The sequence below is a fragment of the Malania oleifera genome, chromosome 7 (assembly GCF_029873635.1).
Source record: "Malania oleifera isolate guangnan ecotype guangnan chromosome 7, ASM2987363v1, whole genome shotgun sequence".
NCBI classification, from domain to species: domain Eukaryota; kingdom Viridiplantae; phylum Streptophyta; class Magnoliopsida; order Santalales; family Ximeniaceae; genus Malania; species Malania oleifera.
This window is the reverse complement of record NC_080423.1, coordinates 39955649-40020110: the sequence shown is the minus strand read 5'-3', so window position 1 is coordinate 40020110 and position 64462 is coordinate 39955649. Positions and strand designations below refer to the sequence as shown.

General features: G+C 35.2%; 1 protein-coding gene across 2 annotated transcripts; it reads right to left on the bottom strand.

Annotated features, from left to right (window-relative positions):
* Positions 1–5692: 5692 nt before the first annotated feature.
* Positions 5693–52594, bottom strand: LOC131159704 (UDP-N-acetylglucosamine diphosphorylase 1). 2 transcript variants are annotated; one of them, XM_058114818.1, is made up of 15 exons: positions 52284–52594; positions 51842–51896; positions 51575–51726; positions 48612–48651; positions 47769–47861; positions 47581–47693; positions 47416–47490; positions 38053–38092; positions 37878–37960; positions 37698–37775; positions 31481–31624; positions 9434–9501; positions 7393–7507; positions 6923–7079; positions 5693–5931 (listed from the first exon to the last, which is right to left on the bottom strand). In XM_058114818.1, the coding sequence occupies exons 1-15, from the start codon at positions 52434–52436 to the stop codon at positions 5834–5836; spliced, it is 1464 nt and encodes a 487-aa protein (XP_057970801.1). In that variant the 5' UTR covers positions 52437–52594; the 3' UTR covers positions 5693–5833. The 2 variants fall into 2 exon arrangements, with proteins under 2 accessions (XP_057970801.1, XP_057970802.1); XM_058114819.1 differs by lacking the exon at positions 52284–52594 and having other exon boundaries at positions 48612–48674; positions 51842–51902.
* Positions 52595–64462: the final 11868 nt, after the last annotated feature.

Here is a 64462-nt window from a genome sequence, read left to right as displayed (position 1 = left end):
GTTTGGTTTAGGATAAAAAGATTGAAGTTGAACTAGTTGTGGCCTGGAGGAGTTGCAGGCACGTAAGAGAGAAACGATGAGAGCTGTCATCATGCCCTGCCTTTACCCCATATTAACTCACTACTTGGGTAGTTTCCTATTCTTTCCTAGAATACTTAGAGCAAAGATGGAATCATGGTTACAAGAGGACTCGCCTACTGTCACTGGATGCAGTAGCCATCTTAGACTACCAGAATTGTCATTTTAAAAAGCTGCCTCAGGTTTTATCTTATTCCATTCCACCCTAAATATAGTATTAGGGCTTTAGAGGGTGAAAGAGAATTAGTAAGGTATATGGGTGGATTAGGCCTTGCAAATGTTAGGATCTAGGAATGATTATTTTTAAAATCTTACTGTGATGAGTTCATTCATATCGTATTTCATCTTGAGCAACTTTTGTATATTTCTGTACCATAAATTATAGTGATTTATTTTTAAAGATTTTTACCTAGTTTTATTCCACCAACCAAAATAACATCAGAAATTTAAAGGGTGAAAGAGAAATGGCGTGTAAACTATAAGTAATATGATCTGAAAATTCGAATGGCAGCTGCTGTTGCTAATTTAAAAGGCCAAACTGGCTCCCAAGGAGTAAGGACTGGCCCATGCTTGACTGTTCCTCTGCTTATGATGCTAACTTGCTTGCATATGCACTAAAGTTGAGTGATCCCCAAGTCAGCATTTCTCTCTCTCTCTCTCTCTCTCTCTCTCTCTTATATATATATATATATGTGGGAAAGGTAAGTTGTAGGTGAAAAAATTTCTTAAAATTGATTAAGAGAAAGTGCTATTATGTACTCTAGTGCACCCTTTGTCCCGTCCATGCGCGGGCACAAGCACTTTGCATGATGCAAACGTGCATCATTGCGAGATCGTAACCGTTGATCATATGATCGGATGGTTAAAATTTAATCTTATATTTTTTAAGATTAAGTGGTGCGACCTGGTCGATGATACCATTGACTGAACATGAAATCCCGGGAGTCTCGACCAAGTCGAATCTACTTCGCTATATGAACATATGCAACCGTTTGGAAGACATAATTTTGTCTATATAAAGACAGAGTTAACTTCACGAACTATACAGAAAATTCATCATTCTCTTCTTATCTTTCTTCTACAAAGCTTCCACATTCAAATTTGGATTCTATTTTTGGCAGAGATAGAATTTCAAAAAATTTATTCAGATTACTCTAAAGGTGTTTGTGATTAATTTTCATTTGTGTATAACGCAAACTAATATCGGATCATATTCTGGGTTTTATTGAATCCTGGAAACGTATTTACTAATCCAATACACACTAATCCGGTGGGGGCAAATAACATTTTAAGGAAAACAATATTGTAACGTGCCAGCATTTCCTCATCTTATTCTTACATATGGCGTGCTTACTCTCAATCCAATTTCTAAACCCGAATTTATTAGAGTTCACAGCAGTGGGAACATTTGCTTTTATTGGATTTTTATTAAAAAATAATAATAGGATTTTATCATATACTATACATTTTTTTTTCTAGTTAAAATTTAATTATATTCCCACACTAATACTTGGGCTGAATTTGACCTTTCTTTTTTCTATTGATTTTTTCTTTTTGAAAGTAAAAAAGATGGGTCTTAGTATACTTGGTAAGCTTTGAAAAAATTAATTTTCAATTTTTTTTTTTTAAACTCTAAAAAGTCATGAATTTAAAACTTTTAAAAGTTAAAAGGAAATTATTTTCTTTTATTATTGTCTTTAGTTTTTCTAAATTTTAAAAAAGCATTAAACACATTTCTTAAAAATACATACTTATCGTAATCATTTTAAATACTTTTGGGTAGCTTATAATTTTTTCAATCAACACTCAAAGAAAATTATTGTTCTTCATGTTTTTTCCCCTTCACATGTGTATATATTTTGACTTCCACCAAGAAATATACTTGGTGTGCCATTAATTGTACAAGCCTAACTCCTTAACGAATGCTTAGATGTGATTCATGAAATTAAATAGTTTTAACATTAAAAATGAGGTCCATCTTAAGGAACCTATCTACTATTTAGCTCATAGAATCAAATGGATGATTTGAATCGAAATTCTAAACATGTAATTTGCATAAATGATGTTTGAATAATAATAAATGATAAATGATATTTTTATTTGAAATTTTTTTTTATCTTTAAGTAATAATAATAATAATAATAATAATTGTAATTATTATTGTGATTTGCAATGAGGGGAGAGGCTTCTCCCCAACGCCCTTGTTTTGGTTCAAGAACTGGAATTCAAATAGAAAAATAATATTTATATATTTAATAATAATAATTAATCATTAATGATATTTTTGTTTGGAATTTTTTTCATTATATTTTGTAGCACTCCTAGTGCAAATAGTAATAATAATAAAATAATTGTAATTATTATTTTTATTGTTGTTACTACTGTTTATTATTATTGTTATTAGTTATATTGTTCTATAGCAGTAATAATAAAGACAAAATCCAACAACACTTTTGAATTGTAATTTTATTGACATTGTTAAAATTGGGAAGTATTAAGGAGAGAAAGCTAATAGGAACTACTCACAGAGACGATGTGGGACTGGACGGACATTAATACTCTCCCTCGAGTCCATGGGGGAAATGAGGCGACGAAAGCCCATAGGGGGAAATGAGGAGAGGAGAAGTTCAGCCCACGAAGGAGCTAAGCAGCAAGGAGAAGTCCAACTCAGGGAGGAGTCAAACAGTCCAAGGCCCAGCTCTGATACCATGTTAAAATTGGGAGAAAAATTAATTTTTCTTTATTGATTCACACAAATTACAAGGATTACAAGGGTATATATATACATGAAATATAATTGAAAAAATGAAAAGTTTATATTTGTTTAAGATGGAAAGTATATTTCTCGAATAGACATAGTAAACCTTTTGTTAGTCATCAGTTAGTTTATGTAACAAAAATAAATTTATCCTTAATAAAATGATATCTTATTTTTCTTCACCCTTTTCCATTCAATTGTAATAGGAAAATGACATCAAATTAATAAATTAAGTTGAGAAGAATTTTCAATTAAGTATAATATCATGAACTTAGTAAGTGAATTGAGACTTCATTCTCAAATTGATAGGTCTAATCGGTCCAGTTGGTTTGACTCAATATTCATATGACAATATAATTTTATTATTATTTCAAAATATTTTAAATATGTGAAAAAATTAAGAATTACTTATAAACAATAAAAAATACCTATAATTGTAAAACCAACAACAAAATATTGTTGATCAGATTGGAAACTGACCTACTTTTCGAGACGTGGTGAATGCTATATTTCATAAGATAACAGCACCAATAAAATTGAGAAAAACTAGCAAAACAAACTATCTCAAACTGTAAGTTCAATCAACTAATAATTATATTTTTGACATAGGACTAACATTCAATTTTATAATTTTATTTATGAAGTATGAATTCTTAACTTTTACTTTATGATTTGTTTATGACACTATGATTCGATAAATTGCAACAATTTAAAAATACTAAACTATATTTTATTTGATTTTTTTTTAGATGTGTTTTTTCATTTAATTTGCATAAAAATTGTGCATAACACACATTCTCAAATGTTATAAGTATTCAAGTTCGTTTTTTATGATTTATTACTCTTATTTATTTATTTTAAATATATTTTTAATTTTTTTAAAAAAAGTAGTAATATAATTTACAGTGTTATATTTATGTCAATTGATTGATTTGTGAACCAAACGGACTACTTGGACCAGTTAACCCGAAAATTAGTTAGTTATATAATTCACTTATTAGTTCAATTTTCAAAATATTGTAATCAACTAATCAATTTTTTAAACATAGTTTATCAATTGATTATTTTTATAATTTATCTTATTATAATAGAAGGAAAAGGTAAAAATATCATTTTTCTAGGATAAAAATTCATTTTTTCACCTGAATTATTCTTAATGATTACCATTTGTTGTTATTGTTATGCTGTTGTTAATAGATTATAATAACTTATACTACTATTGACATTGTTATTATTATTGTTGTTTTATTAAATTGAACTATATAATTACATACATATTTAAATTTGAGCTAATTATGCACTTTTGTATATACATACATGTTACATGCATATAACCAAACAAATTGTGTACATCTCTAGTTGCATAAATTTACAAATATATTCATTCTGAAATGTTCATAATTGAAAATTATGTACATAAAATTTTCTAATAACAATATTAATTACGTAATTATGTAGTTTAATTTCAAATGATAGGTTGGGTCAACAATTAATATAGTTACATACCTACAAAATTTAGAACATATATAAATTGAACCAAGAAAACCAAAGTAGAACAAATTATTTACATATACATAATCACGTAATTACCTATATATTATAATCGAATTGTCCATAATTATAAAATTATGAATGTAGATTTTCAATATATGATATTAACTACATAATTAAATAATTTAATTACAAATAATAAGCATACAAAAAATACTACAATCACATGCCAATATAATTACAATATATTTAAATTGAACAAACTATGCAGATTAAATGAGTCGAATATGGTTTAAACTTTTTTTATCCGCCTCTAAATGAGTTTGACGGATTTAGAACCAATAAATATCCACTGATGTTTAAATCCATTGACAATTCCATTTGCTTAACCTTATTAGACATCAATTTAAATACCATAAACTCTATTAGCCAATGCCTAGTCCCTCCCTTCCAACTCTTGTATTACTTGTATGCACCTCGGCTTGCCCCATACCCACATTCAAACTCAAACTCAAATACTCAATTTTCTTGTAATCAAAACAAAAGCCTTTAAATTCATGATCTAAAAAATAAAAAAGTTATAATTTTGTTATTGACTTATTAAATGTAACAATTATCACATTATAATTTTAAAAGTAACTTCAATTATTATCTTACAAAAAAAAAAAATTGTTCATCCAATGGTACAAAAAATTCAAAAAATTTAAACCATGCAAATTTCATTAATCCCAAAGATTAAACAAAGAATGCAACCCCAATTATAATCGCAAACATCAAACAAAAAATTCAACAAATTTGCAAGTTATTTTTTTCAGTCATCCACAGTAAAATTCTCGGTATCCAATTTCAGTAAAATTGTAAAAGAGAAATAGCTCAAAAAAATATAAAATCAAATGAAAGTTACAATAATCATATGGCGTCAGTGGGCTCTTCCACAAACTACCTTGAAATTCCCCTGAATTTCCGGCAAATATCACTTGAAAAATCATAAAATACAAACCCAAAATAGCACATTGAATTGATTAGAGAGTAAAAATGGAAGATGTCAAACTTAAGAGTTGGCCAAAAGTACCTCAAATCATTGAGAGATTTCAAGGAAGATATTGTTCCTAAACTCAAAATGAATGCCATTCCTACAAATATATCTAGTCAATGGTAGAGCTAATTCCTCGAGACAAATGCTAGTTCATATTAATATGCGTGAATTTCTTCCTCAAAAGTGGCAGCCCATAGCCCCATCGCTACAAATGCCAATATGGGCCATGTCACTAAAATGAAAGTAAAAATAAATCAATAATTAATTAATTAATTAAAAAAATTTAAAAATAAAAATAAAATTGGGGCATCACAACTCAACTACAAAGGTTATGGCACATCTGCTTGTAAATGTTTAATAGTCCAAATATTGAATCCCACACATGAACACCATGATACAAATGTTATCTCATTTTCCCAAACTCATAACTAAAATACAGCCGCACAAAGTGAGGAAAAAAAAAATATCCACTAAAATGTGATCTCACATGGAGCATGAAATGTTCGCCCGCGGCAAATAGCTTCTAGGTTCTCTCCAGAGTAAGAGCAGAGAGGTGATATTTCCACACCTGGGAGCTCAACACCATCAAAGAGAAGTTAAGAACAAGGAATGGCCTAAAGTAAAGACAGCAAGATTGAATTTATCAATGTTTTTTGTGCAAGGTAAGATAATCATTCTATGACCTAGAGAAGCCCATTATTGGATGGAACAGTGCATAGAACTGGTTCCATGTGCAGCCTCTAGGTTAAAATGAGAGAAACTCACACGGGAAGAGAGCACCACATAAGTTTTAGCATTTTTCAGCACGCATGAAATCCATTTGCATGAGAATTTGGGTCCATTTACACAATGTGAGTACATGCCTCACTTGTATTAAAATCTCTATGTTCTATTCCCATTGCATGCAAGTCTTTCTAAAGTAATTGGAAACTCAGATGAGACGGGGTGAACCAGGCAACCTAATAATATCAACTAGAGGATCTGGGGGCAGTGTGCAACTAGAGTTTACCATTTTTTTCATGTCATTATTTTCCCCCTCCCATTATCAACATCAAATTAAACTACCAAGTCATCTGTCCAGATCTCCAGCCTCTCAATGTTTAAAGCATTGTTTTTTGGGCAAAAGTCCATATTACATCCTCAAGTTTTGAAGGCGGTGACATTTCAGCCACCCCTGTTATAAATTTTTTAAAATTGATACCTGACATTCTGACTTGCGGTGATTTTAGTCTTTCATATTCTAGTTTAGCAATTTGCACCCTAACATGCACCCCCCCACCATTCACAACTACAATAATAATAAATACAATTTTAGAAAAAAATTATTTCTTGTTTAGAATTTTGTATTATATAAAATTAGAAGCAAAGTAAACCCAATTAAAAAAACTCAGAACATCAGGGACCAAAATCGTAGCACCCTCAAACATTGAGGGTATAATGTGTGCTTTTGCCTATTTTTCTTATTGCTTTCTTTGTCTCCTGCTACTATATGCAATCTACTTTATGTTCTTCACCAAAAGTAGCCATCAAAATACATCAGAAATCAGGCATGAAATTACCAGTTGCATATAAAGGCACTGAATGCGTTAAGAAGCCACCTGCAGCAACCACCCAACGACTGTGGAGTCGAAGAACAAGCAGCCGTGCACTGTCTGGAGTGTCAAAATTTGACCCATTGGCATTTTTCACTGGAGCAAATTCTTCTTCTCTCAATACCTGAATATTGGGACAATAATATTCAGTACAAAATAAAAATAAAAATATAAACACCCAATATCAACAGTAATCTTCTCAAGCAGCCCTGCAGAATAAAGAAAAGAGAGGTATGTTTGGTGCACAGTTCAAAACGAGTAGCTTTTTGAATTTTTCAACACTGGCATCCGCTAATTACTTAAAAAACCCACAAAATGATAGTATTTACATATTTCTGTTTCTCTTTTTCATTCTAAAAATGAAAAGAATTTTGAACCAAGAGGGGCCTGAAATTTGCAGATAGAACTTTGGAAGTGAGAGAAGAGGAAAAATCAACCTCAAAAAGTGCAGTTGAAGGAGAATAAGAAAATGCATCAAATATGAACTGCTCCAGTTTTAATCCCATTGTATATCCATGGATTGAAGGGATTTTCTTCTCAGCAAGATGGTAACTGCAGTTAAATCACATAGTGCATATTAATATTCAAAATATATTTATTTACTTGAAGTTGTGATAAACTAAAGGAAGAAGAATAATACACATTGAATTGCATAACAAGGGGCAGATTTAAGAACTGGCATTTTTCTGTGAAATATTTTGATATATGATACACATGAATCATCTTTACTTCTTTCAAGATGTCATGGCCTTTGGAGGGAATTTCTAATATTTTATTGCAATGGGTTGGACTTCCTCAGGATCCTAGGGACAAGTCCTTGCTATGAGAGAGAAAGAGAAAAGAGAGTAAAATTTCATTATTATCATTTCGCAAACATGGCTGCTGCCCACTTGCTTGGGAGGAGTGCATTCATGAGAATACTTCTATTTTTGCCCTTCAGGCTCCTGAACTTGTAAAGGTCTTTCTTTATGGTGCCAAGAAAGACTTGAGGGAATTCATTGTGGAACATATTGTCCATTTTCTATTTTTAATTTTTCCAAAAAATTATAAAAAATTTAGCTTATAATTTAATTATTTAAGATTTGCATTAGAAAGATAGAAGAGTTTGTTTAAATATGGAAAATATTTTTTCATTCTTTATTTTTAGATTTTAAAATAATTATAAAAAAGACAACTGGTTTTTCAATTTTCCAAAAACTATATAAGGTAATATTTGAGATCATGAATTTAGGGTTTGATTTGAGTTTGTGTGAATTTAGAAGGAACTCTATATATAATCTCCAGAAAGTAAAATCCAAGATCTGAATTCATGCTCCCATACACAAACTACGAGTTAGAAATCTAGAAAATAGTAAAAAAGATGCTTTCCGACTTTTCTATACAAATTTGGGAAATTGAAAAACAAGGTGGCATTTTTTTAATTTGAAAAATTCGAAATGAAAAATAAAACTATTTCCATAAGCAAATAGTGCCAAAACTGTTTAAATTGTTCTTTTATTTCATACAAATACTGTAAAAAATGAAAAATTAGCTAACTTTTTTGTAATATTTAGACAACTAAAGTGGGAAATGAGAACTGTTTTCCACAACTAAACAGCTAAAGTCCTGCAATCTGACAGATACCAGACCTAGAGCAAGTGGAATGGTAAAAACAGATAGCTGACTTAAAATCATTGGGACAAAAGTTAGCCAATAGAGCAGAAATGGAAGTTGTATAAAAGTATAAAGGCAATGCCTTCAAAAGGACAACCAACCCCCAACACAAACTTGTACAAACAAGCAAGAAAAAAGGAGAGAGAATAAATACTACAAAAATATGTACAGGACAAAGAAAGTCACAAATTCCAAACTTTCTGGAGTTTCAGTTTTCAAGTTAGAAGTCTCCATATCATTTCCTTGTCAACTATGCATGTATATAACTTGTCTTATTACGAATTTATAAAACAGATTAAAACTGAAAGGAATATACTTCTTTAAATTTATATGTCACTGTTGCTAGCTGATAACTGCTAGAATTTAAGACTAGATAACAAAAGCTTGAGTTTTTTATTGCCCAATAAACTCTATCTTAAATAGCATGATAGATACATTATCTCCTGATAATTGTCACAAGAAAATCAGGAGGTCATGGATAAAACCAAAAACAAAAAACCCACTGCCAAAGCTCAGAAAAGGACTCAATTTTTCAACATCAAGGAAACAATAACAAAAGGACTCATTAATTAGACAAGATTCTTCCATTATAGTCCAACAAATTAAACAATAAGTCGGCAGCAATTTTAATAATATCACATTTGATCAAATCAGCAAATTGGAGTACCTGATAATTAAGTTTGGCAAAGTGTAATTTCAGATCAACTAACATGTTTTCCATGAAAAATATTTGATCTAGTGTGTGATAAGATTCAAAAAATTAATCACATTAAATCCAAAGCAGAAAATCAAAAACACATGAAATAGAAAGATAACATCACTGACATGCTGTCTTTCTCAAGGCCATTTGCTACTTGGTTCAAAAAATCCAAAGTAAACATATGCAAGCAGACCTGAAAAGCATGCAGAAAAAAGCATTCAGAACAACACACTAAATAGAAGAAGGGATTAGAAATATAACCCAATAAAAAAAACACAGCATGCAGATAACTGATACAGAGAATGTCTCAATTTTTTATTTCAACTAAAATTTCGAGGCTTCGAAGTACAGAAGTTTTCAATGGACATTTTGATGTTGGTGTCAATGTCCATCTCCAAAATGATAGAAATTGGGAGCAAAGCATGAATTTTTTAGTGAAACATCAGAAACATTTATATAGACATAACAATGCAAGATCCAGAACTCAGGGAACACTGTTTTAAGGAAGAGACGGGGGAAATTTGGTTTTTCCTCTTGGCAGAATAGCAGGATTGAGAATGGATGTGCCAAACAGAATTTTCTCTGCTTGATCACCAAATTTTTGTTGGATTTCACTTTTCTGGTTCAAATCCGTAGCTTGGATCCAAGAAATCTCTTCAGTTTCAATGGAGATGAATCTTGAAGCCTCTTCGAGGGAGATAAAGCAAGATACAGATATTGACCTTAATGTCAGTACCTAACAATGATCAATCCTGTAAGGCAAAGGTATGAATTGTGAAGAGTTGAATGTTCAGATTTCAGAATTGAAGTCCACAAATGAATAGAAGATATCTATTCAAGTCACAAAATCAGGCACAACTCTGAGTTGGAATACCTCAAACCTTTAAGTCAGGAAAAAGTCTTTAAGCTAGGATCTAATAAATGGTGCAATGCTTTAATTGGAAAATTTCTAGGCAAACCACCACCCCATTCATATAGTTCAAATGCAATAGAGAAGATTTTCAGGAAAATTGGGGGATTTGGAAATATATCTTCTAGATTTTATACCTTCAAGTTCGTGAACAAAGAGGATAAACACTGGATTTTGGACAATAGCCCCCCCGGTTCATCAGAAACAAGCTTCTCTTTCTCTCTCAATGGGATACTTTGGCAGAACTGAGTAATATACAACTAGAAAGGCTGAATAATCTAACAAAAATAAAGTCTGAATTCTTTGCTAAGGCGACAAATAATATTCAGAACGGGACCTTTGCATAACTATGGCTGTGACGGATCAGTTGATAGAATTTGGCTGGAACTAAATTCCAATATCTTCAACACTATAGGAGCAATCAAAACCTCTCAAGCTACATCTCTCCTCACACACAAAGTAAAAGCAGGTTTTCTTTCCTATGTGCATCAAATAATATTCAAGAAAGGGGTTATGGAATGAGTTGTTAGCTCTCTCAGGAGCAGCTAAAGACATCCCATGGTTCACATGGGAGGTTTTAACACAGTAAGGAATAGAACAGAAAGCAGCAACTTGATTTCTGCTGGCAGGTGTTAAAGACTTCAGAACCTTCTTATATACAGCAGGGCTTTCTTTTTGCAGGTGTTCTCTATACATGAACTAACAAAAAAGATGAAGGATTCAGCACAATGGCAGAATCTTGGAAGACAATTGTAAATGGTATTTCAATGTATATATTATATGCCCAAAACTTAAGTTTTCTGAAAGAAAAGTCTCAGGACCTTCCACCAAAACATTTTTCAAATATTAATGGCAGGGTATCTGATGCTAGAGAAGCTCTATCACAAGCACAGCTGGATCTACACTCACATAGCTTGGGTATTGCTACTGTAAACTCAAAGATGGAAAACCCAATGAGGTTGCTGAGAGCAAAAGAGGAGATATTAAAGCAGAAAGAAAGAGTAAATTGGCTGCAGTTGGGTGACCAGAATAATATATATTTTTTTCTATGGTAGTAAATTGTAAATGAATAAAATAACTCCCAGATTCGGTCATTGAGTAACTCCAAAGGAAAGTGCTAGACACTCATGAGGGGGCATCTCTAAAGAACTTTCTGAGTACTACAAAAATTTGAGTCATAAAAATGAGGAAATCATATCCTGCAGTCCTGGTCTTCCAAACAAGGTTCTCAATTTTACCAGGAGCGATGAGGATAAATCTCTGCTAAGCAAGCCTGTTGACAAAAATGAAATTAGAGCTCTCTGATGATAAAGCCCCTGGTTAGATGGCTCTAATGCCAAGTTCTTCAAATGTGTTGGCATTTTGATGGTCAAGATGTCAGGGATGCTATTGTCCTTCTTCAAGGACTCAAAACTACTGAAGCAAATGAACGCCACGTTGGTGCCAAAACTGAAAAAACCCAAAGTCTGATGAGTACAAACCTCCAACATGTATCTATCTCATATACAAGTGCATTAAAGAAATAACTGCAAACAGGCGGCAAAATTGTCTTGGCTCTTTCATGAATCATGAGTCCAAACCAAACTGCTTTCATAGAATGTAGGAGCATCCATGACAATATACTAATGGTATAGGAATTGCTTCATAACTAACATTAGAATTCCAAACCTTCAAACTTTGCACTAGAAGCAGATTTGAAAAAAGCATTCAATTCAGCTCACAAGGATTTTATTATACAGTTGCTGGAAAGTATAGGCATTCGAAAGAATTTTGTTGGGTGAATAAAAGCATACATCACAACTCCTTGTTTCTCCATTGTTAGTACAGGTTCAAATGAAGGCTATTTCAAAAGGGGAAGGGAATTAGGGTGACCTTCTGAGGTCTTAAATTTCAATTTCAATTAAAATTCCGAGGCTTCAAAAGTACGGAAATTTCTATGGAAATTTTGATGTCTATGTCAATTTCAATTTTAAAAACAATGGAAATTAGTAGTAAGCATGAAACTCTTTTACAAAACTTTAGACACATAAATAATGCATAATTTGGAACTAAAATATTATAAACAAAACACACGAAGGACAGCTGGTGCATAAGGTGCAATAAGTGTAATATAATAATCATAGTAAGCATATCCAATTAATATAGATAAAACTCATAAATTAGTTAAATATTATTTAGCATATAAATAAACATAATTTAGATATAAATGGTCAAATAAATGTCGCAGGTTGTAGCAAATATCTAAGTTTAGTTTTCATATAATTTCAAAAGCCTGTACGCTCATTCATGTCGTTCTTGTAATAATCTCTAATTTCACTATAAAATGAAGATAAACTACGAGAAATTTCAATTCAAATTTTGAATCTTAAAATTTTAATTTCAAGGAAATTACATATGTAGATAAAATTTCAACAAATTTCACTGAAATTTCGAGATCTCGATATAAATTTTTGATGACTTGAGGAGATTTCAACAGAAATTAACTGCAATTTTGATTTTGAAGGTAGTGGAAAGCATAAATTTCGACAATACTCCAAAAAGTTAAGACCATGTAACCACCTATCACCTTATTCATTTGTTATGATGATGGAAGTACTTCTCAGGTTATTGCAACGTGCTGCAGGACATGGCCAACTTTCCTACAATCCAAAAGGTAAATATCTGCCTTTCTGATGATGAGTTGATCCTAGCTTGTGGGGATGCAAATTCTGCTCAGTTATATAGGCAGCAGGCTAAAGTGTCCGCAAAGTCAGAGATCTTCCGTTCTGGTATCCCAGATTCTGCTAAGCAGGACATACTCAAATTCTAGGGGTTTCTGTGGGGCAGCTACTAGTTAAAATACATGGGATTGCTTCTGGTCACAGAGAATACTAGTAAAAAAGATCGTGATCTCCTAACTAAAAAAAATATAGCTAGAATTTACACCAGGACTATTAAATTAATACCTATCCTATGTTATGAGGTCACAATTATTGGTCTACAGCATTGTTTCTTCCTCAATCTGTTTTAAAGGAACTTGAAAGGAGATTCAAAGCATTTTCAAATGGAGGTGACTGGAACACAGACAGCTGTTAAGTGAAATGGAAGGATCCATGAAAGCCCTATGATGAAGGTGGTTTAAGGCCTATCAGAGTGGAGTGATACTGCTGCCATAAAGCTTCCCTAGCATTTAAGCAAATCTAAAGCTTTTCTATGGGTTATTTGGATGCACATCTAAGCTAAAAGGCTGTAGCATTTGGGATGTTAAAACTTCTTCTGAGTACATGGACATAGAAAAAGATAATAAAAGTTACACCTTATGCCTATCCAGACAGTACACAACAAGATTGGAAAGAGGGGATCCTCTTTTATGCTCTTTGGTAATTGGCACCACACAGCCCTCTAATAGAGCATTATGGAACCCATCTACCTATCGAATATGGATTTCCTTTGAATGCCAATTTGGCTAACATGTGATATGAAAATGGTTGGATTTGGCCAAGAAGACAATCAGCCAATTTTTTTACAGATAGAGGACACATTAAATTGCGTACTTGATGTTGCAAATGGAAAAGCTATAAATTGGGATCTAACTACTTCAGGAATTTTCTCTTTTTGTTCAGCCTGTCACTCTAAGAGAGAGAGAGAGAGAGAGAGAGAGAGAACTCGCTTTTTATTGGGCAAGTACCATTTGGTTTTAAGCGCTGCATACCTAACCAACCTTTCATTGTTTGGCAGGCAATTCAAGATAGATTAACCATACTAGAAAATCTAGTATCTTGGGGAAAAACTATTGTTATTTCTTGCAAGTTTGATGGGTTAAATCCTGAAGTACAAAGTCATCTCTTCTTCAGCTGTTCAACTACCAAACAGGTAGATAAAGGTGTCACTGCTGGCCTGAAAGTTTATAGATCAATTACAAACTTGGAGAAATGTAATATGGCTTGTTGCTCTGGGAAACTTTCCAGCTGACAAAATTTGCAAGTTGGCTTGGATCTCTGTTGTTTGTCATCCCTGGAAGGCCAGGAATTACATGCTTTATGAAAAAGCTGAAGTTGACATAGAAACAACTGTGCAAAGTGCTGTCTTAGATGTAAGGAGTAGATGTGATTAGGAGATCTGATATGTTGCATTGATTGATTGTAAAATCTTTGATAGCTTTGTACTGTGTCCTTTCAGTGCTACTATAGGATTCTTTGTGCCAAAAAAATGCAAGACTTAAAATTGAAATATTAGAAATAAAATATATTAATGATAACTATATGGTGTATACACCACAATAATCTATAATAAAATAATCATATTAAACATAATCAATTAATAAAAATGAAATTTATAAATCAGGTAAACATATGTTATAATGCAAATATAGATATTTTTAATATGAGAGGTTAAATAAACTGTTGTAACTAATATTCAAGTTCAATTTTGCATAAAAGTTCAAAGTCTAAAGCTTATCAATCATATCCTTCTTTTGATAATCTCTACTTTCACTAAAACAGAAGGTTCATTAAGAGAATTTTCAATTTTTGGTTTTAAATCCCAAGTTTAAATTTCAAGGAAATTTTGTTCCCCAGTCAAATTTCCAAATAAAAAAAAAAAATTTAAAATTTCAAGATTTTGATAATTTTCAGATGAATGGTGGAAATCATGACAAACAATTTACATAACAGAAACTGACTGTCATTTCAATTTCCAGTATGGCGGGAAAACGGAAATTTGAATGAAAAGTATGACTATTTTGTGGAAATTTAGAGACCACAAATATGGATAAACCTACACTGATAATAGATACAACGCCCACTGGTGGAGAAAAACATGGCATGCAGGGATCAAAGAATAAACATCATACAGAATTTAACATAAACCCTTTTTTTAGCCTTCGTTCTCCAATTATTGAACTTCACTAAGTATAAACTGATCTAGCTTTCGATGAATTAAGAAATATATTTTGAGCAATTTTTGCAGACCAGAAGGTAGCATTTTTGTAAGTTGTAGAAGCAAGTTTTGCATTCGTACATAATTAATCCAGTAATTGAACTTCACAGGGCATAGACAGATGTTGCTCCATCAAAACAGATTAGCTGAAGTGAAATACATGTGAGCAATTTTCACGACTTCTAAAGTGTATGTGCTGCCCTTGTAACTTAATTCATTAAGTGTTTATTTGCACAAAGAATACACTATATCAATTTCCCTGGGTATTGACTTCATTAGACCTTAATTTGACCAAGATTAGTGTCATGTATACTTGTTAGCAGTCCTTTCGGCACTTTATACTTCTCATCTTCAATTGAAATTTCCACACTAAACAGCTAGAAGCGAATTGGATAATTAACTTACTTATTTTTGTTGATTTTTTTTTTCGTCATTTTTAGGAGACACTTATCAAGAACCACTACCACCAGCACCATCACACCACCAAGCCTGAAGTCCCATTAAGTGGGGTTAGCTACATTTCTGCCATTCTGTACAATCTCAGATAATATCCAATATCCTCAAAAGGTCAAACTGTAGCCAAATTCTTCCTTACTCCCTACCCCACCACAAGTTATTCAATTTCTGCTCCTCCTCATTCCTACAGAATCACTCAGTGACTAGACAACTAATTGGCCTATGCTGCAACTACTCAAATCATCTTAGCTACCCTTACCTTGTCTTCCACAAGTGCTATGCCTAGCTTTATAGTGATGTGTTTATCCTTAACTCATTTATTATAGTTAAGAGTGCTCATCCATTTGAATTTTTTAACATTCTTATACCAGCCTATATCACTCTTTATATAGCAAAAAATGGTTTTTTATTTGTAGCCCCCAATAGGGGCCCTTCAACTCCCATGTCGCCCCCTGCCTTTCCCCACTTGGGGGATTCCAGCCATAACATCCCATCTAGAAACTAAAAAATGAGATCATTAGGCTCAAAGGCTATTTCCAGCCTAATATACTTTTTTAGATTAGAGTGTTTCTTAATTGTCTTAACATTCTAATCCAAATAGTAGTGTAGCTGGGTTTGTAGCAATCTGATAAAAGTTTCCTTTCATCATTTGCCACTTTAAGTTTCGGCCTTCTCTTTTGTTTTCATTGAATAGTTTATTAAAATAATTTTGCCCCCTTTATTTTCTATTTTTAAAAAAAAAAAATGTAAGCAAATGCATTAAAGATAAGTCTTCAAAGGGGAAACTCCCATTTATGATAGAGTTAAATGGATATTAATTCAAAAAAATATACACTATAAACTGAACTAAGGAGTCGGGACTATCAAAAAAGGTTACTCTTAATATTCTCCACAGATGATTTTACCAATCTGAAGGCTCAAGAATTTCTCTCTGCAAATCAGCCACAAAAGTTCTAGAGGAATAGCATCCTAGAAGTCCAATCTCATTTCCTACATTTTAAGTTTAATGCTTAATTCACCACCTCTTTTTATATCTTCTTTAACAAATACAGCATCATTCTCATTTTTTATACATTTGATATCCTCAATCTCATCATAATTTATTTAATCCTAGCAACTTTGTATCGTCTTTTCCCCATCTTTAGTGTCTAGTCTAGTATACAAACCGTTACATGCTCTAGGTGTAGCTTCACTAGGACTTTTCTTTATTTTCCATTTTTTTTTTTTGCATTTTTCTTGCCTTTTTATACTATGTTTTTCAAAGTTTTCTCTGTTCCTACACTATTGCCATGTCTTTAACCACATTCATTTTGTTTTAACAGCTTTATGGATGTTCTCATTCCACCACCAGCTCCCTTTACCAGGCATGCATCTTCAGTTGGATTCCACTTAAACCTATTCTCAGACAGGTTCTCTACAGTGTTTACATGCCCTAAAAATGGATATCAGTCAATTAACGTAACACCAGTAACTAATGCCGATAACAATGACTAGAAATGGATTTGGTCATTGAATATGCCCAAAAAGTTCCACACCCTGGCTTAGGCTTCTGTGAGCGGAATTCAATACTTCTTGAATTCTTCTATTAATTATGTACATCCCAATCTTACATTATATAATACAATAAACTATTCTAAACAAGGAAATAATCCCCCTACAGAATAATATATAATCTTCTACATTTACCCACTTTCCTAATTTACTCATTATTCACAAAGATACTTGGGATTTAAACACTCCCCTTTAAGTTGGATCATAGATATTAATCATCTCCAACTTGCTAATGAGATCATCAAAGTTCTGTCGTGCCAACCCTTTATTAAAGATATCTGTAGTTTGTTCCTTGGTAGGTACATAAGTCATACAAATAGTTCCTTCTTCAACTTTCTCTTTGATAAAATGTCAGTCTACTTCCACATGTTTAGTCCTGTCATGTTGAACTGGATTGAGAGAGATACTGATGGCTACTTTGTTGTCACAATAGAGTTTGATAGGAAATTTCACCGGGATCTGTAGTTCTTCCAAGAGTTTCCGTAACCACAGTCCTTCACATATTCCTTAAGCAACTGCCCTGAACTCAACTTCGGCACTACTACGAGCCACTACATTTTGTTTTTTGCTTCTCTGAGTTACCAGATTTCCCCAGACGAATGTGCAATAACCAGTGGTGGACCTTCTATCTTCCACTGATCCTGTCCAATCTGCATCTGTAAAGATCTCTACTTCCTTACTTTCACATTTCTTGAAGAAAAGTCCTTTGCCCGGGGAGCCCTTGAGATATCGAAGGATCTTGTACACAACATCTAAATGAGCTTCTTTTGGCGAATGCATGTGTTGGCTTACCACACTAACCGCACATGCAATATCTGGTCTAGTATGTGATGAGTAGATTAGCTTACCAACCAATCTCTGATACCTCTCCTTTTCAACTGGTACTCCACAGTCTTCGACCCTCTTTACTGCTTCAATCGGGGTTTCACAAGGTTTGCATCCAAGCATGCCAGTTTCAATTAGGAGATCAGTGATATACTTTCTCTAAGAGACACTAATAACCTTCTTCGTTCTAGCAACTTCAATGCCCAAGAAGTACCGCATTTGTCCCACGTCTTTAACTTCAAATTCAGTAGCTAGAACTTTCTTCAATCTTTCCATCTCTACTGTATCATCCCTAGTTAAGATTATATCATCAACATACACTATTAGAATTGTTCTCTTACCCCTTTCAGACTGTTGGAAGAACAGGGTGTGATCTGATTGCCCTTGTCGAAATCCTTGGTTCTTTATTACTTTTGCAAATCTGTTGAACCATGCTCTGGGAGATTGCTTGAGTCCATACCAGGACTTCTTGAGTTTACACACTTTGTTTTCTTCACCTTTCTTACTGAAGCCTAGTGGTATTGCCATGTAGACTTCTTCTTCTAACTCGCCGTTTAGAAATGCATTCTTAATGTCAAGTTGTTGTAGTGGCCAATCTAAGTTGGTTGCCAAGGACAAGAGGACCCGAACTGTATTCAAGTTTGCCACCGGTGCAAATGTCTCTGTATAGTCAATGCCATAAGTCTGTGTAAATCCTTTTACAACGAGTTTGGATTTATATCGTTCAATTGTCCCATTAGATTTATATTTCACTGTGAAGACTCATTTACAACCAACTGGCTTCTTCCCTCTCGGCAAATTCATTACATCCCAAGTTCCACTTTACTCCAGGGCCCACATTTCCTCCATGACGGCCTCCCTCCATTTAGGTATTTCCAGAGCTTCCTGAATATTCTTTGGAATTCTCATCCTATCAAGGTTAGAGGCAAAAACATGATATCTTGTAGACAAGCTTTTATAAGACATGTATTTAGACAAGGGATATTGAGCACATGACTTGGTTTGTTTTCTGACTGCAATAGGTAAATTGATGTCATTAGGTACAGGATTATCAAAAGAGAGCTCATGACTACCTATTACCAGATTGGGATTGGGCGTGGACTCATGGTTGTTCGGAGCCATCACCGGTTCCAACGCTTTTGGTGCCTCGGGTATAAGACACTCCCTGTTCGACTTTCTTGAGTAAACAAGTATGACTGTGTTGCTTTGCTTTCTTGCATCTCCCCCAGAGGTTAAGTGCTCTTTTGTGTTTGATAGGTCAAGAAGTGATGCAATGGGAGGCTCAGTAGATGGGTCAAGGAATGAAGCAATGGGAGGCTCAATAGATGGCACATATTTAGTAGTAAAGAACTCAAAGAACCGATCTTCACTCCATTTCTCCCCCTGAAGAGAGCTCTTTGGGAAATAAAGAGTGGTTTCAAAGAATGTGACATCAAGGCTAACAAACATCCTTTTTGAGATAGGGTCATAACATTTGTAGCCTTTTTGGGTAGGGGAATAACCAATGAAGACACATTTAACGTCACGAGGATCCAATTTATCCCGATGGTGAGCATGAATATGAACAAATGCAGTATAGCCAAACATTTTCAGTGAAAGACTAGAGGGGAGTCAAGAGGTAGGAAAATGTTCCTAGAATTTCTGGAGAGGAGTGGCAAAGGAAAGTACTCGACTCGACACTCGATTAATGAGATGTATAGCTGTTAAGATGGCATCTCCCCAAAAATAGTTTTTCATGTTTGTAGTGAACATCAATGTCCGAGCTACTTCAAGTATATGTCTGTTTTTTCGTTCAGCAACCCCATTTTGTTGAGGGGTATCCACACAAGAACTCTGATGAACAATCCCATTTTCTTGAAGATAAGTTCCCAAAATATCATTAAAATATTCTGTACCATTATCAGTACGTAAAATTTGAATGTGAGTCTAGAATTGTGTTTAAATCTTGGAATGAAAACTGACAAAAATGGAACGGACTTTAGTTTTGTCTTTCAACAAGTAAACACAACAAAAATGAGTACGGTCATCAATAAAAGTAACAAACCATTTCGTATGGGTGCGATTAAGGGATCTTGAGGGTCCCCACAAATCACTGTGAATCATAGTAAATGGGCGGGATGATTTGTATATGGATGATGGGAAAGAAGCATGACGGTGTTTTGCAAGCTCACACACTTCACATTGAAACTCAAAAGACATTTTATTTGAACAGATAGACGGAAACAAACGTTTTAAATATTGAAAATTTGGGTGACCCATCCTAGAATGCCATAACAAAAGTTCACTATCTCTAGAAATAGAATCACAAATTGCAGTATTACATTGTTCACTCAAGCTTGCCTCCTCAAAGTAGTAGAGTCCCTTATACGCCTTAGCGGTGCCAATCATCTTCCCCAATGATAGGTCTTGAAAAACACAATGAGATGAAACAAATTTAGTAGAGCAATTGGAGTCTTTTGTCAATTGGCTGATGGATAACAAGTTGCGAGATAACTTGGGAACATGTCGGACAGATTTTAAAGTTACAAAGTCAGATATGCGAATACTTCCTTTACCGGCAACTGGTGAGAGAGAACCATTTGCAATTTTGACTCTCAGATTTCCACCATATAGTAAATAGGATGAAAACAATTGATAAGAACCAGTCATATGATCAGATGCACCTGCGTCAATTATCCATGGTGATTTGTGTTGACCTTATAGGTCATATCCCGTTTTGATTATGACAAATACCTTGGTATTTAATGTTTGCCCTGAGTTTGTGTGCAAGTTCAATTGGCAGTAACATATGGTGCACATGAACTTGAAGGGAAATGAAGACCCAAAGTGTTTACTGTTGTAATTTATTTTCAAATCATTCGGGTCTATAATATTAATCATTCAAGGTCTGTAATAATTAATGCATGTCATGCATGGTAGGAACTACAAGCTCAAAACGACCTTAGAGAGACCCTAGGTTCTTGCATAAACACTTAGGAAATTCCCCACTATTATCTATGCAATCAGAGGTAAAAATATGACTTAAGTTCTAAATTGGAAAGGGCTTTGGGTGACCGAACTTGTGTGTTGAAAACGCTTCGGTTGACCGAAAGTGTGGAAAGTCAAAATGTTAACTAAAGGTCGGGCGACCGAACTGAAATGAACTGAGTGTTCTTGGTCGACTGAACTTTTATTGAGCACTTTTTCACCGTCCACGGGCGCCCGAACTTCACGTTTATTTTGACCTCGGGCGACCGAATGTTGAAGTTCGGCAGACCGAACTTAGGCTCAGACGATCGAATCTCGAACAAATTGGAAAATCGCCTAGACCAGCCAATCGAACCCTTCACCAAGCACTTGAATTGATAAAATGAACTTTTCATTTTGTGAGTGTTTGGGCAATCAACCCTATGGATCGGGCGACCGAAACTCTCGGGTTGGCCTATTTTTACCGCGCGTTATTAAAGGTAAAACAGGGTTATTTTGGTTAAACTTGTTTAAAAACGAATTTAATTATTACCCTTATGTCCCAACGGTTATGTTTTTGAGTAAGCCTATATATATGTGTTCATTTGCAAAGATTAACAAGAGATTAGTGATTTGATTAACAAATATTTCCTCTGAATTTTTGAGAGTTCTTCTTTATACTCAAAGCCAAAATACTCTTCCATTGATCATTTCCTTACAAAATCTATTTGAGTGAGAGTATTCTAAATCGTCCTACATTGCCTACTAAAGCTTAAACTCTCATTGCCTTGATTGTTTGTTTGATTTTTTATAGAGAGTTTAGCCAAAAGTCTTCCCCCCGGTTTAATCAATAAATCCATTGTGTGGGGAAACTTTTTAGCTTGTGAGTCTTGACATTTGTATTGCAAGACTCCTAAGCTTGTATTGTGATTGTGAAGCACAAATTGTTTTGACAAGCTTATTGTACTAATATCTTTTGTGCTTAAACTTTGAGAAAATCCTTTTGAGGTATTTTGATTACACTCTTTGGAAATCTTTGGAACTCTACTTGTGATTGATATATTTTGATATATTGTTTCAAAGATAGATTGAGAATGCACTCTTGCAATTAATTGCTTATTGACATTAGATTGAGTGTTATTACACATTGTTGCACTGAGCTTATAGTTCTTACCTGGTTGACGTGCATTGATTGATATTGGTACAAATCTGCTTATTGGAGAAGCACGTGTTACGTACACGAAATTTATATTGTGAATCTATTGTAATCCAGGTGTGGCATAGGATGGGAATTCTCCGCCCCGTAAGGAGAGTGTGTAAAGGTTGAGGTCATCCCTAGTAATTTGACTTGGTTGTAACCGGTGCCGCTCCACCCGTTAAGTGAGCATTAGTGTAATCCTCAAGCTTGCGAGTTAAGGTGGAGACATAGGCACGTTTGCCGAACCCCAATAACATATTCGGTGTCACTTTTACTTTACTTGCTTTATATTCTGCTTCTTGCTTGTAACAATCTCTTTGCTAAATATACTGCATATCTGGTTGACACTTAATTGTATTTGATTGAGAGATACTGGAATTGTGTTGCATGTGCTGAAAATAGATTTTATCATCTTTGCAACTTCATACATAATTAGACTGCCCCTAGGTTGTGCATCACTGTTGCTGGCTCAGATAAACCTAGGAAGAATTTTTAAATCTCCAATTCACCCCCCCCTATTGGGATTGCACCAAAGTCAACAATTTGTAACAGGATATGGTATTTAAGGCTGACAAATAATTACCTCGGTGCGCCAGAGAACCAGTGGAAGACTGACCCGATGTTTGAATAAAGGAAATCATTTTATACAGCTGATCCAACTGCTCAGGGCTGAATGCACTACTTGGAGTGGTATTATTGGTTTTTTCACCTGGTGATTTTTCAATTGAACTGTCAGGTGGTAGCCTGATATCCACGATTTTTTTTTTATATTGTCTCGGCTTCCAATCTGCAAGCTTTCCATGAATCTCCCAACAAATATCTTTTGAATGACTTGGCTTTCGACAGTGCTCGCACCATAATTTACCTTTTTGTGATCGTTGCCTGGATCTCGTCGGGCCTTTTGATATAAGGGTCGAGACGTTAGGCCCATTAGGATTTGCACTTAGATTTTGGACGGACAGGTCCGGCCCGATACGATCTCCTTGGGGCCTCAACATCACTCATCTCTTGCTCTCCTCCCTCCTTACCTCTGCGAATACTTCTCGGGTTGAAGGCACAGGTCACCGGCCGAGGATTCATCCCCTCACATTGTCCAAATTTCGGTTGAGGCCGACCAAGAACTCGAAGACCTGTTCGTTTTCGAGCCTCCTCTTGTATCGCGTGCTGTCGCCGGAGCACGCCCATTCCTCTTCGATGCTCATATCGAGCTCTTGCCAGAGATGGATCTCCATGAAATACTCCATGACATCTCTATCACTTTGCCTCATCTGCCACAACTGGGTTTTGATTTCGAAGATTTGTGAATAACTCTTGACATTAGAGTAGGTTTCACGAACAGCGTCCCAGACATCCTTCGTCTTAGGCAAGAACAAGTATATTTTTCCAATCGCCGGCTTCATCGAGTTGACGAACCAAGCCAGGACAATGTAGTTTTCAGACCTCCATGTTTGCAAGGCGACGACATCGGTAGGGTCTGGTCTCCTTCGTTCGCCGATGAGGTAACCCAGTTTCCCTTTTCCTTCAATCACCAATTTTATAGATTGAGCCCATTCATGGAAGTTTTTTCTGTTCAATTTCTCCACTGAGAGTGGAAAGGTTGTATTGTCTAGCCCATTCAAACCCCCAGCGGATGTAGCCTCTGAATCCTGTCGGGTTTTCCAGAAGAGGTCGACCCTTTGTTGGTGCTGTTGGCCATTGTTAGCTAAGGTTGAGAAACCCTAGCTCTGATACCATGTGAGTGGAATTCAATACTTCTTGAATTCTTCTATTAATTATGTACATCCCAATCTTACATTATATAATACAATAAACTATTCTAAACAAGGAAATAATCCCCCTACAGAATAATATATAATCTTCTACATTTACCCACTTTCCTAATTTACTCATTATTCACAAAGATACTTGGGATTTTAACAGCTTCTTATAAAGGAAATCAAATATAATCAAAATATGCACAACTCACTACTTTGTGATCAATGCAAATGCAGCAAGGAAGATATCATTGATGTTCTTCAGGATTGTCCAAAAGCCTATCAGGTTTGGTGTCATATTAATATTAATTTGGTCTAACAGGAATTCTCAGGAATGGATGTACAAAATATAAACACAATTTGCATTGCATACAAGTGGAGACAACAATTCTTGTTCACCTTATGGGTGATTCTTTGTACCAGAAATAAATAAATGATTTAAGGATCAATGCATTCTAGTGAATTGTCAAGTTTTCTCCATTAACCAGCTGAAGGATTATTCCAACATTGTCATCGCTGTTGATCCTGCAGTTACTAAAAGACCTACAGAAGTTATTGTGCACGGCATTGTCCTTTGGAGCGTTGGATTAAAATTATTGTTGGTGGAAACTTGCTTAGAATCTGGGCTTGCACAGGGGGCAGGGAGGAGGGGGTGGGGTTGGGGTGGACTACTTTGAGAAGTTTACGGTTGATGAATTTGTGCTTTCACTGCCTTATTGGAGTTGCATCCAACATAGTGGCTAAATTATGGAGCTTAAGGCGAGGCCTGTCTTTGGCTTCGGAAAAGGGTCTTCAGAAGATCATTGTTGAGTCAAATTCAATTTCAGAAAGTGTCTGGGAGACTGGGATAGACAGGACAACAATTACTGTGGGATGCTCTAACCAAGGATAGCAAATGTCTTCTCATGCAATAGTAGCAGATTCATTTGAATCATATTTGTTGCAAGGGAAACCAGTGTCGTTAGAATAGTATCAAATTACTTTATTACAGAGTAGTGATCTGAAATGAACATTGATATCAGTTCATTTCTACATGAATTAACCAATATAAAGTAAGTACTATTGCAAACAAGCACTTGCGCAAAAAAGTTATGTTTGTCTTGCATCTGGATAAGTACTTAATGCAAAAACTATTTTTCAGAGCTACTTTTCTTTTAGCAAAAATAAGTACTTTTTGGAAGTAATCAGGGATTAGTTCTGGCTACTCATAAGTAGCTATTGTAAACAATAATAATATATTGTTTTATTTAATAGAAAATATTAATAATGCAAATCAACATAAATATTAATTATTTTTAAATGGAAAATATTAGTTTTAAATTTTAATTAAATGTTAATTAAAATTTGTAATTACTTTGTTAATTAGAAAATATTTTAAAAATTCAATTAGTATGTTAATTAACATAAAAAACTTTCACTACTTGAAATGTAAGCTGACAAAAAAGGCAAGCTTGCATGACACGTTATTATAAAATAGAGCCGTATTTTTTAACTATAACTGTGATGTTTACTATTGACACTAAACCTTAATTTTGCACAATTACGAACAACCTGTTTTCCCCTCGCCATATTTCGCTGAAATGTACCCATAATATCCATGTAAGACATGCAACCTTTGAATTCTTAAAAGGAAAAGTGAACACCTCAGCTCTTTTTGCCTTGCAAATTGCATATCCGGGACAATTGAAAACATGTGTGTTTCCATAAATTTTGAAAGAATAGGAAATTATAAAATTAAAAAGTAATTCAAGGATCAGTTGTTTCATTTTTGTTTATTTGTGCAGTAGACATAATTAAAACAACAATTCGATCCGTGTTAAAAGAGTAAATATATGGATAATAATAATAATAAATAAATAAATAAATAAACATATATATGATTATGTACCAATGTGATGCACAAGTAGCAAACACCTCAGCTCTTGTTGCCTTGCAAATTGCATATAGAGACATCAAACAATTGAAAACATACGTGTATTTCCATAAATTTTGAGAAAATATGATTATAAAACTAAAAAGTAATTCAAGAATCAGTTTTTTACTTTTGTTATTTGCACAGTATAAATAATTCAAATAATAATTAAATCCATGTTATTGAGTAAAGATATGGATAGTAATAAAAAAACATATATATGATTATGTACCAATGTGATGTACAAGTACATAATTATCAATAATCAACAAATACTATGATAAATATGTCATAGACTCAAAACATGTCCACAAATCATAACTGTACCCTTCAAAATGTAGTATGTGCTATTCATTCTTTGAGACTTCGGATAGTAAATTGCGTATCGGGACAATTTCAGGAGCATCAAATGTAAAAATCCCAATCCCAAGTATCATTGTAAATAATACACAGATTAGGAAAGTGGGTAAATATGGGGGATTTGATATTATTCAGTAAGGGAATTGTTTCCTTGTTTAGAATAGGTAATCGTATTATATATTGGGATGTACATATGAACAAATTAATGCAGAAAAGATTCACAACTTCTGCTTACATGGTATCAGAGCTAGGGTTTCTCAACCTTAGCTAACTATGGCTAGCGACACCGTCAACAGCAGAGAGTCAACCTCTTCTGCAAATATCGATGGTGACTCGGAGGCCACATCTGTTGGGGGTTAAAATGGACAAGATAACACAGCCTTTCCACTCTCATTGGAGAAATTAAACGAAAAAAATTTCCGTGAGTGAGCTCAATCCATAAAATTGGTGATTGAAGGAAAAGGGAGGCTAGGTTATCTTACCGATGAATGGAGGAAACCAGACCCTACCGACGTTTTAGCCTTGCAAAAATGGAGGTCCGAAAACTCCATGGTCACAACTTGGCTCGTCAACTCAATGCAGCCGTCAATCAAAAAAGTATACTTGTTCTTGCCAACGGCGAAGGACGTCTGGGAAGCCGTTCACGAGACATACTCTGACGTCGAGAGTTACTCGCAAATCTTCGAAATCAAGACCCGATTGTGGCAGATGAGGCAAGGTGAGAGAGGCGTTATCGAGTATTTCATGGAGATGACCCATCTCTGGCAAGAGCTCGACCTGTGCATCGACGAGGAGTGGGAGTGCTCCGGCGACAGTACACGATACCGAAGGAGGCTTGAAAACGAAAGGATTTTCGAGTTCCTTGCCGGTCTAAACCGAGAGCTTGACGACGTGAGGGGACGGATCCTTAGCCGGTGACCTCTTCCTTCAACTCGAGAGGTCTTCGCAGAGGTTAGGAGGGGGGAGAACGGGAGGCAAGCTTAAGTGAACTATGTAATACTGCAATTTGTGATTCTACATCTATTTCTAGAAATAGTGAACTTTTGTTATTGCATTCAAGGATGGGTCATCCCAATTTCCAATATTTAAAATGTTTGTTTCCTTCTATTTGTTCAAATAAAATGTCTTCTGAGTTTCAATGTGAAGTGTGTGAGCTTGAAAAACATCGTCATACTTCTTTCCCATCGTCCATATACAAACCCTCTCGCCCATTTACTATGTTTCACAGTGATTTGTGGGGTTCCTCACGTTCCCTCAATCGCACCAATACAAAATGGTTCGTTACCTTTATTGATGACCATACTTGTCTTTGTTGGGTCTACTTATTGAAAGACAAAACTAAAGTCCGCTCCATTTTCATCAGTTTTCATTCCATGATTCATACACAGTTCCAGACTCGTATTCAAATTTTATGTATTGATAATGGTACGGAATATTTTAATACTATTTTGGGAACTTATCTTCAAAAAAATGGGATTGTTCATCAGAGTTCTTGTATGGACACCCCTCAACAAAATGGGGTTGCTGAACGAAAAAATAGACATATACTTGAAGTAGCCCGGGCATTAATGTTCACTACCAATATGAAACATTATTTTTGGGGCAATGCCACCTTAACAGCCACACATCTCATTAATCGAATTCCGAGTCAAGCACTTTCCTTTGTCACCCCTTTTCAGAAATTCCACGAACACTTTCCTACCTCCAGTCTCCCGCTGAAAATCTTTGGTTGTACTATTTTTGTTCATGTTCATGCACACCACCGAGATAAATTGGATCCTCGTGCCATTAAATGTGTCTGCCTTGGTTATTCTCCTACCCAGAAAGGCTACAAATGCTATGATCCGGTCTCAAAAAGATTGTTTGTTAGTCTTGATGTTACTTTCTTTGAAACCACTCCTTATTTCCCAAAGCCCTCTCTTCAGGGGGAGAAATGGAGTGAAGATCGGTTCTTTGACCTCTTTACTACTAAATCTGCGTCATCTAAACCAATACCACCTCCTGTTGCTTCATTCCCTGACCCATCTATCGAGTCTTCCATTGCATTACTTCCTGACTTGCCAAACACAACAGAACACTTAACCTCAGGGGGAGATACAAGAGAGCAAAACAACGCAGACATCCTTGTTTACTCAAGAAAGCCAAAAACAAAGAATAGGGAGAATCTCATACCAGAGGCACCAAGAGCATTGGAACCGGTGATGGCTCCAAATAACCATGAGCCCACGCCCAATCCTGATCTAGTAATTGAGCCTTCTTCTGATAATCCTGTACTTGATGATATCAATTTACCTATTACAATCAGAAAACAAACCAGGTCATGTACTCAATACCCCTGGTCTAAATACATGTCTTATAAAAGCTTGTCTACTGGATATCGTGCGTTTGTCTCTAACCTTGACAGGATGAAAATGCCAAAGAACATTCAGAAAGCTTTAGAAATACCTAAATGGAGAGAGGCAGTCATGGAAGAAATGCGAGCCCTAGAAAAAAATGGAACCTGGGAGTTGACAAATCTACTGAAAGGGAAGAAGCCAGTGGGTTGTAAATGGGTCTTCACAGTGAAATATAAATTTGATGGAACAGTTGAAAGATATAAAACCAGACTTGTTGTAAAAGGTTTTACACAGACTTACGGCATTGACTATACGGAGACATTTGCACTAGTGGCAAACTTAAATACAGTTCGGGTTCTCTTGTCCTTGGCAGCCAACTTAGATTGGCCACTACAACAACTTGATATTAAAAATGCCTTTTTAAATGGAGAGTTAGAATAAGAAGTATACATGACTATACCACTAAGATTCAGTGGGAAAGGTGAAGAAAACAGAGTGTGTAAACTCAAGAAGTCCTTGTATGGCCTCAAACAATCTCCCAGAGCATGGTTCGACAGATTCGCAAATGTAATAAAGAATCAAGGTTATCGACAAGGGCAATCAGACCATACACTGTTCTTCCAACAATCTGAAAGAGGTAAGAGAACAATTCTAATAGTGTATGTTGATGATATAATCCTTATTGGTGACGATACTATAGAGATGGAGAGATTGAAGAAAATTCTGGCTGCTGAATTTGAAATTAAAGACTTGGGACAAATGCGGTATTTTTTGGGCATGGAAGTGGCAAGAACAAAAAAGGGAATTAGTGTTTCTCAATGAAAGTATGTTACTGATCTCCTAATTGAAACTAGCATGCTGGGATGCAAACCCAGCGAAACCCCGATGGAAGCGGTAAAGAGGGTTGAAGACTCTGGAATACCAGTGGAAAAGGAGAGGTATCAGAGATTGGTTGGCAAGCTAATCTACCTATCACATACTAGACCAGATATTGCATTTGCAGTCAGTGTAGTAAGTCAACACATGCATTCACCAAAAGAAGCCCACTTAGATGCTGTGTACAAGATCCTTAGATATCTCAAGGGATCCCCGGGAAGAGAACTCTTCTTTAAGAAATGTGAAAGCAAGGAAGAAGAGATCTTTACAAATGCAGATTGGGCAGGATCAATGGAAGATAGAAGGTACACCACAGGTTACTGTACATTCGTCTGGGGAAATCTGGTAACTTGGAGAAGCAAAAACCAGAATGTGGTGGCTCGTAGCAGTGCTGAAGCTAAATTCAGGGTAATCGCTCAAGGGATATGTGAAGGACTGTGGTTACGGAAACTCTTGGAAGAATTATAGGTTCCGGTAAACTTTCCTATCAAACTCTATAGTGACAATAAGGCAGCTATCAGCATCTCTCTCAATCCAGTTTAACACGACAGGACTAAACATGTGGAAGTGGATAGACACTTCATCAAAGAGAAAATTGAAGAAGGGATTATCTGTATGACTTATGTACCTACCAAGGAACAAACCGCAGATATTTTCACTAAAGGGTTGGGACGACAGAACTTTGATGATCTCATTAACAAGTTGGAGATGATTAATATTTATGATCCAACTTGAGGGGGAGTGTTAAAATCCCAATCCCAAGTATCACTGTAAATAATACACAAATTAGGGAAGTGGATAAATATGGGGGATTTGATATTATTCAGTAAGGGAATTGTTTCCTTGTTTAGAATAGGTAATCGTATTATATATTGGGATGTACATATGAACAAATTAATGCAGAAAAGATTCACAGCTTCTGCTTACATCAAACAATTGAAAAAAATTTGTGCTCCCATAAATTTTGAGAAAATAGGAAATTATAAAACTAGAAAGTAATTCAAGAATCAGCTGTTTCACTTTTGCGTCAAACATTAAGTAAATCCATGTTATTGAGTAAAGATATGGACAATAATAAAAAAAAACATATATATGACATGTACCAATGTGATGTACAAGCACATAATTATCAATAATCAACAAATACTACAATAAATACGTCATAGACTCAAAACATGTCCAGAAATCATAAATGAACCCTTCAAAATGTAGTATGTGCTATTCATTCTTTGCGACTTCGGATAGTAAACACAGACCTTGAGGCCTTTTTGAATATTTTATGCAACACTGAAGATTGACAGCAGATGACTCATAAAAATACAAGAGTGGTACCGTCTATTGTCATAGAGAAGCAAAAGGAGATCATTGGAGTTTAGGATTTGTGCATTGTAAAATTAGGTCTGCAACAAAATTAAAGCAGATCTCCAATCCTCTCAAGGAGCAGAAAATGAAGTGGCCACCAAAAAAATACCAGCCTCATGTAGGTTCCTAGAAATCACACCTACAAGATGAAAAGCATTACACTTTCCAGGGTTCACAGAAAACTCACTGAATTTTTTCGTTGGCTCATAAAGGGAAGCATTACACAGCTCATATAGGACTCATTAGCTTAACCCTAATAACAGCCAGATTCACAACCAATGAAAGTAAAAATATTTGTGAAAATGACGGCCAGATTCACAGCCAGGTTCACAGTAAAAATGACACTGAATAGTAATGCAGAGCACTGTGAACACTATTTGTGTGGTGTGCAGCGCTGGTGTCATGCCACGGAACCAGGAACAAAGGTAACATGAACAGAACTCAAGCTCAGAATATTCAACTCTGAGCAGACCTCCATCATCATTCTACCAAGATAATGCTCCTTGTTCATAAATATGCCCATTTTTGTTTCTTTTTGGCGACTCTGCATCATTAACAGGACCCTTCTGTGCTACTATCATAGCACAGTTCTCTTTTTTCTTTTTTCTGAAAAAAAAGTCTATAACAATTACAAAGTTTTCCTGCATCACCAGAGCATAATCTTGCCATTATCTTTTGGCAATAATTTACCACTGAAATGGAATGTAAAATTGCAACAAACATTATAATAGAAGCAAAAAATTTAAATCCAATAGGATACAGAGCATACATTACTCCAGCAAAAGCGTAGTCGTCCAGTTTCTTGATTAATTGCAGAAGCTAGAGAAGAATCCAACTCATTGTACTCGACTACAGAAAGTGGTCCACCCTTACCTCGCCGTACAAATACACCAACCTTCTCTTGGGGGTATGCCTACAATCAAGAAATTGAAGTTAAAATTTAATAGCTGTTTGATTATTAGAAATATACATAATGCCAATAATATACATCTTTACAAGTAATGTCAAAATAAACAGCAATAAAATGTAGGCATAGAAGCCACTAACTGCGGAGTATGCCAAATTGTAACATAATAAAAACCTCAAAAGCTCAGTCTATACCCTTTTCAACATAGCTTTCATTTCTACATCAAAGGAAAATTTGGAGCATCCTTGATTAGATCCTTGATGTAAAATGCTATGAAGCATGTGCTTCAACTGGAACTAGTCCATAAGACAGTTTCCATTTACTCACCTCCTAAGTCGAAAAGCTTAGAAATGAACACAAAAAAATAAATTCAATTTTCATTATGTTATCAACATTTAATAATTAAATGATGGGAAAAATCTATGTTTCAAGTAAAATTTCAAAGCTTAGAGGCATATAATGCTACTAGATGATAGTTGAGTTGTCCACATAGCATAGTGATCTTAAATGCATCTCCACAATTTAGCCCAAACTCATACTCCCATCTGAGTCGCAAGGATTACAGACCCCAGTTGATAGCAACCAAATATATGTTTCACCCCAGGACACCAAAATAAGAATTGTTTCAGCTTACCAAAAAACAAAAAATAAAAAAATAAATTTCATCTTAAAATTTTAAGGATAAATTAGGTTGAATTCGGACAACCATTTCTTATTTCCATATAAATAAATACCTTCAAATCGCTCAAACGAAAAAGTATTTCTTTGAAATTGAAACATAAAAGCCTCAACAAGTATATCGAATACATTAGTTTAGATCCTAACTACTCTTTTAAATAAAAAGAAATCAATGAATAACTAAAACAAAAGCACAGTAAATGGAGGATAAGACATCCTCCTCAGAATAGCTAGTTACAATAAAGCTGCCTTACAATCACTTTGTAGACCAGATAGCAAAATCCCCCCAAAAATTCTAAAAGAGTGCACAAAAAGGAGCAAAAGATTGACCCTATCCCACAGCTGTGTATGAGCTTGGATTCATCTCAAGCCACAGTGTCCAAAAGATTGCATGCGCTGCACAAAACCAAAGAAAATGGTGGGCATTAGTCTTATTGGACTTGCACCACAACATATACATATCTGGGTTGAGAACCTTCTGGGGCCTCCTTACACATAACTATTAAACCTGTTAAGTTTTAACAGATAAAGTCTAAGCAAAAGCCTGGACCTTTAAAGGAACCTTTGCCTTCCAAACGGCATGCTACAGAGGAAAAGGACAAGGGATTCAGATCTAAGAAAAGAAATATCTAGAAGAAAATAAACTCATGTTCTTATTGCCGTAATTATATCCATCAACAAACCACTAATTGCCCTTACACATTTCATAGACGACTCATTTTCTAAGAATTCCAACCCAAACTTAGTATTCGTTGCCATTAAAGGAAAGAAACTCTCAAAACGAAACAAAAGCTTAATCTGGTTCAGTGTTTTAAAAGGCGAAGGCGTAAGGCGAGGCGTAAGCCTCAAGGCGTTGAGGCGTAAGCCTTTTGGGATAATATTTTTTTAAATAATCAATAAATAAAATCAATTTATATGTAATAAAAAAATATGAAAAATTTTAAAATTATAAAAACATAATTTTTAAATATCATATAGGTCAATTTTAAGTTTTAAGTATCAAATACAAACAATATATGTTAAAAATATAAGTATGAGCCATAAGAAAAAGCCAAATTAAATATGTCTAGATTCTAATTTCTAAAAGCCAGCTGCAGCCAACAGTGGCAGAGAGAACGAGAGGGTCACGGAGAGAGGTGAGAAACTGCAGAGGGTCGCTGCAGAGAGACGACAGCTCCGAAGGGTTCGTCGAATGGAAAAAATACGTCAGAAGGAGTCGTCAGAGGCAGATCAGAGTTGGAAGGGAACGTCGAATCGTCCGAGAGAGAGCAGAAGCTTCATTGAGGCTTCAAAGAGAGAGCAGAGGCTTCGTTGAGGGAGCAGAGGAGAAGAGCTTCAGTGCGTTCTGGGTTCTGGCTTTTTAAATGTGTTTTAAAACAGGAATCCCAAAAGGTGTACGCCTTGAATCTGAAGTGTAAAAAGGCGATTATTTTTGCCTGAGATGTACGCCTTCTTGCCTGAGGCATACGCCTTCTTGACTGAGGCATACGCCTTTGTGGACTAATGCATTTTCAGTAACGCCTCAAGGCGCGCCTCAATTACGCCTTTCAAATCACTGATCTGGTTCCATATCAAGAGCATTCAGGATTCTGTGAGACTTACTTAAAAAGACAATTACCAAATTCATGGATTTTATTTACTTATTTTTTAAATGCCAGCGCTCTGACACACATTGGTTAGAATGAATTAGCATAAGGTAACACAGAGGGCATGTCCATAGCGAAATGGGTTTGGGAGTAAAAGGAATCATTTGGTTAGTCAGGGTGTTGTGTGTAGGTAAAAAATGGAGGGTAGTTTGGATCTTGGAAATTCGTTGTCTAACACTGCTTTTCTGGATAAATGGCTTCGATTGTTCCCCTTAGAGGATTCATTCCTTTGGCATAGATTTTTCATTAAAATTTTGGATTGAGTGTGAATGGTTGGGATACTAACTGGTCTCGAGAAGTTCCTCAAAAAGTCCGTGGCGATGTTTCTCTCATATTTATCCCCCTTTCATTCCCCATACTAAGTACGTGTTGGGTGAGGGTTCCATATTCATTTCGTGGAAAGATATTTGGTTGGGGAATATTGCTTTCTCCACCTCTTTTCCTTGTCTCTATTGCTTCATCTCAAGGTAGAATACCATTATTTTTTTTCTTTTATTGTTGATTCAGATGGTCCTTTGCCTTCTTGAGATTTTCATTTTTGGAGGTCCCTCACTGATAGGAGACAGTTGAGCTTTCTTTTTTGTCGGTGATGTTGAATAATTGTCCTCTTCCCTTGGGAGCAGATAATCGTTCTCGATCCTTGGATTCTTTGAGGGTTTATTCTTTCAAACCATTGTGTGATTATTTGACTTGTTCTAATATTTCCTTTCCTCTCCATAAAAAAATTTGGAAGGCCAAAGTTCCCCCAAAAGTTAAGGCTTTTATTTGGTTATTTGTGCTTCATAGAGCTAACACCAATAACTTGCTGCAGAGTAGGAGACTTTTGAAGGCACTTCTCCAGATGTATATGTTCCTTGCTTCAACAGTTCAGAAACTGCGTCAACATTTGTTTTTTGCACTGTGATTTTGCCTGGAAAGTGTGGAATAAGCTATTTGGTTAATTGGGACAGAGCTGGTTTTGTCCAGAAACAGTGGAGAAATGTATGGAAATTTCCTGTTCTGGTTTTGGTAGCATTACGGAGATGCACTGATTTTGCAGTGCGGTGGAGTTTGTGGTTGGGATGTAACATGCATATTTTTTCTAGGAAGAAGCTGAATACTTTGTTGTTATGGGAAAGATTCATGATTCATTCCCTGCGAGTGTTGGTTCTGGGTGCTTTGAAGCAGTGATCTTCTCATATATCCAACAGGATTCGTTCTATTTGTTGATTTGGTTGGTGTTTTTGCTTTTCCTTTTCTTTACTTTTTCTTTTTCTTTCCACTTTGTTTAGAGGGATGTCTTATTCTCCTTTTTGTACATTCCAATGAACTCATTAGATAACTTCCACAATAACCTTTGCTTGAAAAACATGGTGTAAAAATTTCACCTTTTTTAGCGTTTTCCTGTTCTCTGGACTATTATATTCTTTACACTTTCATGTTAAGTGCATGTCAGTCCTCGCTAAAAAATATAGAAGTTCAAACAATATTCTGAACCCATAGTTATCTCTATGAAAATCATCTTGAGGGCATAAATTAATAAAACCAATAATTCCAGATGTTCTCTTACTATAGTTGTTTCTTGGCAAGAAATTCTCCACAAAAAGGAATAAAAGAAAAATCTAGCTCCATGTCGAGTGTGTAACTAATGAGGCAGAGCGTAAGCCTCAATGCATTGAGGTGTAAGCCTTTTTGAGAGCTTTATTTTATTTAAAAATTATAAAATAAATTTTATATATGTGTATATATATATATATATAATATGAAATTTATTAAAATAAATAATAAATTTTGTTGTCTGAATTTTTAAACTAAAAAAATAGTTTGGAAAAATAATCAGAAAACATTAACCAAGCTGTCTTCTTTGGCCACACACTGCAATGCTACAGCCACATGGCCTTCTACAGCCACGTGCCCTTTTTGAAGGTTGCCTTCCCAACCCAGCAAAAACAAGTGTCTTTCTGTTCCAATTGCCTCTCTCCCTCGCAATTTTCTCTACAGAGTCCATTACTTCCATTGAAAAGAGACTTGAGCCCAGAAAGAGACAAACCCAAGACGAGGGAGAGAGAGAGAGTCAAGCACAACCCAATTGTCCTGTTGGAGAGAGAGAGAATGAGAGAAAGGAAGAGAAAACCGCCAGTCAGAGATGGCAGTGCAATCATTCCATCTGAGGAGCATGCTGAAAAATATTGACAATGACTCTTTGTCGAAGAGATGGAGTACTCATTGAAGGAAGGAGTCTCTGATTGTTTGATTCTCAATGGATAGAAGCATGAACGAAAGGGCATTTCTGCCATATTTTGCAGTTTGTTAGAATTATAATATTAAAAATAAGTTAATGGCTGGTCTCAAAATGCGTGAGCCTTCTTCTTAGAGGTGTAAAAGACATGTTTTTCAGTTGAGGCATATGCTCCAACCCAGAAAAGCGTACACATTTCAGGAATTTTGCCTTCTGAACCATGCCTCAGTGCATTTTTGCCTCAGACACCTCAAGTTGCACCTCAAAAACCTCTTTAAAAACACTGTACTTTACCAAAAGAAATTGTCAAGGTTCTAGTATTTTTATGTTTGAATGACTTAAAGACAACTAAACTTACAAATTTCCATGGGAATCAAATCATTTCAGGCTTTCAGCCCCCTTAAGAAAGTGGTTTTTCATTAGCAACCAATTTGGGTTTTCCATGGCCAAAACCTCTTCGCAAAGCCCCACAGGCTATACCCACTCTAAACAAATGTAATGAAAAGCCCAATTGCCTGGTTCCTTAGAATGTGACCACGTAAACAGAAAATACAAACCCATATAAATCCAGTGACTCTTAATTACACAAAGAAAATCAACTGATAAAGACCTCTTCAGGTTATGATGAGGAGAATGAATGGGTAACTCTTAGAGCAAAGTGCACCTTTTTTTCCGGGAAATCAGGAATCATTAGCGCAAGAAAAAATAAACTGATGATCTGAAGTACCTGTGGATTTTGCAGGTACTTTCTATCATCATTCTAAGATAATTTTATTGGATAAATATGTTGAACAGCTCTGCTATGTATAATTTCAGAATATACTCCATGTCTTTTTGAAAGTGCCATCTATCTTGGAAAGCTTATAAGAGAAATTGAGCTCGAACTTGGAAGGTGCAAATAGGATGGCAATGAAGTGTACATCCACAATTATGGATGTGTGAAAAGTAAAATGCTACTGCAACCCGCGCCATTAGGCAGTCGAGAATGTTGAAGCAAACTCTACAGATTAGTGCAATTCAACCTATCAATAGACCAATAAATGTCTAAATTCTCATGAAAGCAAGAAACATACAAACACACACACACACACATATATATGTTAGAAAATGAATTAACTATCAATAAGAATCATTCAAATTTTTAAATTCATTATTCTCCTAGTGTAAGTTGGATAGCATAACTTAAACAATGAAAGAAATGTAAACTTGGAAGCATGAGGGTGAACACATCTCAAACATTACAAAAGAAAAAACCAAAAAAAAAAAAGCAAAATTCACTAACTGTAGGTCATATAAATCAGACTAATTTTAGTATCCATAGTCTCATTCATTGAATGCAAAGAAACCACATTTCAAAAAAAAAATTATGCCTTGTTTTCAAGTTTCAAAAGACAACAAAAGCAAGGGGACATTCAGAACCACATGGCTGCCTTTTCATATCCACAAATTAATTCATTACAGTAATTAACCCACACAATCGAATTGAAAGTTAATATGAATAATTCACAAAAAATCTGAATATGAAAGATGGAAGTACCTTACGGACAACTTTTGCAGCAGCAGCTACACCTTTATCAATGAAATAACCCAAGAAAGTTGGATCAGCTACACGGACCTGCTTTTGAAACAGTAGTCATTGCATTTCTACATAAAGGGAATCCTGAGAAATTCCATCAATAAGACCCAAAAATAATCAATGTTAAAAAGAACAAATCACCAGTGCATTGTCAACTCCATAGCAATCCACATATCTGACACCTCTCATGGCCATATCTTCTAATAATCTTGATGATTTTAAGGCTGATCAATCAATTAGAGGTCCAATAAAACAAATGTGAGTTTAAAAGACAAAAGTTAAATAAAAATGTTTAAGAAAATTTGAAAAAAGATACCTGCATACACACCCCCATTCCCATCTGGAGCCTTAGCTACCTGGCTTTAGAAATTAGGCTCATGTAAGCATCGCATGTGCATAGAAGAATAGTAAAATAATCCCCAAAAAATTAGGACAAAGACGAGGAAACATAGATGAAAAAAAATTTTCTTATTCTCCCCTTTTATGGAATATGGACAATGAAACTTGAACCTTCATCCTCACTAGCACAAATTCGAGTACCATATCTAGGGCACTATGGTACAATTGCATTACCATTATAAAACAAAAGTTGAAATTCAGTCTCATAAGAAAGTAAGGATTCATCTCATGTAGACCTAACAAGTTCTATGCTGGCTGTCAGCTACCTAACGCAAGCTTCCTCCTTAACCCAGGCTTGGGACCAGCTGTCCGTGAAAAGATTAGGGCATAGGAGTCTCGTAAGAAAGTAACTGCATGAAATCAAATAATTTTTTCTTCCAGATTGTATGAGAATAATTCTGTTATAATCAACTTCTAACCACTTCCATCATGGGAGACATGAAAATCATAGCCAAAGGTAAACCCAAACTTACAGAGCTGATAACATAGTGACTCTCTCCTGTAGTTCGGTTGAATTGTATTAGGTCTCTGGTTTCCTTAGCCATTAATTTTGATTGGCCATTATACCAATTAGCTGTTAAGAATGCTTCATTGTAGGCTTGTATGGGATGTACAGAAACAGGTGTACATGGAGCAACCTCCAACTCCATTATATGTTGTTGAGAGGGAGGGCAGATAAGTTGCAAGTTGCATATAAGGCCATTTATGAGCTTAAACAATCTCCTAGGGTCTGTTTTTGACAAATTCAGCATGCTAATTTCTGATTCTCGGTTTATACAATGATATTGATCATCTTGTCTTTGTCAGGAAGAAAAGGACAATTGTTGTGCTTCTTGTGGTTTATTGATTATATCATCATCATAAGCAAAGACTCTCAAGGACTTGTGGATGTGAAATGGCTCCAAAAGCATTTCCAAATCAAGGAACTGGGTATCCTTATTATTTTCCTTGGTATTGGAGGTTGCTAGGAGTAGCAAAGGATTAAGTTTATCGTGGCGGAAATTTACTTTTGACTTGCTCAATGAAATTGCTATGTTGGTAGCTAAACCAAATAATCCCAAGGATCTGAATGAGAAATTATACAGGAGTTATAGACCAGATTTTAAGGACAAATGTCATTATAGGAAGTGTGCTGGATTTTTTTTTTCTTTAACCATCACAAGACCTAACATATCCTTTTGGTACCTAAAATGCTATATAGGTATAATGGAGGCTTTGATATTGTATACCCTGGTGCTAATTAGGCTGGTTCAGTTAAAGATTAGAGGTCTACTACTGGGAATATACATTTTTGGTTAGTAATCTTGTGGCCTAGTAAGAAACAGACTAATGTTGCCAGGGTCCAGTGCTAAACCAAAATATAAAGCTATGAACCACACCGTCAGTGAGTTGATATGGTGGACTTCTCCTGTATCAGATAGAATTTCCTGTGACAAAGCCTATAGATATGTTTTGTGGTAATGAGGTTACTATCTAGATTTCAAGCAATTGTGTAATACATATGACGTCTAAGCGCATTGAAATCGACTGTCATTTTGCAAGAAATGTTATCCCATGAAAATAATGTGACTACTCTGGTAAGTCTTGTAACAAGGCAGGACTTTGTTTAGACCTGCTTTGTCTCCTGCTAGTATAGGTGGGGTGATATTTATGCACCCAAAGCTTGAGGAGCGTCAAAGTAGCATTAGTTTAGAATAGGATTGTAGTTATTTTACTTGCGGTCATTTTTGTCCCCAAAAACAATTTCTATTGAGCACTGGTTTAAGAGAGTGATTCTCCTCTTGTAAGACCTTTCTCCCTTATATGCCACAGCTCCTGTTTTCCTGGCTATTGAATCAAATTTCTCACATTCAGAACAATTACTTCAGAGGAAACAATTATGCTTTTTTTTTGATAAAAAAAGAAGCTATATTAGATAGAAAAAAAGGAAGATACAACATGTGGGGACAAGAAGTCCAAATAAAACGAGAAAAACCCCTTAAGAAAAAGAAAAAAGGAAAAAAACAAAAACAAAACACATTAGTCAACCCCTTAACAAATACAATGTTAACCAAGGAAACCCCTTTTCAACCCCTTTCCATCAAAATTTACTGAGCTCTTCAATTTTGCTAATTCCCTTTGTCCCCTCAACTTTCGACTTTTGCCACCGTCCATGTGTGCTTCATTTCCTCCAAAATCAGTCAACCTTAAGCCCATCTTTTCCAAAAGATCTTGTGCTTCTAAGTCCTTCTTAGGAACCTCCTCCACAGGTGTAGGCAAAATTACATCCCTTAGCTGTAAATTGTTAACCAGATCATCATTATCAAAGATAGAAACTCCCTTGAGTCCTTCCAATAGGGGTGGGTGGACATAAGATAAATCCCCAATCTCTTCACAAGAATCCAAAACATACCCGTATTGTTCTTGAATCTCATTCAACAACAGCCCGCCACCACAATCAGACTAACTAATACATCACTTTCTGAATCTGAGAACTCCCCCCATTTCTTTCCCTATTTTTTTTTATTTACCTCACACCTACACCCGGCCTCCTTCTTAGCATTCTAATCTTTCACTATACTAAGCTTGCCTTTAGAATCTCTCTTTAATAACTTTGCTACTGACTCGCCAGATTTTTCTCTCTTATCTTCGAACACCTTCCTCATTTCAGCAGCCATACAAGCCACCCTCCAATGAACAAAAACCTTGTTTCCCTCAAATTTGATATTAATTAAGACAAAAACCATCAGACTTCCTCCCCGCCAAAGCGATTTCTAATTTTTTACTCTTTTCCACATCACTTTCTAATCCCTCTTCTAAATTTGTTGCTTTTTTTATCACCGCAATCTTGTTTCAAATCTTCTATGCTGCTAATTTGAGTTTTTTTTTCTTCTGAAACTCAATCAATTCGACTCATATCATGGGAACCTGTAGAATGGGAATGTAATGTACTATCAAAAGGTACAGTGTCCTCCTTCCCAATTCTCAGCTTCTGGGATCCAAGAACAGAATTTTGGACCTGCCCATTTTTCCAGCAAGGAAGTACTTGGACCACTATCATCCAAACCATAAGCTGGACTCCCACCTTGGTCCATCTGCATGAGAAGCCAAAAGAATCAGATCCTACCTTTGAGCCACTTCAGACTTTCCTAAAAACTGGGCCCAATCAAATAAATGACCCAATTTATTAAAAAAAAGGGCAAAAGACACTTACCTCCCCTGAGGTTTGGCAAAAAAGACAAAGACCTCCCCTAAAGTTTCAAAAATACCACAAACCTCCCTTGAGGTTTGCCAAAAAGATACATACCATCCCTAAAAACACTTACCTTTTTACAAAATACAAGGGGAGGTTTGTGTCTTATTGACAAACCTTAGGGAAGTTCCATGGATTTTTAAATACTCAGGGGAGGTCTTTGGAATTTTTGAAACCTTAGGGGTGGTTATTGTCTTTTTTTCAAACCTCAAGGGAGGTTATTGTCTTTTTCCCAAAAAAAAAAAACTTTTTTTCCTATTATTTTGGCTAGGTCCAAAACCAAAAAAATACCACGCGACTCATTCCTCTTTGCAGTCTCCTCCCTGGACGCAGCCCTAACTGCATATGAGAAGATCGCTTCTCCTTCCAAAAACCTAGCTTCCTTGCCATTGTGGTCAAAAAAATTCCGGTCATTGTGAAATAGGTCCTAACTTTGAAAATCCAAGTTCCTTCAACTGCATCACACCTCCACATCTACATCGTCGATCTTCTCTCCCAGCTACCATAACCTGATTTCCAGAGCAAGATTGACTACCACGACCCACGCCTTTGCCCTTTCTACCTTCTAGCACTACCTAACGCCATGATTGGGGACATGAAGGGTCATCTGCCAACTACAGCTTCAGATTGCTTCTGAAATTCCTTTACAATCTCACAGAAGTTGTTTGCAAAGTTCCACAAACCTTATGTGATATCTTAGGTTGATAACTCTATTGTAAATGTTTATGAAAGATGTTTGGTTCCCATCCAAATGGGTGAATATTTGGCTAATTTTTGGTGTGATATCCTACCTATGAAGATTGGCTATGTATTCCTTGGTTCTCCTTAGTTGGATGATTTAGGTGTGACTCGGAGGACATAAGTTATGTCACATGTGTCTCTCACTATAATGGGAAGAAAATTGTTTTGAAATCCACTCTACCAATGAACCAAGACAAAGAATCAGTCATAATTACTCAGCTTGAAGACAATACAAGGAAGGAAATGAATGTGTTTGAATACATCGAAAGTCCTTCAAACATTAAAATTGTTGAGTTTGTCATTCCCAATGTGCTCATTGATGCCAACTCTCAATTCAAGTCTATGATGCTGCCAAAGGATCGTGGTTTCTTGTATCACTCAAGCACTGGCTTTCAAAGAATCCAAGTTTGTTTCTCCCTTTTGATTCTCCAACATTTCAAAATTCGAGGCCGAATTTTTTCTAATTGGGGGAAGAGTTGATGCAGGACAAGAACCAAGACCTTAAGAAGATCCATGTCAAAGACTACTTAGGAAGAATTGGATTAATAATTGTTGTGTTTAGTTAGTAGTTTATTATGTGTGTTTAGCATTAATTAGTACAGGATTATGTGTATTTGAGGATTGTTTGTAATATTTGCACAATGTAAGGGTTTTTTTGTAATTCATGTAATTTTAGGAAATACATGTGTAATTTTATGTGTTTAGGCTTTCTTATAAATAGTGTGTGAAAGCCATGTTGGATGCAGTTATTGATTAATTCGAATTGGAATTGAAAGTGAGTTTTCCTCCTAGTATCTCCTCTCTCCTCCCTTCCCATTCCTTCCTCTCTTCTAATTTCTCCATGGCTGCAGAACCTTGATGCTGCCCCTGCATCACTCACCCCCCTTAAAATCCCCATGACACAGACAATGAAGCTTCTCCCAAACCAGCAAATACAAGTTGTCAAGTTCTTCCTTGAAAAATACACGAATTGCACTCCATCCACAGCCTCCAAAATGATGCAAAGAAAGCACATTTCCAGGGCTTTTTTTTCCTGCCAAAACCGACAAAAGAAACTGCCAAAAAGTCCTCCACTGCCTCTGACCACGCCCAACATTTGCCGAAAAAACCAAATAACTTATTCCATACCGTCCAAGCAAAATCACAACATACAAAAAGATGAGATACAGATTTACATTTAAAACAAAGTACACAAACATCTGGAGAGAGAACCTTCAAAAGTCTCCTAATCAGCAAAAAGTTATTGATATTAATTCTATCAAGTGCAACCAACCAGATAAAAGCCTTGTTATTAGAGGGGACTTTGGCCTTCCATATGGATTTATAGGGAAGAAAAAGAAGAATTAGAGCTAGTCAGAAGTTCACAAAAAAATTTGCAAGAAAAAAGCCCGAAGGATCCAAAGACATAGACCAATTATCCTCCCTCAAAGAAACCCGACAGTTATTCAACAAGACTAGCAAAGAAAATAACTCTACCATCCCCTCATCATTCAACAACCTATGAAAGTGAAAATCCCAAGAAGGTAAAGGACCATTAAGAAATGGAGTCATCCTACCCTGAGCTCAAGCAAAAGGGGCGAGGAAAAGAGGTCGACAAAAATACATTTCCCAACCAAAGATCTTTCTAGAAGTGAATATTACAACACCTATACAACAAGAATTTAGTATAGGGCAATGGAGATTAATCTAAGACACAGCTTTCCATGGACTCTCCATAGAACATCTAGATCCCAAATTTGTATTCCACCCATTCTCATCTAATCCATACTTTTTACACCTCCATGCTGCAAGGAAGAAGTCTCTAGTGGGAACCACCAAAGCTATTTAGCCAAGAGAGCTGTGTTTTTAGACACCATATTTCCAAGACTCAAACCACCCTCCCATTTAGACCTACACAACTTCCGATCTTACCAAATGATCCCTAAAGCCCCCTACTCCCGGCCACAAGAAATCCCTCACTTCTCAATCTTACTATCAACACCCATAGGAATCTTTAAAATATAAAAAAGAGTATAGAAGGGTACTAGAAACAAGCTTAAATGAGTTATTCTATCTTTGACTCTTCGAGAGGGAGAGAGAAAAAAAGCACCTTTCCACCCGTATAAGCACTTAGAAACCCTCTTCATAATAGGATCACAAAAACTAACAGATATAGAACTACCCCCAAAAGGAACCCCTATACAGGGCAGCAGCCAATCCAAAACACTACACCCACCTCCAAAGATTTTAACTCCCTTATACTCTCATCAAGCACATTAAAATAGCTGCAATACCACTCTTCCCCCCATATTAGTACCATAAAAAGGCTATTTTCGGTTCACAGAATGTTTATTCATAGGATTAGAATGATCATACTATGGGGATTTGATAGCTTACAAAGGAAAAGTATTGTCATTATGGATTAAAAAAATACAATATATATATATATATATATATATATATATATATATCAAGGAATAGGCAAGGAATGTCTCCATTCCTATCATATTCCATGTTTGATGGAATCACTCAAACTATTGCATTATCATTTACTTTATGATGACAACACCTCTTCTCTTCTAAGATATTAGGATCCCAATATTATTATTCTATTCCCTAAGAATAGATATTTTGTGAACCAAACACAACCTTATTCCATCTTTAGTGTCTAATAGTTCTGATAAGATCGCTATAAATTTAGCTTCACTTGCAAATAAGTACTCCAATAGATATATCATTTATCAACTCCCTACAACCCAAGTTGATACTAGCCACATTGCTCTTCGACAAGTTGGTCTTTAAACCCAAAATCTTCTCGAAAATTTTCAACAAAAATAATAACCTTTAAAAATTTCACAACATTGTCCTCAAGAAACAACATAGCATCAAGAGATGAGACACCTTCACTTACTCCCTCCCAAATGATAAACATTTGATGACCCCAAAACCATAGGCAAGCAAAAGCATCCTACTCATGGTATCCACTAACAAGCTAATCAAAAACAAAGACAATGGATCCCCTTGCTTAAGCCCATAGGTAGCACTGAATCACTTGCCTAACCATTGGAAATAATTAACAAATTGGTCGCACTTCAACAACCTCTGATCCACTTCCTCCACACCTCCCCAAATCCTTCCCTAAACATCACTTATCCAAAATACCCAATTAACAATATCATAAGCTTTCACGAGATCCGTCTTGATGATAAGCCCCCTCCTACCCACCTCACATCCTCAACCACCTCATTAGCCAGAAGCACAACATCTAAAATTTGTTCATCTCGAATAAACAATAACAAAGCCATGGTAACTATGCCCCTCAAAACCTCTTCCAATCTCTTAGCTTAGACATTAGAAAGAATCTTGTAAAGACTTATGACAAGACTAATAGGTCAACCCTCACTTACATAGATATCTCCTTCTTGGGATAAGGACTAAGAAGGTAGAAACACTATTTCCTACCAGTCCATTACAACAAAATTCATGAAACTCTTCAAAAAAACCTCAAGATGTACTCCTTATCTTGAAAAAAGGCCACAATGAAACCATCAAGAAGAGAAGTTTTCTCCATGCTCATCTCAAACAAAAAAAGAAAATTCTAATTTCTTCAACTTCAAAAGGTTTCTCAAGACAGTGAGCTAAGCTCACCGCAATGGGGCTCCAATCAACACAAACACTTGTAGAAGTTCAAACTGTCAACCTTAATCTAAGAATGCCCCCTCATCAAATTTTCAGAGTCTAATTCTAGCTCCATGATAAAGCCTTTCCTCTCCCTTCCACAAGCCACCCTATGAAGAAATCAAAATTGCAATTATAACCTAAGAAAAAAATCAAAATTGCAATTATAATAAAATAGTATAACATTATGCCATTAAAATAAATATCTTTATATGTTCTTACATTATAATTTTAGAATAATATAATAACACATTATCATAAGTATACTTACGATTATTTGATAGTACACAATACATTACATTACATAAAATAATAGTAATAATATTTTTATGAAATTTTTTTTGGTCAAATCAATACTTAGCTCCCGCTTGGAATCACATAAAGAAAAAAGCACTTATTGCAAAGGTACTTAAAATAAGTACTTGGACAAAAAGTACCATTTGGCTTGCACTCAAGTAAGTACTTATCATAAATAGTACATTTTCCAAAGTAAAATAGTGCTTTTTCATAACAGATTATTGGCTACATATAAATAATTACTATCAATAGGCAATAGCAAACTTGTAAATTTAAACTTATGGGCATAATGATCCTTTTATTAATTAAGAATTAATGATAAATTTTAAAATTATTATTAAACTAGTAATATTATGAACATAAATTAATAATAGTATTAATTACAAATAATGTTTTTAATAGAAGACATTTTAAAATTTCAATTAAAATTGTTAAACTAACAAATATATTAATTAATTTATTAATTACAAAATATTTAAAATGTTAATTAAAATATTAATTAGAAAATTTAATAATTTTTTAATTAATATGTTAATTAGATAATTTTTAAATCATAATTAAAATTGTTAGTTAAAATGTCAATTAAAATTTTTAATAATTTTTAATTGAAATATTTATAATTTCAATCAATAGAAATAATTTTTTAATTAGAATATATTAAAAGATTAAATTACAAATATTAATTAGAAAATTTAAAATTTTAATTTTAATTGATCTGTCAATTAGACAATATTAAATGTTAATTAAAAGTATTAATTAAAAATTTTAATCAATTTTTTAATTAGACTATTAAAAATGTTAATAAAATTAATATTAATTCATTTGTCAATTGAAAAATACAAAAAATGCAAATTACAAATATTAATTAGAAAATACTAATTAAAAAAATGTTAACACAATGTAATAATTATATATTATATTGCTATGTATTATAATATTAATTATATGTTGAAATATAATAATATTATTCACATGATAAAAATATGTATTCAGACAACATTTATAATAAAAGTTAGTATCAGACACCACTTATGTTATAAGTACTTACACTCAGTATATTTTTAGACATAACCAAACACTGACTTTTAACACCTCCAATTCAGTACTTCCAAATTCAGTATTTTTCTAGAAAATTTTCCATAAGTGGTTTCAAACAATCCCAACTGCTTTTAATTTTCCATACTTATGGTGAAATGGACTTACCCAATCAGAACTTATTCAGTTCTTATTCTCTTTCAATACTTATCAGTGATAAAAAGACAAAAAGAAATAATTAACAAGCAATTTGAGAGACCTATAAAGTAAATAGTCAACTCGATATAACTGAGTATTGAAAAACAAGAAGTAACCCACTCTGTATGGTGTCTCCATAATAAATCTACCATCCTTTGAAACACAAGGTATGGTGCCTTGCTGGAAGAAGGTCACCTGCATCAAAGTGTTGTGTCCTCCATTAGTAAGAAAAACAAAATATAAAACATTAGAAAACAAGAAAAAAAGGAACAAAATACAGCTTACTTGATCTGCTTCAAGACCAAAGTATTTATGATTTTCAAAAAATTTACGAGTGGCGTCATCAGTAAATGGGCTGGTCATTATGTACCAATGTATTGGCACAGAGCCAGCTGACCCTGCAAATACTAGAGAATATAAGGGAACCATGCCCAGTACATGTTAGGAAGACAGAACCTAGAACCTGAACTTACCCTCATTCCCAGATTGTGATGCTAGTCTTTGAAGACACAAAATCTTCTCAGCTTGAAGCTGAAAGAGTGACTTGCCAGATGGTAGTCCTATATCTGAAAATTTATACACACACACAAACATATATATATATATATATGAATAAAAGTTTTAGAAGGTTAAAAAAAAAAGGGGGGGGGGGGGGACGGCTAGATTGTGTCGAACAAGAGCTGTGGCTACACAACAAAGTGATTCAGCTCATGTTGACAGCACTAAAGAAAAAAATAAAAAAGGAGGAAGGGTATGGATGAAGAATACAGGGAACTACACAAGATGATGTTCTGATTACGGTATAACCACAAATACAGAGAAATGGTATAAAAGATTTCTCTGCCATGCAATAAGGCTTTGAATTGATTCAAGTAGAAAGAATTACATTTGGGGCCTTGTTTGCTTGAGGGGGAAATATTTATTTTCCGGAAAATAATTATTCTGCTATCCATCGTTTGGTAACATGCACAAATGAGAAAAATATATTTTCACTGAAATTTTCCTTAATCAAAAGAGTAGAAAACAAGTTCTTCAAAGAAAGAAATAATTTTCTCTTTAAGACAACAAAGAAAAATTAGTGAAAATTGACATTTTTTCTTGGAAAATCATTTTCCTATCTTCCACGGAAAAATATATTTCATCCAACCAAACAGACCCTTAGGTGATAAATAATTAAATACTAAGGAAAACTGTAACCATTTTACTATTCTATTTTCATACTCAGCATTTTGTATGCATTTCTTATCAACATGTAGCCAATATATTCGCTAAAGAAATTAATTTGCATAATCAAGTGAATATTAAAAATCACTCACTAAAGCAACCCTTTGGATCTGAACTTCCAAGCCTAGTTCCCTGCATCCACGGATCAGTCATGACTATTTATATGCAAGTGTCAAAACAGAATAACAATATCAAAATATGTAACAAATTATATTTAGTGCAAAACCCATAACATGGATATATAACATAACAACTCAAAGAAACACCTAAATGCAAGAGAAAGTTAGCACAAGCAACCATGCCTATAAAGATATGCAACAATTCTTCACATACAGATTAACCAGACCTGAGATATTGACAAAACAAAGTTTAATAGCTTAAACATATAGAGGAAACATGGTTACATCTAAACATTGGTCATCTTCCGTTTTTAGTTAGCGTCATGAAAGCCGAAAAGGAAAAGAGGTGCTCTCAAGAAGTTGGGGGATAATTTGAGCATACTTGTATGAGATTTTCAAGCTCCCCAACCATCAACATCAAGGGGTCTAAATTTCCCAAACATTTTTCCCCATTGAGATGGACCAAGTCCCACTCAGTTCAGCTAATATCTCACAATTAAACTCGTTGGTTCTTTATTCTGCAGGTATAGAGACAGAATAGCATGCACACAAGCAAAGGATTCATAGGAGCAACACCTCCCGACATTAATCTTCTATTAAGACAAAGGAAACAAACTCACATGCAGAACACAAATTCTCTGGGGTATCCAGTATGCAGAATTTCATTAAATTGTCTACCAATGGTCCAAGACTCCTAGTATAGCCTCTGTCATAAACATCTCTTGGGTTATAAATATTTTATTGGATAGCAAGAGTGGAATTTTCATCACCAATCTTATTTGAAATTTGTATTCAACAAGAGAATATTAATATAAAGCATAGAGTGAATCTCCCCAGGCATCCTACTATGTCTGTTTGAAGTAAGCATTCACCCCATGAAGCTCCTTTCACTGAATTTGTTAATATTTTATCTCCACCAAACCTCTCCCAAAAACAATTAAAGGGAGGAAGGGAAAAAATCCCTTTTTTAAATGTAATTGCTAACTGCACAACACGTAAGCCTTGTCTGCAGTTCCTCAACATTCTCACATTGCAAGCAGTGGATGAGATATTGGATTTAACTTAACAAACAAACAAATAAATAAGTAATCATGGGGATAAAATGTGCTTGCCTTATTTCCAGTCACTTTAACTGGCTTTAGAAATTTTTTACGCAAACAGTGTCAAATCTGTGTGCATAGCCTGAGGCCAAGGATTTCCCAAAACAGTGTCAACATAATTTCTCATTAGAATAAAGGATAATCATAAAGATGCGCTCCCGTCCCCCCCCCCCTCACCCCTCCAAAAAAAAAAAAAACCAAAAAAGAAAAAGAAAAACTGTGCCAGCCATCAAATACCCCATTTGAGTTTAAAATCAACCAAATTACTCCTTGAACTTTGGCACAATATCAAATTGCACCTTCCATCCGAGGATGCCATCAAATGTTGGATGATGTAACTTTAAAATGTCCAAAATGCCTTTTATAACTTGTAAAGTTTACTATTATGATACCCCTTGAACATAAGTCAGGTATGAAATTCCCATGTTCTTGATAAATTTTGTCCTCTCTGACACGTAGATCAATCCGCTGAAAGTCAGAGGGCGCTAGTACAATGCCACAAACCTCTTAATTTCTTTGTGCCCATGTAAGCCACTGCAGTGTCAGAACTACCCCTTGCACAGAGCCTGCCTTGCAGCAGTTAAGGCACAGATTTACAACTGCTTTGTAGCTAACAGTGCTCAGATGATCTACAAAGGCTGCACCAACTCTTACAGTCTAAAAGGTCCTGTTCAGATTGGTAAAGAAGTTTGAGAGGATCATAATGTCACTTTTTTAACCCAACACTCAAGCAGACTAGTATGTGGAGCAGGACACATAGGTTATGTAAGGGGTAATTTGATACCCAATGTTCAAGAGGTATCTTGATAACAATCTTACAAGTTGAACATGGAGATCTTGGTTATTGTATAGTTACACAACTTGGATGAAAAGGACAATATGACCTGTACTAAAGTTCAATGAACAATTTGATGAATTTTGAACCTAAGAGAATTATTTTATGAAAAACTATCTCAAGCATAAAAAGATTTTTTTCCTCTGGAGAAATATTGCATTGACAAATAGTACAGGATAATCTATTCCCCTTAAAGCATATTTGTAACATTTAACTGTTTATTCTTTTGTAGAGTACTATCACCGTCTTTCTTTTATGTGGAAGTATCTATACCAAATTGCATGAAAAGCATACTAAAAGCAGCATGATATAAAGCATCTGCTCGCAAAGAGGCCTTAGCTCCTGTAACTGATGCCCAATGTCATTGGGTACACGTCAGCCATTGGAAGATGCTTAATATTTTGTGAAAAAAAATAAATATATGAATGATCTGTTTCCCTTAAGGCAATCTGCAGCAAAAATGTGTTTAGTCCTTGAGAAGAACACAGCGTTTTGTTTTTTCTCTTTTTATTTGGTGGGAGTTTCTTATACTTCTCTCTCTGCGCTGAGCACAGGAGGGATGAAGAAAGAGCAAAATTCCTCATATATAACAATCCAATCAAAAATCATAGAAGCTTCAGCACTTTATTGGAGCAGTAATTAGTGTGATTTAAAAGTGTGTGTGCGTGAGTATTATGGTGTCCCATAGAAAAAGGGTGTGCGCAGAGAGAGAGAGAGAGAGAGATTCCTCATCATAAAACTGTGAGGGCCGAAACAGTTTACTAATCAATTGGTATTTTTATGCAATAATTAAAGCAATTTTAAAAAACGAAAAGCTTGAAAGGCCATGTGCGTGTCAGGGAGAGAAAGAATGAGTGTGAGAGATTCCTCACATGACAAAGCGATCCAAAAACTTTAATAATCAAATCACACTTTTTGGTGCAATAATCAGTTCGCTTAAACGAATAAAAGGAAAGCAATTGAACAGCATTGGCCAGAATTATCCACGAAGACAATGATACCTGCCCACCAGACAGAAGCAACACGGCTAACTTGCCTTCTGAAATAGCCTTCAACCCCATCTTCCACCATCTCTCCCTTTCTTCGGCTGTTCGCTCCTCAGCTGTCGATACACTACTCTCCGGCACCGGCTCTATTGCTGCCGGTGGATGTCCTGAAAATTCAAACAATGAACAACCACATGGCCCACGTCAGAGCGGTAGGCGTACTGAGAGAGAGAGAGAGAGAGAGAGAGAGAGAGGAAACATAGGAGATTAGAAGAGAGTAACCTTGAGACCGAAGCGAGCATCGTATGATCCGATCTATCCTTGGAAGATCCAAGCTCTAGAAATAAACATTTTAACTTAAAAAGATGAATCACGATTTACAAGAATAATTAAAGAAAACACAAAATAAATCAATCAGTTCTGTTACTTGAACCTACAATTTGCTTAATCGGGATTCAATGACAACAAATGCAAGTCATGGTCGACAAACCAAAATGCTCTGTTTGATCGCCGAGAAAATGTCGAAAATCTATGCGACAGTCCATTAACATAATAGAAATTAATTTGCTTGGTTAAGCTGGACAGTGTTGTCGTTTCATCATTCCGAAAATGACCCAACATAAACAACAGGATTCAAAATCTCTTTCCTCTCTTTTCTTCTGTCACTCAACAAGAATGGAAAGCAGAGATCCGGGGGTAATTCGAGAGAAGCAATTGAAATTACCTCGATGTCCTTGACGAGAAACTCGCGCTCTTCCGGTGAGAGCTCGTCCCAGAGGGCAAAAGCGTCTTCCTGCCCGTAATCCTTGAGCCTCTCGAGGAGGGCCTGTGGCGGGGGCGATGCGTTGCTCTCAATCCCAACCGTCGGTTCTCTCATCTCTCTCTCTCTCTCTCTCCCTCTCTCCCGAACCGAGCTCCGGTCTGTTTGTTGTTCTCTCGATGTATTGGTTCTTCAAGCTTAAAGAGAGAGACAGAGGAAGGAGAGACAGAGAGGAACAGTAACGAAGAAGACAATCCATCTGACTCAACAACCGCAGTAACCCAGATTACGAGAATAACCTTCACCGGAGTTACACGATAAGACTTTTTTTTTTCTTAACAGATTTGTTAATTTGCATAATTATCAAATTAATTAATTAAAATTGAAAATGTAAACTTATTTGCTATTAATCATTGTTAATGATAGTTACTGTTAATTTCCAATTAGTAATTAATAGAATATAATTCACATCAATTAAAAGGTCCAATAACATTTTCATTGGCTAATATTTACATTTTTACACTTAATTACTTTAGTTTATTTTACATTTTAAATTAATAATATTGTTACTTAATTTAAATGTTAATTAGATTTTTTAATTAAAAATATTAGTTGATTTGTTTACTAAACAATGTTTAAATTGCTAATTTAAAATGTTAGTTAAAATATTTAATTAATTTTTTAATTTTAAAATTCTAAAATGTTAAGTAAAATAAATATAAACTAATGAGAGTTATCATTGGGAAAAGAAGAAAATTGAGAGAATGAAAAATAAAAAGTGAAAATAAAGTTAATCACTTTGAGGGATTTGCCTTCAAATTAGTCAAAAGTTCTAAATTATAATATCATTCGAATCAAACAAGCTGTAAGAGTATGAATAAGGCCACAAGCGAGTCAAACCGAGCTGAGCTTTAATGTGTTCAGGTTCGACTTAATAGTCCAAAACTTAACTCAGGTTCGAATTCAAATTAGATAAAAAAATTAAGCTCGAGCTCGAGCACGACTCAAAAATAAAACAAGCAGCTCGGGCTCAATTCTATTTCACCCACAGCAAACCAAACAAAACAAAATTTAAATAAGATTCACAAGGAGGGACGGGATTTTAAAGGTTATTATAATTATTTATGGGCTTTTAAAGGGTTAGCAACTAGACAAACAACCTAGGGCACAGCTACAATACTCAGTCTTTTGGAGGGGGATGGATATTTATCAAGGAGATAAAGGGTCTTCCCTTCTTCTCTTAACCAATGTGGGACAAGTGTTTAAGCTGAAAAATGGTTGAGATACAAAACTCCAGACACTGAATGGAATTCATGAATAGTGTTGACATAGTTGATCACATCTCGGTTTTGATAATGACAAATGCATTTAGTACTAATGTTTGTACTGAAACTTGTATGCAGGTTCACCTTACGCGTGTATTCAAACAGAAAACTACATCATGATGGTGTTTGGTGATCATGCAGAATAATGAAGAAAATTGTGTTGTATTTGTAATTATTTTATATTCCTCTTTTTGGGTTGTAACTTAAATTATGGACTGTACCTCAATAAGGCTTGTAATAAGTTGCATCATGCATGATAGGTAGGTATGCTCAGATGACCTTAGTTGGACTTTAGGTTCCTACACATAGTGCACTAAGTCCCCAATATCACATAATTTATCAGGGGAATTAACTGGAGTATAATTGGACTGAAAGGGCAAAATTTTGTGAGTGGTCGGACGACGGAACCTGGCAGTTCTATTTGCCTCGGTCGATCGAACCTAGGATGGGTCAAAAGTTGACCTGAGTTCGATAAATCAAATCAAAATGAATGTATCTTCCACGGGTGACTGAACCTATGTCAAGACCTTTCCCACCAACTCGGGCACCTGAATATCACGTTTATTTTACCTCGGGTGACCGAACTTATGAGTTCGGCATACCGAACTTCAGATTAGGCACCCAAAACGCGGTCTTTTTAAGGAATTGCCTCATTCAACAAACTGAACATTTTTTCAGGCACTCGAACCATGAAAATGTCTTTATTGCTATGTCTATTCGGTTTACTGAACCTAGGCTCGGGCACCCAAAACTCTCGGGTTGGTTTTATTTTTAACTGAGATAAAAGGGGTTAAACTGGGTTAAAATATTAGACATGTTTAAAATATTTTTAATAATACTTATAGAGTCCCCAATGGTTATAATTTGCCCCTTACCTATATATACAAGCTTATTTGCAAAAGTTCGTAAGGATTAACAAAATCATTAAGGCCAAATTCTCTCAAATTTTCAAAATCCTATTTTTGCCTATACTACTCCCATACACTCCAAAGCTCCATTTTCTTTGATTATCCAAGTGTTGTGAGTATGCTTAGAGTGTCTATGCTCCATTCCCTTTATTTAATACTCTCATTTTTTGTGTTTATTGATTAATTTTTTGAGAGTTAAACTTAAGTTCTCCCATTGATTTTATCTAATAAATCTTGTTTGGGAAAAACTTAGAGGCTTGTGGGTGCTTGCATTGATATTGCAAGATATCTTAACCCTTATTTTTGTGTGCAAAATATTTTCTTAAGTTTGCATTCAAACATCTCTTGTGCTTAGTATATTGAGAACATATTGTTGAGGTTGTTTGAATCATCTTGCTAGCATCTTTTGAAACCCTAAACTGATATTGTGATATTTCATACTGTGGTTCAAAGTTTTCTAAAAAATACACTCTAAATCTTGATTGCTTATCTATACTAGATTGAGTGCTTAGCACACATTATTAAGCACTGAGCATATTTACTATCATTCGTGCTTGCGTTATTATTTGAGCTATACTGTGGTACACATCTGCTTGTTTGAGAAGCATATTTCCATGTACGCAAATCTATATACATTTGTTGTATTCCAAGCGTGGGTCTGAAGAGGGAGACTAGCCTTGTTGAATAGTCTTAGATTGACTTAGACCTGGTTAGGAAAGGTAGGTGCACCATTCTGGAAAGGTGTGGTTAGGTTGAGGTCAACCCCACTAATTGACCTGATTGTAACCGGTGCCGCTCTACCCGTGAAGTGAGCTTATGGTGGAATCCTTGTGTTGGTGAGCCAAGGCTGGGATGTAGGCACTTTGGCTAAACCTCGATAACATATCGCGAATGCTGTTTATTCTTCAGCATTTTATATTACCACACGTGTATGTTTTATTTATGATTACATAGACATACCCTAGGTTGTATAATACTGCTACTAGATTAGTTGACCTAGGGATAAATTTTTTAAATCTCCAATTCATCCCCCCTCTGAGGATTGTACCAAAACTAACATTTGGTATCAAAGCTCGTCACTTAGACTTAAATGTTACTTAGTAAAAAAATCATGATGGCTCGTGTTAGTGCATCCCCTTCATGCGAGGGAAGGTTAGTTATGCACCCTCCAGTATTTTGTGGTAAAAATTATGTTGTATGGAAATTTAGAATGACTGTATTTGTAAAACCTTTAAATTGGAAGTTTTGGAAAGTCATTGATCAGGGTGATATTGTGCCTTTAAAAACCATTGATTGTGTTAATGTTCCTAAATTTGAATATGAGTTGGATGATAATGATAGGAACTTAGTGCAAGTGAATTTCGATGCTATAAATACCTTACTACATGCTTTAGATTCTAATATTTTATGTGAGGTTAAAGCATGTAGCAATGCTAAAGAGATATGGGATGAACTTGAGAGGAGATATTTAGTATCCATGTAAAATAAAGTGATCATTCCTTGTGACTCAAGCTCTACGGATCTTGAAGGAGGTAACCTGTGCTTTGTTGCTTTGATTACTGATGAGGTAATCTCAACTCCTTCCGTTTTATTAGACAAACCTATAAATGATTCATGTGATGATTTGAATGTTATATCTGATTCTGAATCATGTGATAGTAGTGATAGTGAAAGCATGCCTACTTATAAAGAACTGCAAATTGAATATGTTAGAATTCTTAAGTTACTTGTTAAATCTAATAAGAAATATACTGTTTTGGAAAATAAGTATGAGGCATGTATGAAAGCATGTGAATCAAAAGTTCTTGTTGAAAGAGAAAGTGATTTAAATATTAAACAGTTAGTAAACAAGAATGAAAAGTTAGAGAAAGAATTGAATGCAGTAAGATCTCAAGCATCAAATGATAATAATAAAGATATTCTTATTGCAGAACTTGAACAGAAAGCAAACAACATGACTAAAGAGTTTATTAAATTACAAGATGTTTGTAAGGGTCTAAAGAACTTAAAAATGAAAGAATTAGAAAAGAAAGTAGAAGTCCAGTCTAAGATCATCCACACATTCACTAGATGGAAGGACAACTTTGATAAGTTGCTAGGATCACAGAAGATGACCTTAGATAGGGAAGGTATAAGATACAACGGAATTAGAAATAGAAAGAAGAAAAATCTGTATATAGGGTACTTTGTGAGAGAATCCGATTATTATGCTAGTACCTCCTCTAGTCCTTATACCCATATCTACTGTGTGTTGTGTAAAAAGAAGGGACATACCAAGTTTGATTGTGTGTTCAAAAGGAAAGAGGTTAAAATGAAACAAGTGTGGAGATTAAAAGAAAAATCCGATTCCATCCCCTCTTGACTCGAAGCTGTTCCAAGTGCCAATTGAATAGAATAAGAAGACTCCATAAACCTTAGGTCTTATATCTAAATCATAGGGGGTTATATATATTAAGAAAAAGTAAAAGGAAGAGAAATCAACATAGTTCGGTCGGCTGAACCATTTCAACTTATTCTCTTCGGGCGACTGAACTTAGAATGTTGACCAGCGTGTTGACCTTACTCGGGCTGCTGAACTTTTCAGTTCAAAATTGTTTGGGCAATCGAACATGGTTTAGGTAACTGAACGTATATTCGGGTAACCGAATTAGCAGTTCAACCAACCGAATTCTGATGAACAAATTAAGTTCAAGCTACCGAGCACTGGAAAACTGAAAAAACTTGAAATTTAGCCAACTGAAGCTGTGTTCGGTCAGCCAAACAGACTCAGCGTCTGGGGTAATCATTATAGTTTGGGCAACCAAATCCCTATTCAGGTTCCCGAACCATGTTATATATATATATATATGTTCACCAGCGAAAACAACTTCATTTTCACTCCACTCTTGAGAGCTCCTCCGGTTTTCCTCACTTCCAGCCACTCCATTTTCATTCCTAACCTAGTACCTTTTAGAAAAACTTCTTCCCACCATGTCTAGCAGGCATTGCTCTTGTTCAATGGTTCCATAAGCTTGACAGAAGTATCAAGTATGATAAGATCTTCCGACTCAAGGATCCCGTTCTCGGTAAGGTTCTTGACATTCAATTTATGCAGACGTATTTTAATAATGTGTTAGAAATGTTCAGATACCAGGGATCGTATGAATTTGTGAGCTTCCAGCCTAAGGGAATCTACCCCATACTCGTTAGGCTAGGCCAACATTGAGTAGGATGACCAGGGTTGCCACTCCAGGGTGTTTGAGACAGACATTCGGTTCAATGATGTATACTTGACTAAGGTGTTTGATATCCAGCGAGGCAACTTCGACTGTCCTGACTCCACCTCGACCTGGATCAATGAGCAGGACATCACCGTGAGCACTTTCGTGAATCTTGTGATGTCTCATCCTGTTGTAGATCTCACACACACCCTTAGTTACAGATCATTGACTCTGGAGGCAAAGGTGGTACACCACTTGATTTCATATAATATCTTGCCGAAGTCAGGGTCCGGGGATCATGTCTCGTACCTAGACTGCTTCTTCATGTGGTATTTATTCACGAGGAAAAAGCTGGATCTTCCTAGGCTGATCCTCAGGTAGATGTTCATGAAGACTGTAGGGAAGAGGATCATACTGTCATATGGAGGCATCCTATCTAAGATGTTTGTCAGAGAGAGGGGGTCACGAGGACTCCATATGCAGTATTAAAGAAGATCAAGAGCACCGACGTCTTCTCCTCCACTACTCTGAAGTTGATGGGGTATGAGCTCATTGGTAACATGTGGTTACCTACTATTCTTGAGAGAGGTCCAGGGGCTCAGAAGGTTCCTCAGGAGCAGCCCTATGTACCGTCAAACACCGAGATAATGGAGGCCATCACCGGCTTCACTACATCATTTCAGGAGTTTAAGAGCTCCATGACAGAGCAGGCGTCCTCCTCCCAGGCTAGGCTTGATGCTCTCTATGGCTAGCTCACAGAGTTCCAGTTTGATGTGCGAGCGAACTTCCATATCCTCGGTGAGCGCCTAAGGGAGATGAATGATGAAGACATCAGCGAGGATTTGATGAAGGTGAGTGGTGATGAGGACGATGAGCACGATGATGGTGAGACTTAGAGTAGTCTTTGCAGTTCAGCTGCTTTATATTTGATCTATCTTATGCTTTATTTACAAACATTTACATTTGAGTTTGTAATACCTAAAACAATTTTTTATTTTGTTTTTCGACCGTACACACTCACCACACACGCATACACAGTTACATACAGATACTATCTTGTTGTGTTTGTCATTTTGCTTATACTTTTATCTATTGTTTATTGGCTTGCATGCTTATATACGTATATGATTGCCTGATTAAAAGCCTCCTGCATGACGGATGTAGTTGATGTGAAATTGTCTGCTAGTCGATATATTAGGTTATCGCATGCTCAAAACTATGTGATATATTGTCTGCTTGAGAACTTTTTGTGTAGGTTAATATAGGAAATGTCCTGTTTACAAACGGCTTGCTGCTAGATTTTTGGTAGACATTTTCCCGAAATATTCAAACATTTTGTAAAATGATAATGGATATGCATGTAAATTCTAGTTTAGATTTCAAAATGTTTGCACTTAGCTAAATTTAAATTTGAATCATCTGAAGCTTGCGCATACACATTTAAAGGTTTTGAAATTGGCAAGTGTTTATGGGATAAGTCATATTTTTAGAAAAAATGCTGCCGAAATTTTCAAAATCACTGCATATATCCTTTACTTTTATAAATACTAAATATTTTAAAACTTAGGTTGTGCTTCCAGAACATTATCTTTGTGGATCATGAACAATTTTAATATGATCTGGTTCTAGTTCACTTCACTCTGTTTGTTGAATTGAAATTCATTATATTTTTTTTGGCAAACTGTATCCCCAAAACAACAATTGGTATTAGTTTTTTTTTTTTTTCAATTTTAAAAAGGGGGAAATTCTTTTTAAAATCACATGTACTGAACTAATCCTAAAAGTTAATCCTGTGTGATGCAGTATAGTTAAAAGGTTTGAAATACTTGTGTATCTTGTTCAAGGTATAAGTTTAAAGAGAATGCATAATCTTAGGGGGAGCCACTTCACCTTGATATATACGGCTCTAAAATATTAAATTCATCTTATATCTCTTTTTACCTTATATCTTGTGGGAATACATATTTTTCTAACAAGTGGTAACAATTAACAAGTGGTATCATTTTGTACTGAATGATCATTTTATTTTTTCGACATGATCAATACTGAACTGTTTGAGTTGTTGGATGAAAATTGCTATATATTGATTGTTGAACTCAAAACAGGTTACTTAGGTACAAATGTATTTTGGGAAGTGCTCTATTTTTTCAAACGGCATACTGCCAATTTTTTTTAAAATCTTCCAAACTTACCTTTTGTATCTAAATGATTTTTGCCTTCATGCTATATTTCTTAGCCCTTTTTTCTGTTGGCAAAAGGGGGACACGAGACAAAATTGGGTACATTGATAAATTTAAATTCAATTTAAATTGAGCTTTAGTTCTCTTTATGCATATAGTTAGGGGAGCCTTTCTTGGCTGTACCGACTTTTGCTTAAAGAGAATTAAAGCTCAATTTAAATTGAATTTAAATTTATCAATGTACCAAAATTTGCCTCTTCTCCCCCTTTTGGCAACAGTGAAAAGGGCTAAGAAATATAACATGAAGGCAAAAATCATTTAGATAAAAAAGATAAGTTGGGAAGATTTAAAAAAAATTTGGCAGTATGTCATACAGTCACAGGGAGCCTTTCTTGATTGCACCCACTTTTGCATGAAGCATTTGTCATCATCAAAAAGGGGGAGATTGTTGACCTAGTTGGTCATATCCCGGTTTTAATAATAACAAATGCATTTGGTACTAATGTTTGTACTGAGGCTTGCATGCAGGCTCACCTTACGCGTGTATTCGAACAGAAAGCTACATCATGATGGCGTATGGTGATCAAGCAGAAGAATGAAGAAAATTGTGTTGTATTTGTAATTATTTTTATATTCCTCATTCTGGGTTGTAACTTAATTATGGATTGTACCTCAATATGGCTTGTAATAAGTTGCATCATGCAAGATAGGTAGGTATGCTCAAATGACCTTAGTTGGACTTTAGGTTCCTACACATAGTGCACACATTTCCCAATATCACATAATTTATCAGAGGAATTAACTAGAGTATAATTGGACTGAAAGGGCCAAATTTTGTGAGTGGTCGAGTGATCGAACCTGGTAGTTCAAATTGCCTTAGTTGACTAAACCTTGGACGGGTCAAAAGTTGACCTAAGTTTGGCAAACCGAACCAAATTGAACATATCTTCCTCGAGTGATTGAACCTGTGTCAGGACCTTTCCCACCAGCTTGGGCGCTTGAACATCATGTTTATTTTACCCTCGAGCGACCGAACTTATGAGTTTGGCTTACCGAACTTTAGACCAGGCACCCGAAACACGCTCTTTTTGAGGAATCGCCTTATTCAGCAAACCAAATATTTTTTTAGGCACCCGAACCATGAAAATGTCTTTTATTGCTTTGTCTATTTGGTCGGCTCAACTTAGCTTGGGCACCCGAAACTCTCGGGTTGGTTTTATTTTTAACCGAGATAAAAGGGCTTAAACTAGGTTAAAATATTAAACATGTTTAAAATCTTTTTAATAATACTCATAGAGTCCCCAACGATCATAATTTACCCTTTGCCTATATATACGAGCTCATTTGCAAAAATTAGCAAGGATTAACAAAATCATTAAGGTCAAATTCTCTCAAATTTCCAAAATCCTATTTTTGCCTATACTACTCCCATACACTTCAAAGCTCCATTTTCTTTGATTATCCAAGTGTTGTGAGTGTGCTTAGAGTGTCTGTGCTCCATTCTATTTGCTTAATACTCTCATTTGTTGTGTTTATTGATTGATTATTTTTAGAGTTAAGCTTAAGTTCTCCCACTGATTTTATCCAATAAATCTTATTTGGGAAAAACTTAGAGGCTTGTGGGTGCTTGCATTGATATTGCAAGATACCTTAGCCCTTATTTTTTTGTGTAAAATATTTTCTTAAGCTTGCATTCAAACATTTCTTGTGCTTAGTATATTGAGAACATATTGTTGAGGTTGTTTGAATTATCTTGCTAGCATCTTTTGAAACCCTAAACTAATATTGTGATACTTTATACTGTGGTTCAAAGTTTGCTTAGAAATACACTCTAGATCTTGATTGCTTATCTATACTAGATTGAGTGTTTAGCACACATTATTAATCACTGAGCATATTTATTGTCATTCGTGCTTGCTTTATTATTTAAGCTATACTGCAGTACATATCTGCTTGTTTGAGAAGCATATTTTTGTGTACGCAAATCTATATACATTTGTTGTATTCCAGGCGTGGGCTTGAAAAGGAAGACTAGCCCTGTTGAATAGTCCCAGATTGGCTTAGACCCGGTTAGGAAAGTTAGGTGCACCGGCCTGGTAAGTTGTGGTTAGGTTTAGGCCAGCTCCGCTAATTGACCTGGTTGTAACCGGTGCCGCTCCACCCATGAAGTGAGCTTATAGTGGAATCCTTGTGTTGGTGAGCCAAGGCGGGGACGTAGGCACTTTGGCCGAACCTCGATAACATATCGCATGTGCTGTTTATTCTTCCGCATTTTATATTACCGCACGTGTATGTTTTATTTATTATTGCATAGACAGACCCTAGGTTGTGTAATACTGCTGTTAGACTAGTTGACCTAAGGATAAATTTTTTAAATCACCCCCTCTTGGGATTGCACCAAAACTAACAAATAGAACACTTTTAGAACATCAACAATTAACAAATAACTATTTAGGTGATTTCATCCTTCTCCCATTTGCCCATTTGGGTCATTTCTTGATTAATGTACCAAGTTCCTAAATTATATAAAACCCATTCCATCATCTCACAATCTTTTTCCCTAAGCCCATTATGTCATCTCACGATCTTTTTCCCTAACTTTATCAAAGCACTCCCATTGGAAACCTCCACAAAACCATTTGGATTCTTCAGTGCCAAATGTGAATTTAAAACAATCAAGTGTAGGCCTAACAAAGTTTTTCAATCGGTTTTGGTGATAACAAACAAAGGACTATTTAACTTGGAAAGATTGAGTTTTTATGTTTCAGGAAATATGGTTCAAGTAAAGTTCAAATATGGTTAAAAAAGGATCAAGTGTAGTTCAAGTGAAGATCAAGTATGAATCAAGTTGGGACAACTATTCAATGATCCAAAGAGAAACTCAGTTATTTGCAGCTCAAGCAAAGAATTTCAAAAGACAAATTGAAGAAGATATCAAGCTTGGCATACAAAGTTTTAGGAAATATATTGTAAGTATTTCAAAAGCTAAAATATCATTTGAAATAGGTTTTAAAGCTCTTTCAAGAAATTATAAGGACTTAAAAGACCTATTGAATATTTCTGATATAAGCTTTGTAAAAATCATAAGAGAGCAAATTAGTTTTAAAAGAAAAATATTTTTTAAATAGGTTCTTGGCAGATCTGATGACTGAACTTTTCAGTTCAGATGACTGAAGTGACAACTTCAAATGACTAAACTTCATGTTCAGACATTTGAAGAATTACTTCAGATGTCTGAAGATTAAGTGTAGACATCTGAAGATTTTATGAACCAAAACAGAACCAGGTAATAGCAGTTTAGACGTCTGAACTCGTGACTTCAGACATCTGAACCTGGCACCTCAGACGTCTCAACCCTATCTTTAGATGTCTGACTCTATGTCCCATTGAATTTTTAAAGGGTTTCAGGAACTTCAGAAATCTGACATCGAAACCTCAAACATCTGAACACTGTTCAATGGGCAAATTTTTAAAAATCTTATTTTTTAAATTATAGCCATTTGAACCCCAAATTTTCTAACAACTTGGGAAATCCTTTAAGGAAACTCTTGCAACAAGGAAACTTACTTTGAAGCCTATAAATACATGGTTCTTGTTAATTAAAAAAATACACCAAGCATTGAAATTCTCTCAAGCTCTCTTGATCAAACTCTTGCAAGCTGAAAGTATTGTGGTTCTGATTTTCTTACTCATCAATTCCTAAAAGAAAGACTACTGATTTCTCATCTGGAGAAAAGGAATTTGGTGAAATCTCTGTTAAAGCTTCAAAAGTTTATTTCTCTCTTGATATTTACCTTTTGAAGTACATAGTTTCTATTTGTACTAATCTGCTCTTTGTGTGAGCATCTCTTGTACACCAGCTTTTTGATATCTCTCTTGTAGATTTTGGACGATTCTAGGCTGTTGGATTGTTGACCAAACAAGGGCATATTGTTTGGAGAAGGCGGGCTCTAGCCTTGGCCAATGAGTGATTGTAAACAAGCGTTGTTCCACTCGGTAACAGAACTGCTATAGTGGAAACCTTTGGTATTTTGCCAAAGGCGAGGACGTAGGCTGTGTTGAAGCCAAACCTTGTAAAAATCTTGTGTCTTTCTCTCTTCTTTACTTTCTATTCTCTGTGTTTGCTGTTATTATATGATTTAAAAGTGCAGGTTGTAGGTTTTAAAGTGAGAAAGAAACAAAGACTCTTGATATTTAGAAAGTATGTTTTGATTAACCATTTGCAGAAACCCAAAAGGGAGTACGTTGGTTAATCTGTGGAAATCTTAATTAAGAGAAGTGCATACTAAGAGCTTATTCAAAGAAGGTGGTAAACATTTACAGGGAAAAAACACTAATATTTTTGGTTGAGTGATTGAATTACTTTTGTTCCATTGATTGGTTTATTAATTTAAATTTCTGTATTTTCAAGTGTGATTATCATTTATCAATTGAGTTTTTCCTTAGTATCATAAGCAAAAGTTTTTAAAAACATTAAAATAAAAAAGAATCCAATTCACCCCCCCTCTTGGGAAGCTATTCCTAATTTCA

Bases quoted from the DNA above. Each gene is read 5' to 3' on its own strand.
- LOC131159704 (XM_058114818.1), bottom strand. From the start codon at position 52,436: ATGAGAGAACCGACGGTTGGGATTGAGAGCAACGCATCGCCCCCGCCA. The intron at 51,897-52,283 runs GTAATTTCAATT...GTTTATTTCTAG, and splicing joins TTCTCGTCAAGGACATCGAG to AGCTTGGATCTTCCAAGGAT. The intron at 37,961-38,052 runs GTATCTTTTTTC...TTGATTGATCAG, and splicing joins GAATGGGGGTGTGTATGCAG to CCTTAAAATCATCAAGATTA.